This window comes from Bufo bufo, chromosome 2 (genome assembly GCF_905171765.1).
Source record: "Bufo bufo chromosome 2, aBufBuf1.1, whole genome shotgun sequence".
NCBI lineage: Eukaryota > Metazoa > Chordata > Amphibia > Anura > Bufonidae > Bufo > Bufo bufo.
Genome location: NC_053390.1, coordinates 549424607 through 549496695, shown reverse-complemented (window position 1 = coordinate 549496695; position 72089 = coordinate 549424607). Strand labels below are relative to the sequence as shown.

Below are 72089 nucleotides of genomic sequence, written 5' to 3'. Positions count from 1 at the left end.
ATTTTTTGAATTTAGAACAATCCAGGTTACTCTGTAAGGGGAATGTATCTGAGATCATATATATCATATATATAATTTTTTGTATTTTAAGTATTTAACATTTCATTTAGGACTGGGAAATTTAAGTGGCCCTGGAAAACAACTTAAATGTGGCCCCATGTTTCATATTGACAGAAGGCACTGCCAATATATGTAGGCATAGCTAATATAAGTAGGTGGGGCCAGCAATACTGTAGTGCAGCACAAAATACTGCCCTAACAGAACCATATACACAGTGCAGGACAAAATACCACCACAGCATTTAACTCTATCACTGTCCTAAGAACGGCAATACAGCTAAATGCAGGAGGGCACTTTCTTCTGCCATGCGGGTGCATAAGTACCAGATGTTCCTAGCATTAGTTAATGCTGAGAGCATCATATCCAGCAGCCATGAGGAGAGCTTGGGCGGCCCCCTGGGCATAGGATCACCAGGAAATTTCCCTGTAGGGTCTATGGCCAGTCCATCTCTGGATTTTGCACATTAAAATTGAAAATTACATTATAATTATTGGTAATGTTACATAAATGCCACGTTTAGACATAGTATTTTGGTGCAGAATTTCTGTGCACATTCTAGTCCAATATATGTATGTTGATGAGGTTTTCAAAATCCCATCCACATTTGGCATTAAAAATCAACATGGAATTCAGAGCATGCTGAGGATTTTCAGCAGAAAGCAAATGGAGGTGTGAGGAGGTGAAGAGGATGGCAGTGATGAAAATGCAATGAGGTTGGTTGTAGTCCTCACGGTGGCTAAGCCTACTCCAGCACTCCCTGGGCCACGCAGGCAGTGAATGGAGGGGCACACCCTGAACTTTGGGGTCTTCTGTCTGGTGGTGGCTGGGGTGCCCTTGATATTAGATGAATGAGTAGCAGTGTGCAAGGCAGGAGAACAGGGGCTTGGGACGGATAAGGTGACCAATAACCAGGCTGGCTTGATTATAGTAAGAATATAATCTCTTTTTTACTGAATAGATGATGGTTGTCACAGTACAAATACAAACAGTAGGCACAGTTCTTGAGTATATCAAAGAGTAGGCTTTTCCCCAAAGGAAGTGTATCGGGGATGGCTATTATGGTGATGGTCTTCCCTGAATCTCTTTCCAAAGATACATGCAATCTTCCCAACTGACCAAAGACATGCAATTTCTCTCAATATTTAGCTGCAATGCCCAAATGCATGGCCAGATGGCCAGTTCGTTTGTAAACCTGTAGTCAGGGATAGACAAGGACAGTGAGCCCTAACCTAGAACCTAGCACACTTTCCCTACCTACTTGCAGTATCATACCTACTTGGCAGAACCGCAAATGGATGATGGTCACCGCTCTAAATAAGTGCATAGATGGACAAACACCAGAGCAAAGTCTAACAGCAATGGGTCAGAAGCAGACAGGCTATGCAGTACCAAATGAGAGACAGAGAGTGGTCAAAAGACAAGCTGAGATCAGAACCAGATGGGCTGCACCATACAAAACATGTGAGACAGAGTGTGGTCAGAAGACAAGACGAGGAAAGAAGCACAGAGGAATCAGTACACAAATGCAGGAACAGGGAACAAGAAACCTAGCTAGTGAGCGAAATGAGACTATCACTGGCAATGGTGTGGCCAGAAAGGGATTTAAAGAGAGCGCTGAGTCCCTAGATCAGAACCTGATAGGTCCATTGACCTGGCGCTCCATTAGTCAGAACACTAGCACACATGAATAGAGCAGCTAAACTAATCAGCCCACTGCTAATCTCTCCCAGCGCACGCCCGCTGCAGGGAGAAACAGAGCATTGCATTCTGTCACTAAGGATGTGGTCCTGTCACCAGGGGACGTGGCTCAGCAGCACGTCTCTCCCGACGTGGCAGTGCCAAGGCTGAGGATCGCGTCACTGAAGCCTGGACAAGTACGTTTATTACTCCGTCTCATTAGTGTGGCGGACACCAGAAGCAATATACCCCAAACTATGTGCAGTGAAGTCTACAGCCGTAAGCATGTGTTACTTTTACTGTCTTTGTCCAAGCACTGCCCCTTTTACTTGGTCCCCAGCCTTTTGTAAAAGGTCTGTTTTGTTCTCTTGGAGGTTAGTTTTTAGTATAGTTGCTTTAATGGCAGCTTTTCACTCACAGAGATGGTGTCTTCCCCGGAGAAGAATTATTTTCTCCTTCTTGGCTTGTCTGATTTACACACCAACAACTCTCTTGGCCTTCTGGCCAATGACTCTCTAGCTAATAGAAAAGTGGGGCCAGCCCACCAATCAGCGACTATTACTAAGGACTGACAGTTAACTATTCCAACCCATAAACAGCATATGGGGATACACACTGAAAGTGCATAGTTAGCATTTCAACAACTTTAGAAGTGAACCAAAGTGTATTATAACATTAACACTTTAGCAGCGAACCAGTGGGTCACTGTAGAATCACTACTCATTTTGCAGTGCATTTCACCCTTTGTGATGCTACACATGTGTAACGCTTCAAAGATTATATATTTCTTTCAATTTCTGTGATTTCACAGATGCTGGCAAAAGAAAACATGCAGAAATAACTGTTGAAAATCTACAAATGACGTAGCATATGAATAGCTTCCAGGATTTTCCACGTCCCTATTTGTTTAGTCTGCATTACAATTCCTATTATAGTTGTTACACAATGGAAAGAAATGGAAATTCAAAGCAGAGGTATAACAAGAAGCTCTTGGACAGTCTTAGGTTTAAAACCTTTACATGGATGAAATTATGACATATCTGCATGTAGAAGCCACATAAACACCAAAGCAAGAAGCACAAAAAGACTCATATTGGTACAGAACGGAAAGTATATGCAGCAGAGCAACACGTAAGATCCGTAAGAAAGCAAAAATATTTAACAAAAAACAGGAATGAGATAGAATACCTTTCCTGTGAGGCTGCAAGTTACACAATGAATATCTCTCCCAGGTTAAATACACATCTTTCTTACTTGAGCAGCGGCAGGTAAAGCTCGTCTTTCTGTGGAGACTTGCTGTAATAGCTCAGGATGTGCATTAAAGGGCTCCTGAGGCACCTGGTTGTCCTAACAACCAGCCCTTTTCTCTTTTGATGTCATTTGTTTTGCATCAAAGAGCAAGCATTGTCATTCTTATAAGGGATTTTCTACAAGTTTCCACACAGGAGACTGCACGCGCATGGAGAACATGCAACCAGAACTGAATATCACTCTGGCTTTTGCAATTTTTTTCTCTTTTTTACCAAAGAACAGTAAAAAGAAAACAATGTCCTCGGCGTTGGTGCTGGTAAAGGGTTCCATCTCCCCTCCCTTTTCTATCAGAAATGACATGAGACAGGGGTGCCCTCACTCCCCCCTGGTCTTTGTAATGGTCATGGAACCCTTACTCCAAATCATCTGCCAAGAACACGGTATCAAAGGCTTCAAATTGGGACACCAAGAACACAAGGTGGCGGCATTCGCCGATGACCTTCTAGTGCTGACAACAAACCCGTCAACCTCCATGTCACTTATATATAAAATTTTGAAGAGGTTTAACTCCCTTTCTAATTTCAAAATAAACATGAAAAAAATCACATGTCCTAAGTACTGGTCTCAGGACCCCTCTGAAGAAGGAACTAGCAAGCATGTCACCCTTTAATTGGGATACCCCTTATATAACATATCTGGGGATTAAAATTAGCCCTGACCTTTCCACACTCTTTCATCTCAATTATACCCAATTACTCCAATCCATACAAGAACAATTGTCATCTCTACGCTCTCCCACGTTGTCATGGTTTGGCCGTAAAAATATGGTAACCTCATTGGTTTTGCCAAGGCTGAACTACTTACTATAGGTTTTACCTCTCCCAATTCACAATAAGACATACTTTCCTTCGTTAGAGAAACAAATCCGATCCTTCATATGGAATAAAAAGAGAGCTAGACTGACATTATCAGTCCTTCAGAGGCCTAGGACATTTGGGGGCATTGGCCTTCCTAACCCATTGCTATACAACAGAGCGATCCTCTTGGCAAGGACCATTGACTGGTTCAGATCACCTCCACATAAGTCTTGGGTGGAGATGGAGACCCCCCCACTCGCATTCATCTCTCAGAGGACTACTAGTAAATTCCAACAAAAAACAACGGCCCTTCTGTTAAAGCCACTATTGAGGCCTGGAACTGGTTTCGAGAGTCGGTTTGGGGCTTCCCACTGCCCTCTCCCATTATTCAGGTGAGGTATGTATAGACTTAGCCCCAATTGAACTGAGACAAAGCCTTCCAAACACAATCCTTAACTCTGAGGTTCAGATCCTGTCTCTGTATGGGGATGATGGGTGTTTGGGGGATAAAAACTCCATTATCTCATCTCTCCCCGAAATTGGTCTACATCCCCCCATCTCCTTTCTACGCTCCTATATTTCCAAACACATCCCACTACATACACTACTTAGACCACTTACATGGTTTGAGAGTCTTATAATTAGCATCCCCCCCCCTCGCAAACCGATTTCCCTACTATACAAAAGACTTAGATCCCCCATCTCGATGCCCAAACCTTCCTTCATAGGCCAGTGAGAGATGGACCTTTGTACCCCCCTCTCTCTCAATGACTAATACTGACTTTTCAGGGTACCCCACACCTCCTCAAGATGTGTAAGAATCCAAGAAAATGGCTACAAGGTACTCACGAGATGGTACAAAACACTGGACATTACATGCCGATACGTAGAGGGAGGGTCTGACACTTGCTGGCAAAGTGGGAGGGAGAGAGGCTCTTTTTACCACATCTGGTGGACTTGCCCTATAATCCACGATTGGTGGGTGAAAAATTTTGAGAGAAGCAATGTGATCTGTAAATCACAAGTCAAACTCTCCCCTCATTTAGCTCTATTGGGCCTATCTCCTCCTTCCCACGCTGAGAACACAGTCCCCTTCTTGTTCAAACAGCTGATGATAGCTGCCTGCCTTCTAATACCAAGGAATTGGTTGTCCTCATATACAACCCCGAATGAGCTTTGGATTAATAAGGTCGACACTATTTTTAGATTTGAAGAAATAGCAGCATGGGAAAACCGCTCTCATATTAAGTTTCGTTCTCTTTGGAAACTCTGGGTAGACTACAGGCATTTTAACAATTGATCACGTTTCATCTCGCTAATATGGATCTAGAGATTATCACTTACTAATGTATCTAACCTGACATTTACCTGTTTCATGTTATTATACAAATATTTCTAACTTACATTGCACAGTTCTTCTGCAAATGTAGTTCCTTTACAAGTAATGCTTTCAATCTTCCAATAAAGCCTACGTGAAGATACTCAATACCTATTTGCACAAAGATCAATATTTATATTCTGTATATATCAATATTAGATGTGCTATTGTATATTTTACTGAGGACAGCATATCTTTAGGGTAGACTGATGTTTAATTGATCGGTAGGACTCCAGTTCCCAGGTACCCTAGTGATTAGCAGAATGAACGTACCAGGATGGATGACTGGTGTCTGGTTCTTCAGCTCAGTCCTCAACAATAACGGGCACATTTATTAAGACCGGCATATTTTTAGGCATATTTAAGCATAATAAATGACCCCCTTAGTAGTTCCAAATATCATAGCCAATATCGCATACACCAACTTCAAATGAATATGTACTTATAAGTGTCAAGGTATTCAGAGACAATGCCTTAATAGATATGGGTGTCCAGCTATAGTGCATATTCTTCAGGCTTTCCATATGAAGATAGATGAAAATTAATTATATAAGTTTTTCTTGATATCTTATCCTATATTGATTATACAGCAAATACAACTTCTATCTACCTTAGGGCTCATGCACACTAATGTATTTTTCAACCGCATCCGATTCACGTTTTCTGCGGGTCGGATGCAGACCTATTCACTTCAATGGGGCTGCAAAAGATGTCCGTTCCTTGCCGTCTGCAAAACTATAGAACATGTCCTATTCTTGTCCGCCTTACGGACAAGCATAGCACTGTTCTATTAGGGGCACTCCATTTCGCAAAATGTGCAATGCACACGGCCAGTATCCTTGTTTTGCGGACCGCAAAACAGCCAATGGTCGTGTGCATGAGCCCTTGTGTATATACTGTTGTTCTCTCTTGATTGTATAGTGTTACAGTTGTATACAGTAGCATGTATATCAGAGCTGTGTTAGGACTAACCTTGGGGTCATATGCAACGTGAAAGTTGTCTTTTAACCAAGAAATTAATATTATAAATCTCAGCTCCATCTAATGCCTAAACAATAGAATAATGCAGCCACATTTTAAAAACATCCAGGAAAATATCCATTAACAACCAATTTACCATATGTCCTATTGTACATTATAGAGAGGGATTCTGCTCACGATTACCTTCTATGAGCCAGAGCACAGCAAAGAGATACTTTAGTGGACTCATTCATTTGAATGGACTCTATGTCATATTGAGACCCCTGCAAAGTGAGAACCCCTCTTAAAGGTTCCCAACTTGAGAAAGTGATAGCACCTTACGGTAGTAGAACATTAGGATCCGCACTGAACACTACAATACAAATGCCTTTGCGTTTTTGGACACCATGATAAGCAAGCGAAGGTATATTCTAGACAGGAAGACCTCTTTGAGGCCAGTTCAGGCTCACACACAATGTTGTGCATATTCCTTTTTATCTTTGGCCTCATGCACACGACATGTGGAACGGGAAAGTGTGGGGGGCTCACATGGCCAGTATCGGTGTTTTGCGGACCACAAAATGGATATGATTGTGTGCATGAGGCCTAATGTTGCAGCCAGATGTTAGTTAAAAGCACATAGTAAAATATTAAAAACGTACAAATAAACTGCCTGTCCATAAAAAAAAGTCGCCACCTGGATTTAACTAAGCAAATAGGTGAGCCTCCTATTGGACAATTACTGCATGGGCGATTATCTTTCAGCTGGCAATAAGTTATTTAACACCAACTGGTGCAATGAGTTGCTTCTCATTTCTTAAACAACCATGTCAAAAGACACATCTCGTGGTCGTGGAAAAGATGTTACTCTGTTTGAGAAGGGTCAAATCATTGGCATGCATCAAGCAGAGAAAACATCTAAGGAGATTGTAGAAACTACTGAAATCGGGTTAAGAACTGTCCAATGCATTATTAAAAACTGGAAGGATAGTGGGGACCCATCGTATTCGAGTAAGAAATGTGACCGGAAAAAAATCCTGAATGATTGTGATTGGTGATCACTTAAACATTTGGTGAAATCTAATCGAAGAAAAACAACAGTAGAACTCAGGGCTATGTTTAATAGTGAAAGTAAGAGCATTTCCACACACACAATGCGAAGGGAACTCAAGGGATTGGGAATGAACAGCTCTGTAGCCATAAAAAAAACACTAATCAGTGAAACAAACCAGAAAAAAAGGCTTCAATTTGCTAGGGAGCATAAAGATTGGACTCTGGAGCAATGGAAGAAGGTCATGTGGTCTGAGGAATCCAGATTTACCCTGTTCCGGAGTGATGGGCACATCAGGGTAAGAAGAGAGGCAGATGAAGTGATGCACCCATCATGCCTAGTGCCTACTGTACAAGCCTGTGGGGGCAGTGCAATGATCTGGGGTTGCTGCAGTTGGTCAGGTCAAGGTTCAGCAACAGTATGTGCTCCAAGCAGGTCAAGGTTCAGCAACAGTATGTGCTCCAAGCTGACTACCTGAACATACTGAATGACCAGGTTATTCCATCAATGGATTTTTTCTTCCCTGATGGCACGGGCACATATTTCAAGATGACAATGCCAGGATTCATCGGGCTCAAATTGTGAAAGAGTGGTTCAGAGAGCATAAAACATCATTTTCACACATGGATTGGCCATTGAGAATCTTTAGGATGTGCTGGAGAAGGCTTTGAGCAGTAGTCAGACTCTACCATCATCAATGCAAGATCTTGGTGAAAAATTAATGCAACACTGGATGGAAATAAATCTTGTGACATTGCAGAAGCTTGTCAAAACAATGCCACAGTGAATGCGTGCCGTAATCGAAGCTAAAGGCGTGTGTGACCTTTTTTTTTTTTTGGTGGCGACTTTTTTTTTGGTACAGGCAGAGTACAAATGGAGTATTTTGGTTTGTGGCATTTTTGGGGTGAGTGATGTTTTTTATAAAATGCTAAATACCCTAGGTGGTACTTTGGATGACTGGAAAAATCCCTATATATAAACACCACTAAAAACTCATATAAAAACATTTCAAACTGCAGACTTTTTCAGACCTTTTTTAAAATGCATTTAAACATTTTATTATAAAAGAAACACGGGTGAAGGAGGGCTATCTGTAAACCTGACACTTTTGTATAGAGATACTACTCCGGTGTTTTTATGCCACCTCCTACTGGAGTGAGTTTGCAACTTTTTTGTGACTTTTAAAAAAAGTCGCAGTGATAAATTTGGAGTGAAACTAATTAACATACAGTTGCCAGAAAAAGGTGTGTGAACCCTTTGGAATGATATGGATTTCTGCACAAATTGGTCATAAAATGTGATCTGATCTTCATCTAAGTCACAACAATAGACAATCACAGTCTGCTTAAGCTAATAACACACAAATAATTACAGTAAATGTTACCATGTTTTTATTGAACACACCATGTAAACATTCACAGTGCAGGTGGAAAAAGTATGTGAACCCTTGGATTTAATAACTGGTTGAATCTCCTTTGGCAGCAATAACTTCAACCAAACGTTTCCTGTAGTTGCAGATCAGACGTGCACAACGGTCAGGAGTAATTCTTGACGATTCCTCTTTACAGAACTGTTTCAGTTCAGCAATATTCTTGGGATGTCTGGTGTGAATCGCTTTATTGAGGTCATGCCACAGCATCTCATTCGGATTGAGGTCAGGACTCTGACTTGGCCACTCCAGAAGGCGTATTTTCTTCTGTTTAAGCCAATCTGTTGTTGATTTACTTCTATGCTTTGGGTCGTTGTCCTGTTGCAACACCCATCTTCTGTTGAGCTTCAGCTGGTGGACAGATGGCCTTAAGTTCTCCTGCAAAATTTCTTGATAAACTTAGGAATTAATTTTTCCTTCGATGATAGCAATCCGTCCAGGCCCTGACGCAGCAAAGCAACCCCAAACCATGATGCCCCCACCACCATACTTCACACTTGGGATGAGGTTTTGATGTTGGTGTGCTGTGCCTCTTTTTCTCCACACATAGTGTTGTGTGTTTCTTCCAAACAACTCAACTTTGGTTTCATCTGTCCACAGAATATTTTGCCAGTACAGTCGTGGCCAAAAATTTTGAGAATTACATAAATATTGGAAATTGGAAAAGTTGCTGCTTAAGTTTTTATAATAGCAATTTGCATATACTCCAGAATGTTATGAAGAGTGATCAGATGAATTGCATAGTCCTTCTTTGCCATGAAAATTAACTTAATCCCAAAAAAAACTTTCCACTGCATTTCATTGCTGTCATTAAAGGGCCTGCTGAGATCATTTCAGTAATCGTCTTGTTAACTCAGGTGAGAATGTTGATGAGCACAAGGCTGGAGATCATTATGTCAGGCTGATTGGGTTAAAATGGCAGACTTGACATGTTAAAAGGAGGGTGATGCTTGAAATCATTGTTCTTCCATTGTTAAACATGCTGACCTGCAAAGAAACGCGTGCAGCCATCATTGCATTGCATAAAAATGGCTTCACAGGCAAGGATATTGTGGCTACTAAGATTGCACCTCAATCAACAATTTATAGGATCATCAAGAACTTCAAGGAAAGAGGTTCAATTCTTGTTAAGAAGGCTTCAGGGCGTCCAAGAAAGTCCAGCAAGCACCAGGATCGTCTCCTAAAGAGGATTCAGCTGCAGGATCGGAGTGCCACCAGTGCAGAGCTTGCTCAGGAATGGCAGCAGGCAGGTGTGAGCGCATCTGCACACACAGTGAGGCGAAGACTTTTGGAAGATGGCCTGGTGTCAAGAAGGGCAGCAAAGAAGCCACTTCTCTCCAAAAAAAACATCAGGGACAGATTGATCTTCTGCAGAAAGTTTGGTGAATGGACTGCTGAGGACTGGAGCAAAGTCATATTCTCCGATGAAGCCTCTTTCCGATTGTTTGGGGCATCTGGAAAAAGGCTTGTCCGGAGAAGAAAAGGTGAGCGCTACCATCAGTCCTGTCACATGCCAACAGTAAAGCATCCTGAGACCATTCATGTGTGGGGTTGCTTCTCATCCAAGGGAGTGGGTTCACTCACAATTTTGCCCAAAAACACAGCCATGAATAAAGAATGGTACCAAAACACCCTCCAACAGCAACTTCTTCCAACAATCCAACAACAGTTTGGTGAAGAACAATGCTTTTTCCAGCACGATGGAGCAAGGTGCCATAAGGCAAAAGTGATAACTAAGTGGCTCGGGGACCAAAACTTTGACATTTTGGGTCCATGGCCTGGAAACTCCCCAAATCTTAATTCCATTGAGAACTTGTGGTCAATCCTCAAGAGGCAGATGAACAAACAAAAACCCACAAATTCTGACAAACTCCAAGAAGTGATTATGAAAGAATGGGTTGCTATCAGTCAGGAATTGGCCCAAAAGTTGATTGAGAGCATGCCCAGTCGAATTGCAGAGGTCCTGAAAAAGAAGGGCCAACACTGCAAATACTGACTTTTTGTATAAATGTCATGTAATTGTCGATAAAAGCCTTTGCAACGTATGAAGTGCGTGTAATTATACTGTATTTCACTACATCACAGAAACAACTGAAACAAAGATCTAAAAGCAGTTTAGCAGCAAACTTTGTGAAAACGAATATTTGTGTCATTCTCAAAACTTTTGGCCACGACTGTACTGCTGTGGAACATCCAGGTGTTCTTGTGCAAACTGTAAACGTGCAGCAATGTTTTTTTTGGACAGCAGTGGCTTCCTCTGTGGTATCCTCCCATGAAATCCATTCTTGTTTAGTGTTTTTTGCGTATCATAGATTCGCTAACAGGGATGTTAAGATATGCCAGAGACTTTTGTAAGTCTTTAGCTGACACTCTAGGATTCTTCTTCACCTCATTGAGCAGTCTGCGCTGTGGTCTTGCAGTCATCTTTACAGGATAGCCACTCCTAGGGAGAGTAGCAGCAGTGCTGAACTTTCTCCATTTATAGACAATTTGTCTTACCGTGGACTGATGAACAGCAAGGCTTTTGGAGATACTTTTATAACCCTTTCCAGCTTTATGCAAGTCAACAATTCTTAATCCTAGGTCTTCAGAGAGCTCTTTTCTGCGAGGCATCATTCACATCAGGCAATGCTTCTTGTGAAAAGCAAACCCAGAACTGGTGTGTGTTTTTTATAGGGCAGGGCAGCTGTAACCAACACCTCCAATCTCATCTCATTGATTGGACTTCAGTTGGTTGGCTGACACCTCACTCCAATTAGCTCTTGGAGATGTCATTAGTCTAGGGGTTCACATACTTTTTCCACCTGCACTGTGAATGTTTACATGGTGTGTTCAATAAAAACATGGTAACATTTAATTATTTGTGTGTTATTAGTTTAAGCAGACTGTGATTGTCTATTGTTGTGACTTAGATGAGATCACATTTTATGACCAATTTGTGCAGAAATCCATATCATTCCAAAGGGTTCACATACTTTTTCTTGCAACTGTAACTATCCTCTCACACTTTCCCACCCACTTTTCAAAACTAGAGAGCGTGGTGTAAAAATGCAAAAAGTCACGAATGTGTGCACAAATACGCCCAAGAGCCCTATTCTGCGACTATTTAAAACCAAAACTTTGGAGTATAGGGATTGAGAAATCCCACCCCTATAGGCCCCTTGCAGATGAGCGTTCCTCCCGCAGCAAGTCCGCAACGCAGCTCCCGGCCTGACCTCCCAGCGCTGCCGGGGATCACATAGCATTATATTGATTTATGATGCTATGTAACCCTTACAGTTCTGAAATGTATTGGATAACACTGGCAGCGTTATGCCAGTGTTATCCAATACCTTCCAGAACTGTAAGGGTTACATAGCATCATAAATCAATATAATGCTATGTGAATCCCGTCAGTGCTTGGAGGTCAGGCTGGGTGCTGCCATGCGGACTCGCTGCGGGAGGAACGCTTGTCGGCAAGAGGCCATAGTGTTGCTGTTTCAGTGGTGTTTTTTTAAAAGTGGCATTCCGGTATTTTGTTATTAAAGGGGTTGCTTATCGCTAGTGTAACACCCCAGAGTTGTGTTATGACACTCCTCTACCCCGCTGCTATCTATTAAGAGCTTTCACTTTGTCATCTGATGTAATTTTACATTATATCTTCACAGATGTGCATAAACCATGTTAAATTTCACTATTGTTGCAATTTCCATGTTCACCAGCAGGTGGCAGCAATGTGTTAGCAAGGACTTAGGTTCAGTTTAGTACATTTAAGCTGGAATAGTTTGTTCCAGCTTAGCTCCCCCTCTGTGAGCAGAGTGGGCTGTGCCCATATCTTGCAGCATGGGGAGAGAAGAAAGTTAGTGGTAGTGTAGCCCACCCCCTGCTAGGGGTAGGGTGTGTGTGTTAGGATCTCCCTGAGATAGAGAGGGAAGCCAGGATCTTGTCTCAGCTGAGACATTGATCACAATCCCCAGCCTGAGCCCTGCAGCCTCAGCTGGATGAAGCAAGCAGACAAACTCCAGTTCCAGGAAGAAAGCATACCCTGAGAAGATAACTGTGAGTAAAGTCCAGAGACCCAGGAGAAGCCATATTCCTCCTCAGCTAGTCAGTCCCCTTACAGCAGAAGATAGAAAGTGCAGAAGCCAAATTCCTGCCACATGTTTAGAGCTAACAAGCAGACGTCCTTTCCTGCAAGCTCCAGGTTGATAGAGCAGAAGATAAATTCCTGCCAACCATTGCTGAAAACCTGCTGGGACCTAAGACTAAAGCTGTATCTTGCTTGGATGAAAGTTACAATCAGTAAAGACAAGTTTGAACTTTACCAAAGGTCTGGATCTCAATTTCTGCTGCAAAATCCCTCTATTACTCCTACTAGCAGTACACTCAATTTATTGCTAGTGAGCTAGGAGTCTAGCCGTACCCAGGTAGGAGACACCGTTGACACCATTATCACCACCATACAGAGACATTTCACCACTCTGGCATTCCTAACCTGAGACGGGAGTTATAACACCTTTAAAGGGTCCTGTGATTGTGACCTGCGCACGCTGCAATTGGCGTCACGAACAAACATAGACTATTATTAGCACCTGACCCAGACATTGCATAATTTAGCGTCAGTGTGTATACCCTCATCCTGCTCATTGCACTAGGACCTGCCCCCAATGTCTGATAGGTGCGGGTCCCAACTCTATCTTTAGAATAGTGCCTGTAAAGTGAAGGAGGGCTCACCGCACATGCGTGGCTGCATTCCAGTCATTCTTAAGGGAGTGCGGAAAATAGCCGTGCAGCATGCTCGGCTATTTTCGGCAGTCTAATTGAAAAGAATGGGAAACAGCACGGCCACCGCTCCATTCACTTCTATGGGGCTGATGGAAATAGCCAAGTCAGCACTATTTTTGGTACTCCCATAGGAATGAATGAGGACGGCTGCATATGTGCGGTGTGCCCTCCTTTTGGCAGGCTCTGTTCTAAAGATAGGTGGGTCCCAGAGGTAGGACCCACATCTATCTTTAGAATGGTGCCCGCAAAGTGATGGAGGTCGCACCGCGCATGCGTGGTCACCCTCCATTCATTCCTATGAGAGCACTGAAAATAGTCCACCGCTCCATTCACTTCTATGCGCAGTGCACCCTCCTTCTCTTTGTGGGCTCCGTTCTAAAGATAGGTGCAGGTCACAGAGTTGGAACCCACATCTATCAGACATTGGGGGCATATCCTAGCGATATGCTCCCAATGTCTGAGGCGAAACAACCCCTTTAATTGCCTATCCTCATGATAAGCCATCAGTACGTGAAAGGTAGAGGTCCAACACCATGAATTCCCACCAATCAGCTGTTCTGCAGTAGCTCCAGAAACTGAAGTCGGCACATGAACTACACAGCACATCCACTGTGTAATAGACAGAGCTTGAAGTGAATGGGAGCAGTGCTGAGCCCACTACACAGTGGATGGAGCTGTGTACTTCTGGCTCCCACTTTTGGCGGTAGACCTACTCCAAAACAGCTGATCGATGGGGATACGCCATGTCTGACCCCTGGCGATTTTATGGGCAAATATTCAATGAGAATTTTAATCTTTTTCCACAAAACTATTTATCAATGTTGCCCATCATGTGACTCTCCAACTGCTGCAAAACTACAACTCCCATCATATGCTAACAGCCTGCAGCTGTCAGGGCATGTTGGGAATTGTAGTTTTGCAACAGCTGTAGAGCCATAGGTGGGAGATCACTGCAATATATCAATCTGCTCACCAACTCCTGCTCTATAACCAGTTGAGGGCAGATCAAACACCGTGTCCAACATGACAAGTTCCCTTTAAAGTCACAAAATATGACATATTGCAATGTATTTTTTTATAAAATGCCGGAGAAACATACTGAAGAAGTGCACAGGGAGAACAATAGCATGTTTCTGTCATATTACTAAAGGCACAGCCTGCCTTTACACGGCCACTCTCAAACATCAAGATTATTTGTGCTTCAGCCCAAGCATAAAATATCTGTAAAAGGAACAGAAATCCCACACAAACCAGAGAGACAAAAACACATTACCTAAAGGCAGGCAGCCATAGTGCTAGAAAGAGGAATTGTACTCAGGATCTCCGGAAACCGAAATGCTCATAGCTAGCAGGATGCAGCTTCTCACGTGTTAACCCTTGAAGTCCTACAGTGTGTGTAAGAAGCAAGTTAAATTATCATCTATTATACATAGCCTTATAGACTAAAGAGGTAAATATGTGACCAGTACAATACAGTTCAGATGCAAGAACAGACATGCCATTTTTTTTTATTCTAACGTAAAGTTTTGCAGAATTAACATCAGAAGAAACAGTGGAATCTACAATTACATGCTGTAATGCAAAGCCCAGTCATGCTGGAGACGGCAGAGCTCAGCCTACTATGCACAGGGGGCGTAGCTATAGGGCAGGCATCCTCAAACTGCGGCCCTCCAGCTGTTTCAAAACTACAACTCCCAGCATGCCCGAACAGCCTACAGGTATCAGCCTACAGCAGGGCATTGTGGGAGTTGTAGTTTTACAACAGCTGGAGGTTCGCCGTTTGAGGATGCCTGCAGGCACTGAATTCCATTGTACATATACGGCCGGTAAGGGGCCATGTTTTTTTTTGTTTTGTTTTTTACTACTATGGTGAAGCCTATGGAAGAATATCAAGGGCATGCTAAAAGACACAAAAACTCCATAAATCAAAAGGCTTTGCATGTTGTGGGTTTTATATTTCACTGTAGACTTTAAAGTAATATCTGACCTCAAGATTTTTCAGTTAAAAGCGCTGTGTGTGAATCCAGTTATAATAATAACCTAAAGATATATTCTTAGCCTGTAAACAATACTGTGGCATAAAGAGCTTTTCTGGCCTCTGCGTTTTAAACAAACAGCAAAAGCCTTATTTGGTCTCACACTGCCAGTCTCCTTCATTCCCATGCATGCCCCTTGACCTCATTGACGCTTCGTCCAAGCGACATGACATAGTTGCATATTCCAATGGCTGTAGGTAGCGGTGATGTAATCCATCCTTACAGACCGGGGTGTAGCTATAGGGGAAACGGGAGGCAACTTGGTGATGCATCCATTGGCAAAGAGTTATGGAGACCACGTAGAATGCAGGAACAAATATAAGTTATGGTAAACTTTTTTTTTTCTATTTTGTACAGGTTTAAAAAAAAAAACTACCTATAAAGTGGATGCCAGACTGCTTATAATCAATATAAGTTTTATTAATCAATTAGACCAATATATAAATTAAAAACAGGGAAAGTACAGGGAAAAAGGGGACATCTACTGGAGGACAAACACACGGTGGGAACAGTTCATATATGTCCACAAAAACAAAAGAAGGAGAGAAATAAAGTGCAAAAAGCCAGTCAGCAACAACTTGTATAGGACAAGAAGCAGTTACCCATACTGTGTCTCCTCCAGGATGGCGCCAAACGCGACGCACGTTTCAGCGAACCTTCGTCTGGGAAGTTTCAACAAAACAGTCAGAGGCCAGATGATCCCCAAGTCCCTCTTTTGGGCGTTGATGTCCACAGCAAACATTACCTTTTGTTTGTCCATTACATTCTAATGGTGATTTTTTTTTTTTCCTAATATATTTTTTATCTTTTTTTGTAGGTTGTATATGGCTCTTACTGTTAAATATAGGAGCTGCTATATTTAAATTTTCTTATGTCTGTAGTTTGCATGCAGTCAGTTAAATGGGTTCTCCAGGCTTTTAATACTGATGACCTATCCTCAGGAGCGAGCAGGAAGAATGACGGGAGACAGCACGTGCACCGACACCCGGCACCTCCGCCGATCAGCTGTATGAAAAGAAGGACCACGAAGTGTGCACGTGCCATCTCCCATAATTTCTTCACTGTTTTTCATTTGCAACGGGTCAGTTGCAGTTGCCTGCACAGAAACACCACTATTCAGAGAAAACTTAGAGGGGACACAATGCTATAGCCTAGCGGTATGCCATCACATTTTAAGATGGAAAAACCCTTCTAATATAGATTAGTGTGACAGTGCCCCTCCAGTAGAAATGTCCCTAATAGTGCCTCTCCGGTAGTATTATCCCCCACAGTGCCCCTCCAATAGCAATGTCCCCCACAGTGCCCCTCAAGTGGTAATGTCCCCCACATTGCCCCTGCAGTAGTAATGTCCCCCACAGTGCCCCTCCAGTAGTAATGTCCCCCACAGTGCCCCTCCAGTAGTAATGTCCCCACATTATCCACCACAGTGCCCCCCAATAGCGATGTCCCCCACAGTGCCCCCCAATAGCAATGTCACCCACAGTGCCCCTCCATTAGTTATCATATCCCCCACAGTGCCTCTCTGATAGTAATGTCCATCACAGCACCCCCTCAATAGAAATTCCCCTTACAGTGCCCCCCAATAGCAATGTCCCCCACAGTGCCCCCCAATAGCAATATCCCCCACAGTGCCCCCCAATAGCAATATCCCCCACAGTGCCCCCCAATAGCAATATCCCCCACAGTGCTCCCCAATAGCAATACCTCCCACAGTGCCCCCAATAGCAATGTCCCCCACAGTCCCACCCCAATAGCAATGTCCCCCACAGTGCCACCCCAATAGCAATGTCCCCCACAGTGCCCCTCAACTAGTAGTCATGTCCCCCACACTGCCCAATAGTAGTAATATCCTCCACATTGCCCCCCATAGTCCTCTGCCCCTACTCTCCCCACTGAATAATGTCCTCCAAAGTGTCCCTTCAGTATTATGTCCCCCAGTGCCCCCTGCGGTGCTGCCCTTCCTGCCAGTAATGTCCCAGTAATGGGCACTGAAAAACAAGCCAAAACCTAATACTCACCAGTGTCCCTTCGCTGGTGTTCACGATCTACCACGTTTCACTAAATACGGTCACGAGGGGACATGGACAGCATTGAAGGAGTCTGCTGCATGCACTTGAGCAATATAAACTCACTAAAGTGCAATTTAGGGCTGTGTGGACATGCTGCATATGGCAGATACAAGAGGCAGTAGGCCCAGATTATATTATTTATGAAGGGTCTCGCCGCATAATTTTGTTATGTATGTATTTGAGTCTTTGTTTCCTCCTAGTAGCAGAAGTAATCAAATCATTTTATTTAGCTTTGTGAAGAGAAGGAGGGTATTTCAAGCTTCTTCAGATTGGAACAACTAATGAAAGAGGTGGCATGTCCGCCTGGCAGTGAAACAACCCTTTAAAGGCCACATCGTAAGAGAAAATGGTCAAAATGGGCAAATGTCACAAGAGGTGTATACAAAGGTATCCATTTTTTAAGGATTTGACACAGTAGAGTAGAACTAGGTTGAATTTGATGTTAGTTTCACATGATTATGAAACTTTATCATGTTATGTTATACATTTGGGCCAATCTCTCCATAAAAGAGAAAGATTTAAAGGGGTTGAGTTATTTTTTATAGTCCAAACCTGCTAGAAGTCTGTCAAAATAATGAAAACGCTTACCATACCTTCTGAGCCCCTCCTTTCAAGTGCCACTGCCCTGTCCCCTGCGCTGGGCTGCTCTTGTGACATAGTGTTCCTGCTGCAGAGGTGACGTCCCATATACCACTGCAGCCGATCACTGGTCTCGGGTTTGTATCGCACATGAATATTAAGGCCAGCCATTGCCTGCAGTGGTATATCAGCAATTTGAATCACACTGGCTGCAAGAGACCCATTGGAACCTCACTGAAAAGAGTGTCACCATTGCAACCAGAGCAACAGACATAACTGGGCAGTGTGAAGATTGCAGAGAAAGAGACAAGAGATACTGAAAGATATTTACTAATCATGTTGCGCCAGAATTATGGCGTTAAATGCGCCAAAAATCATGGAGTTTTGATTTGCGTCAAATATATCAGCCGTTTTCCCCTTATTTTTCACCAAAAAGTGTCTTGAATGTCAAAGTGGGAGGGGCTACCAAATTAGCGTATATTATTTATCAATTCATGTTAGGGTTAAAAGGCGCAAAATGTAGCGGCAGATTAAGCTTGCTCCTGTGGTAGTGTAAATTGTTAAAAAAAAGCTCACAGCAGATCAGATAGATGTGACTCAAAGTCACAATTTTAGGGATTAAATGGCGCATGTCGGCCTTAAAGGAGTCACATGTTCAAAAGTATTTGAGCACAGAAGCACTGTCACAAATTCAATTAAATGTCGCATTTTAACACTTCCGCATAAAAAATGTTTATAAAATTACGCATTACTAGCCTACAATTACATAAGACACATTTTAAAAATAGCGTGCACTTTTTGATAAATGAGGTGAAACAAATCACCACTTTAGACTTGTGATGTAAGGAATTTTCTGGCGCAAAATACGCCATTATTGATAAATGTCCCCCATAGAATCAAAAGGAAAAATAAAACGTAATTCTACCACTGTTTAAGGCATATGGGGAACATTTAGTAAGACTGGCGTTTTACACATCTGTCTGGCATCAGATGTGGTACAATTATTAAGAGGCACTCACATCTTAATGGTGGTGCATACATGCGGGTCTGTGTACCAGGACTGCAATCTACTCAAGCACGGGAGCTAGTGTAGATTCAGTTAAGTGTCCTCTCTTACATCATAATGTACAGTATGAACAGGGGGGAAAATTAAACAGGTTTTCCAAGAGGTTTTTTAATGATGACCTATCCTCTGCAGTGTCCAATTGATGAGGGTCCAACACCCGGGACGCCCACCGATCAGCTGTTTCAGAAGGCAGTGCTCTCACAGTAGCGCCATGGCATTCTGGCTGCTTTCCCAAGGCCATATGACATCACAATTATCGGCCACAAGGCCTAGGAGCAGCTCACCCACATTGAAGTGAGTGGGGCTGACCTGCGATATCAAGCACAGCCACTATACAATGTACGGCGCTGTGCTTGGTGAGCTGAGAGAAGGCTGTGGCGCAACTGCGAGCTCTGGTGTCTTCTCAAACAGATGATTAGTGGGGGTCCCGGGTGTTGGACCCCCACTGTTTAGATACTGATGAGATAGGTCATCAGAAAAAAAATGTCAGTAAACCCCTTTAACCCCTTCCCAATATCCGCCATACATGTACGGCAGATGTCGGGTCTTTAAAGATGGCAGCTGCTCCAGAGTGGTGCGAGTGCCATAGCTGGGGGGGTGCCTGCTGTTTCATACAGCAGACACCAGCGGCTAATGCCGACCATGGAGATTTAACCTCTCAGATGCCTCTGAAAGGGGTAAAACCTAGATGTGCGTGCTTCCGTGAAATGAATGCCTCCCCCGGGCACCATAATGAGCCTCAGCCTGTACTAGGCTTCCAGGTTCATTACTTGTATATTACAGTTCAGTCCAGCAGGTGGCAGCACTGAACTGTAATATAGTGATTTCTGTATAGAATAATGGAGCAAATTTAATTATTTTACACAAATTGCAATCTGATGATTGCAAGTTGGGGTCCAATTGGGGACTTAACAAAAAGGAAAAAAAAGTTTTGAAAAATATTTTAAAAAATATAAAAATTCTAATCGCCCCCCCCTTTCCCCAAAATCTAAATAAATAAAAAAATAAAAAAAATCATGGGCATTGCTGTGTGTGAAAATGCCCGTACTATTAAAATATAAAAAAATATATCCCATATGGTGAAAGGCATAATGGGAAAAAATAAAACAAAATGGCCAATTTGTCATTTTTTCATCATTTTACTTCCAATTTTTTTTTATAAAAAGCGATCAAACTTAATGATACTATACAATATAGCATTAGCAAAAACTACAGATTTTATATTAGGACACGAGGCTTCTCATTATGCGTAACTTTCTTTATACTGAACTGCAGCTGCTAAAGACAAAACATTAGTAATCGCGAAAAAACTTGACTAGGTACAACCTAGAATGCTGTATATGCAATAACCAATGAGGGCAGAGTACAGGTAATATCAGGTCCACAGGTGCAAACTCCGCCCTTTTTCTTTCGCTGCTGCCGCAGTGTGAAGTCAGATAAGTATTGTCTCTCTATAACTTGTAATATTACTCTTATTATTGACATATTTCTAATACATTTTATTTCCATATTCATACTCCTTCCTTTACTACCCTTGCCGTTGCATAATTTACCCTCTTACTCTTCAAAATCCCAGTAGCTTACTTTTCTCCCTTCTCCTTGTGTTTACCAATTGGTACACTCCCCCCCCCCCCCCTCTTTATTATCTCCGCGACCGATCTCCGCTATAGCCACTGGCTGCGACTATTACCGTTCAGCTGACGACTTTCCCCGTCGGCTGTGTGCAGCGGTCTTCTCTTTCCCTCTGCTGCGCCACCTCCATTACAAGTTCAGTAGTCTCTGTGACGACGCAGGGTTAATCACTGTGCGTCACGTGACCTACACCAGCTGGTAATCAGCTGCTCTGTGTCTCTTCAGAATTTCTCCCGGTCTTTCAGTGTGAGAGGATCTCTCTGACTGGAAATACGCGCCTGGAGCTACTCCTATAAGTTACCTCACAGTGTATCTTGTACTTATTACCTGATAGTCGCTGCCACCCTGTGATTTTCCCTCCACAGGGCAGGTAGTTGTTCATTATATAACAGTCAACTATTGAATTTGGCTCTTTTTCATTGGTGATACCTTATATCTCCAGTGTGTCACACTTTGACTAGTACTTATTTAGCCAATATATATACTGTATATACACTGCTCAAAAAAATAAAGGGAACACTTAAACAACACAATGTAACTCCAAGTCAATCACACTTCTGGGAAATCAAACTGTCCACTTAGGAAGCAACACTGAGTGACAATCAATTTCACATGCTGTTGTGCAAATGGGATAGACAACAGGTGGAAATTATAGGCAATTAGCAAGACACCCCCAATAAAGGAGTGGTTCTGCAGGTGGTGATCACAGACCACTTCTCAGTTCCTATGCTTCCTGGCTGATGTTTTGGTCACTTTTGAATGCTGGCGGTGCTTTCACTCTAGTGGTAGCATGAGACAGAGTCTACAACCCACACAAGTGGCTCAGGTAGTGCAGCTTATCCAGGATGGCACATCAATGCGAGCTGTGGCAAGAAGGTTTGCTGTGTCTGTCAGCGTAGTGTCCAGAGCATGGAGGTGCTACCAGGAGACAGGCCAGTACATCAGGAGACGTGGAGGAGGCCGTAGGAGGGCAACAACCCAGCAGCAGGACCGCTACCTCCGCCTTTGTGCAAGGAGGAACAGGAGGAGCACTGCCAGAGCCCTGCAAAATTACCTCCAGCAGGCCACAAATGTGCATGTGTCTGCTCAAACGGTCAGAAACAGACTCCATGAGGGTGATATGAGGGCCCGACGTCCACAGGTGGGGGTTGTGCTTACAGCCCAACACCGTGCAGGACGTTTGGCATTTGCCAGAGAACACCAAGATTGGCAAATTTGCCACTGGCGCCCTGTGCTCTTCACAGATGAAAGCAGGTTCACACTGAGCTTATGTGACAGACATGACAGAGTCTGGAGACGCCGTGGAGAATGTTCTGCTGCCTGCAACATCCTCCAGCATGACCGGTTTGGCATTGGGTCAGTAATGGTGTGGGGTGGCATTTCTTTGGAGGGCCGCACAGCCCTCCATGTGCTCGCCAGAGGTAGCCTGACTGCCATTAGGTACTGAGATGAGATCCTCAGACCCCTTGTGAGACCATATGGTAGTGCGGTTGGCCCTGGGTTCCTCCTAATGCAAGACAATGCTAGACCTCATGTGGCTGGAGTGTGTCAGCAGTTCCTGCAAGACGAAGGCATTGATGCTATGGACTGGCCCGCCCGTTCCACAGACCTGAATCCAATTGAGCACATCTGGGACATCATGTCTCGCTCTATCCACCAACGTCACGTTGCACCACAGACTGTCCAGGAGTTGGCAGATGCTTTAGTCCAGGTCTGGGAGGAGATCCCTCAGGAGACCGTCTGCCACCTCATCAGGAGCATGCACAGGCGTTGTAGGGAGGTCATACAGGCACGTGGAGGCCACACACACTACTGAGCCTCATTTTGACTTGTTTTAAGGACATTACATCAAAGTTGGATCAGCCTGTAGTGTGTTTTTCCACTTTATTTTTGAGTGTGACTCCAAATCCAGACCTCCATGGGTTGAAAAATTAGATTTCCATTTTTAAATTTTTGTGTGATTTTGTTGTCAGCACATTCAACTATGTAAAGAACAAAGTATTTCAGAAGAATATTTAATTAACTCAGATCTAGGATGTGTTATTTTTGTGTTCCCTTTATTTTTTTGAGCAGTGTATATATATATATATATATATATACACACGTATATATAGGATACCTCCGCTATCTGGTCCATTGTATTTTCCAAGTGTTTTTTCCACATAAACTATAGATAATACATACATACAATATGTCTGAGGAACAACCAAAAAATTTAGACATTGAATATATGTCAGGAGCTCAAATTCAAGAGATGGTTGATTTATCAGTATCTCGCTCCGTGCAGTCCGCACTGCGGTCGGCCATGACTAGCATGCAAGAAACTATATCAAATTCAGTTGCATTGGCTATTGCTCAATCAGCCCCCAGGAATTTTCCTCCTAAGGCTCCCAATACACTGTCAGATTTATTTTTCTCAGCTGACGATTCTGCCGTTACATTAGCCAAAGGCTTCAAAAAATCTCTAAAATCTACCCTGAAAAGGCAGTTTTCTCATAATGACCGCAATCCCCCCAAACAGAAAAAATCTGTTGAAAAAGGGACAGGTCAAGACCTCTATGACTGCTCACGACAATCGTGCAGCAAATTTACTGGTGCGCATACATCGCACCACCTACCCTACCTCCGCCCGTGAGGACGATACTAATACTAAACAGGCTCGGACCACCACTAAAAGGGTGAAACCAGATTCTTTTGTCAAATATTCAGACATATCCTCTGATGACAATCCTGATACATCAGATAATGACTATTCTGATCTAGATGAGGCCTCTGATTTTGATGAGGACCGTCCCTAGGATTCTACCAGTACCGAATCCTTACTTTTAGATAGTACAGGGACTCCATTTTTCAACCCCTCTCTGATAAAGCATCCCCCGCTCCGGAGAGTGGGTCCCTAATATCCAGGTCCAAAAATTCATTTCTACATGGTTGAACAAAAGCTTGGATCGTTTCTCCCGGAACAAGCTATGGGCTAAGTGCCCTTGCCCCTCATTACCTGGGTTTTCTACAGCTACCCCTGATATAGACCCGTTATTACTTAAATATCTTTTAAAATCAGGTAAAAATCCCAAGAAGGGAATAGACCGCTCATTTAGAGCGGCTCAAAACAAACTTTTAGATGTATTGGAGCCAGTCACAAAAATTCTAGACCTCACAGAAGAGGCTTCTATCTCGGGCAATCCGATAGATCTACCCACCCTAAAAGGATGGGCGCAACATACCATGTGTTTAGTAGGGAACACTAACGCAGCCCTAAATGCTGAACGTCGTAGATCTGTTCTGATGCGACTGGATCCCCAACTGTCGCACCTGGCGACCTCCGAACCCTCGCTCCCTACTCAGGGACTTTTGTTCGGAGAATCATTTTTGAAGGAAATAAAGAAGTTTGTGGGACTGTTTTCCTCCCTTGATAGGGCACAAAACAATCTGAAAAAAGTCTTCCAAGGGAAGGTTTTCAGTCGGGCTGGGAAGCTTTCCCAGCCGGGTCTATCAAAGATCACAACATTGAGGCTCCTTTCAGTCAGACAGACAGTCCTTTACTGCACCTACCTCGTTTTTTTCCTACCGGGGAAGACCGTGACGTGCCAGAGGACAACGGGGATTCTCCAGACCAAGAGCTTCTTCTGGTAAGTCAAATTCCTCCTTATTTTTCCCAAATACCATTAGGAGGCAGATTACTCTATGTTTTCCAAAATTGGACTACAGTTTCTTCAGATTGTTGGATTCTAAACACTGTTTTAGGTTTCCACCTAGACTTTGTGTCACCTCCAATCCAGTGGAGCCTTCCCCATCCCATTCATTTTTCCTCAGAAGATCGATTACTGATAGATCTAGAAATCAAGGAACTATGTTCCAAGAAAGCTATAATCCAAGTTCCTCTACACTCATCCGGCTTTCTCAGCAACCTTTTCCTTGTAAAAAAGAAAGACGGAGGTTTTCACCCAGTGATAAATTTACACCTCCTAAACAACTTTGTCCAATACAGACATTTCAAGATGGAAGGAATCCATCTTTTGAGGGATCTTCTCTGTAACGGATCTCCTGGCACCCTGACGGGGTACCTCTGTTGATGGATGCTCCTAGTGCTTCCCGAGGGCTCCAAGCACTCAACTTGACACCATAACCACCACAGACCCCACGAACCACCGCAGCTTGGTTGGGGTCTCACCGTCCTCCACCCACGCTGGACCCAAGACCGGGCTTCAGCTTCCAGTGGGTGAACCTCTCCTAAATCCAGAGGGCAGGAACCATGAACAAGCTCTTACAAGAGCTTATACTCAGGGGAGTATTGTGATATAGCAATCCCCAAGAGTGTAGTTATCCCATCCCCCAAACATGAGCCAAAACTTCATTAAGGGGTAAAGCAGGTCTGTTTATTGAACACACAAGCATTGACTTATATACACATTTTCCAACAAGGGTACCACCGTGGACCTGGTTGGGAACTGAGGACATAACATAGCAGCCAATCCTTTACACAAAAACTATACATTCAACAAACACAATGGCATTGTCTGTGACGCAATTAAGAAACACAATGGCATTGTCTGTGACGCAATTAACAAACACAATGGCATTGCCTGTGATGCACTCAATAACAGAATAGGCATTGTCTTTGACGCAATCAACAAAATACAATTACCAAAACACAATGGGCTCTGCCTGTGATACAATTACCAAACATAATGGGCTAACTTAATCACTCACAGGCAGAAAACACACATTTTTCCCCAAAATACCTCAAAACCCCACATATCCCCATAATTAATACATCCATGGATAGCTCTGATCTGGGTGAACAACATATTCAAAAATCACCCAGATCCGAGCAGGGGTTCCGAATTCCATGGAAGTCACATTTGGCCGGCCGCAAGCATGGCTTTCCTGCCCAAAACAGTTCCACATATTTAGGCTGTGCGGTCGGTCTACCTTCTCCTTCAAAGTTAGTATATGGGCCATAATCCTGAGGCAAGAGGCTGGCAAACAGGCCCCTCCAAAACCCAGTGGCGAGGTTATTTTCGCCACATTCTCCTTCAGGACGATTGGCTAATAAAGATAGATCTGAAGGAACTTACCTTACAGTCCGAGTTCATCCTTCTTCTCAAACATACCTACAATTCCTTTGGAACAATCAGAGATGGCAATTCACTTGCCTTCCATTCAGCCTTTCTACAGCCCTTGGTGTTTTACCAAACTCCTAAAACCCGTGGTGGCTTCCCTCCGGTCTCGAGGTGGCCGCCTCATCATCTACCTAGACGACATCCTCATTATGGCAAACTCGATTTCTCTGCTTCGTCTCCACATGCTTTGGACCCTATCTCTCCTAACCAATCTCGGATTTCTCATCACTTTGAGAAATCAGTCCTTTCTCCTTCCAGAGAAGTGGAATTCTTGGGCTTTCTAGTCAACGCCCAATCAGCTATGTTGAGTCTTCCTCCCAAGAAGTTGAAGGTTATCCGGAGAGAGATTCGATCCATTCTCAACAAGAATTTGATTTCCCTTCGTACAATCTCTCGAGTTGTTGGCCTTCTTTTGGCTTCCATCCAAGCCATCTTCCCAGCTCCCTTACATTACAGAGAACTGCAACGTCTGAAGATTCAACATTTGAGAAATGGATTAGGCTCCTCGGACGCCAAAGAAGAACTTCTTTGGTGGCTCCAACACGTTCAGGATTGGAACGGGAAGATGATCTTACACTCCAATCCAGATCTGGCTATAGAATCGGATGCCAGCCTGTCAGGCTGGGGTGCCATATGCGGATCCAAGTCCACCAGAGGAAAGTGATCTCCGTCCGAAGCTCACCTACACATCAACTGTCTGCAACTCTTGGCTGGGTTTTTCACCCTCAAGAGCTTTGCGTCCGACAGAACTCATTGCTGTATCCTCCTGCATATGGACAACATTTCGGCTGTCCAGTACATCAATCGCCTGAGAGGCACGAGATCAAAAATTCTTGCCGATATTGCCAACGAATTTTGGCATTTTTGCCTGGACAGAAATATTGTGATCAAGGTAGAATATCTCCTGGGTCTCTCCAAAGAGATAGCAGACTTGAATTCTCGTTACCTCATCGATTCAAGCGATTGGCAATTAAACCCAGAGATCTTTCACCTCATCAACTCTCTCTGGGGTCCTCTTCATATAGACCTATTCGCGTCACGTCTGAACCGTCAAATTCCCCGCTTCTTCAGCTCGGGTCCCGACCCCGAAACTTCGGGAGTGGAAGCCCTCCTCCAGTCCTGGCCTCGGGAACCTCTTTATGCCTTCCATCCTTTTGCCCTGATACCCAGGGTCCTTCTTCAGGTTTCTATTCAGATGTCAATTCTTGCCATAATCACTCCGTTATGGCCAACATAATCGTGGTTCCCACAAATTCTGGGAAAGCTAATAGATATTCCACGGATCATTCCTCACTCTTTGAACCTTTTATAAGACCCCACCGAGAATCCTCATCCCTTAATCTCATTGAACCAGTTGTCTCTTGTAGCCTGGTTCATCTCGGGCCTTCCGGACCTGACTCAGAGCTTTCTCAATCAAATAGAGACCTCCTTTCCGAGGCCTGGGTATCCGGGTACCAGAAAGGCTTACAGATCATTCTGTAGACTTTGGGCTGATTGGTGCATTCAACGGGACCTGGATCCCATACATGCACCTATCACTCTCATCTTAAATTTCCTCTCTGCGTCTTTCGACGCAGGAAAGGCATACCGGACTGTTAACCTTTATAGGTCAGCTATTTCTGCTTCCCATGTCCCTATCCAATCTATTCCTATTGGAAAACACCCTCTAGTTTGTAAGCTACTTAAGGGTATCCGTTTCAAAAACCTCCCCTTCCCAAATACCGGTCTACTTGGGATGTCAACTCTCTAACAGAATTACTTTCATCTTGGGACGACAATGATCGTCTGTCCTTAAAACATTTATCCTTTAAACGTACCGTTTTATTATGCCTAATATCCATCAAAAGAGTGTCAGATATCAGAGCCTTGGACATATCTCATAGATCATACTCACCTCAAGGTGTCCATTTTAAAATCTTCAGACGAACAAAAACGAATCTACACTCGGTCTTTTACCCTACTTTTCCTCATAATGAAAAATTGTGGTGTGGTGCGTTGCCTTCGATCATACGAAACTAAGACTGAATCCCTTTGTTCTCCATCTTCTTCCCAACTTCTTATATCTTACTGCAAACCACATTTGCCTGTTTTTTCCCCCACTCTAGCTAGATGGGTGAGACAAACAATGACCCTAGCTGGCATCAACGTTTCCTCATTTGGAGCCCATTCAACTCGAGGAGCGGTTTCTACCAAACTCATACAATCTGGTGGTTCTTTAACCGACCTTCTCAAAGCGGCTAACTGGTCCTCCGAATCTACCTTTCGGACATTCTATTTCAGACCTGACCCTCACATATCGATGTCTCTAGTATAGATGTTTAAAAAAATTATAATGAGTTTATTATCTTATGTTTATGATGTTGAGTTTTAAACTAGCATAATGAGAAGCCTCGTGTCCTGATATTAAATTTTAGATTTTTCTAGCTGCTTGTGCAGGAAAATATGGATTTTAATAAGGACAAGAGGCAAGCAATATCCCACCAATGTTAACCCATCCCTATATTTTCTGTTCTTATCTTTCAGCCTTCGAGTAACAGATAGATACCCCCACATCGGCAGTTTTTCCCTCAGATACCTCGATGGATGACTCCACACCTTCCGGATTTATTCTATCTTCAACCCTATCAGCTTTACCTTTATCTACAAAAACTGTTTCCTGTTGTTACCCTACTTGTTCACTACAAGTTTCTGATGTTATCTCTGCTGTTCCTGATTTCAGCGATACCTTCTTGATAGAGACTTCTCCATGGGATGTTATATATCTGTTTGCTAAAGAAAGAGGGCGGAGTTTGCACCTGTGGACCTGATATTACCTGTACTCTGCCCTCATTAGTTATTGCATATACAGCATTCTAGGTTGTACCTAGTCAAGTTTTTTTCGTGATTACTAATGTTTTGTCTTTAGCTGCTGCAGTTCAGTATCAAGAAAGTTACGCATAATGAGAAGCCTCGTGTCCTTATTAAAATCCATATTTTCCTGCACAAGCAGCTAGGAAAATCTCAAATTGTCCTGCAAAAATTGAGCCCTCATACATCTTCATAGACATAAAGGCAAAAAAGTTATGGGTGTCAGAATACGGCAATGACAAGAAAAAACGAAGTTTTAAAAAGTTTATCTTTTTTTCAGTATTAAAACGACATAAAAACTATACATACGTGGTATTGCCATAACCATACTGACCTGGAGAAATAAGAGCACAAGTCAGTTTTACCGCATACTGAACGCCTTAATACAAAACCCGTAAAACTGTTGTGGAATTGCTTCTTTTTTTTTCAAATTCCACCCCATTTTGAATAGTTTTTCTGCTTCCCACTACATTGTATGCCATATTAAATGGTGGCATTAGAAAGTACAACTTGTCCTGCAAAAAACAAGCACTCATACAGCTATCTGAACGGAAATTTTAAAAAGTTATAGCTCCAGGAAGGCAGGGAGCGAAAAATGAAAACTTAAAAACTGAAAATTGCTGCTTCAGGAAAGGGTGCTGTCTGCATCAATATGTCCGTTCCGCGGCCCCGCAAAAACATCTCCTATTTTTGTCTGTTTTGCGGACATGTATATGACATTTCTGCAGAAGTTAAAAAAGAATTGGCGGGATGCACTCGGCCGCCGGTATCCGTGATTTGCGGATCGCCAGATGGATACGGTCGTGTGCATGAGCCCTTATAAACATGCCAGTCCTACTGTGCCCCAGATGAAACCCAATTGTTATTTATGTTGCAGCTGGGAAAATGGAAAATGTGTATACCGCAATGTCAACAGTCTATTATTTCAAAGGTCATTCCCTGCACCCTGAAAACGCTGAATGCCACTTACCTCTGGTAAATGGTGCTCACATCTAGTTTCCCATATAGCAGCTACAAAGCATCAAGTGTTTGACCTTACCTACATAAAGGCATTATATTAAGAGGGAGGGGAAAAAAACTAAAAATCCACCACAAGATCAGCACATGAAGGATTAGGAAGCTTAAGGCCGCACATATAATGAAAGCCTGAATACAGTGTATACAGTAAGTGTAGAAGAGCAGTACATAACTATAACAAGGCAGAAAGATAATAAAGTGGACTCCGCAGCCACTATTAAACAGGGTTTGACAGAGAGATACATATTTACACTTTTATAGTGTGTGTTTCACTGAAAACTGAAAATCTTAATCCCTTCATACTTAGGCATTAAGAAGTGTAATAATCTCTTGGTAACAGCCAATGAAAAATATTCCTGGGAGATTTTTTTTAAAACACATTCCACAAATTCCAAAAAAGGGAATCAGTCACCACATATCTCTATAGTAATCCAAATGACTTTTCACACGTTTGCCTGCTGATTCAAACACGGTTTGCCCAATCGGTGGCCCAATTCCAGATAAATTGATGCTTTTATTATATGCCGACCTGCTCGGTGCAATAAGGGCATCACCGTTGCACTTTGTTGCACCAAAAGCTCCACTCTCTTTTGCTGTTCACCGCACTAACCCAGCTTTGAGTGACAGAGCTAGGCAGCTAGCAGGCTTGTCTCAGGGATCGGCACGCACAGTACACGACTTTGTTCCGCATCTGAGCCGCATTTTTTGCAGCTCGGTTGTAGACCCATTCACTTCAATAGGGCCGCAAAAGATGCGGACAGCACTCTGTGTGCTGTCCACATCCGTTGCTCCGTTCCGTGGCCCCGCAAAAATTGTAAAACATGTTCTATTCTTGTCCGTTTTGTGGACAAGAATAGGCATTTCTATAATGGGCCACCTGTTCCGTTCTGCAAATTGCGGAAGGCACATAGGCGGCATCCGTGTTTTGCGGATCTGCAATTTGCAGACTGCAAAACACAACACGGTCGTGTGAACAAGCCCCAATCCTTATGCTTGCCAGGCAGAAGGAGTCTGTACCAAATATGTGCCGATCACTTTGCTCCTTTGGATAGATCATCAGTATCTGATCGGTGGGGGTCTGACACCCGGGACCCCTGACGATCAGCTGTTTAAAGAGGCAGCGGCGCTCACAGTAGTGCCGCGGTCTTCTCACAGTTTCCCTCATGTCACTGTTATGGAGGCACTGTGCATGTCACTGTTATGAAGGCACTGTACATGTCACTGTTATGGAGGCACTGTGCATGTCACTGTTATGAAGGCACTGTGCATGTCACTGTTATGGAGGCACTGTGCATCTCACTGTTATGCGATCTCTGTGGATGTCACTTTTATGGGTGCACTGTGCATGTCACTGTTATGGAGGCACTGTACATGTCACTGTTATGAAGGCACTGTACATGTCACTGTTATGGAGGCACTGTGCATGTCACTGTTATGAAGGCACTGTGCATGTCACTGTTATGGAGGCACTGTGCATCTCACTGTTATGCGATCTCTGTGGATGTCACTTTTATGGGTGCACTGTGCATGTCACTGTTATGGAGGCACTGTACATGTCACTGTTATGAAGGCACTGTACATGTCACTGTTATGGATGCACTGTGCATGTCACTGTTATGAAGGCACTGTGCATGTCACTGTTATGGAGGCACTGTGCATCTCACTGTTATGCGATCTCTGTGGATGTCACTTTTATGGGTGCACTGTGCATGTCACTGTTATGGAGGGACTGTGCATGTCACTGTTATGGAGGCACTGTGCATGTCACTGTTATGGAGGCACTGTGCATGTCACTGTTATGGAGGCACTGTGCATGTCACTGTTATGAAGGCACTGTGCATGTCACTTTTATGGAGGCATTGTACATGTCACTGTTATGGAGGCACTGTGCATGTCACTATTATGGAGGCACTGTACATGTCACTGTTATGGAGGCACTGTGCATGTCACTGTTATGGAGGCACTGTACATGTCACTGTTATGGAGGCACTGTGCATGTCACTGTTATGCGAGCTCTGTGGATGTCACTTTTATGGAGGCACTGTGCATGTCACTGTTATGAAGGCACTGTGCATGTCACTGTTATGAAGGCATTGTACATGTCACTGTTATGGAGGCACTGTGTATGTCACTGTTATGAAGGCATTGTACATGTCACTGTTATGGAGGCACTGTGCATGTCACTGTTATGGAGGCACTGTGCATGTCACTGTTATGGAGGCACTGTGCATGTGCCTGGAAGTGAGCTGGACTACTAGCTAAACTGCACCTGAAACAGTGTGTGAACTGTGAGGTATACTTTAGGTAAGTCAGGTTATTATATGTTTAGTTAGAGCCCAGCCGGGCAGGTGTTTGTTTTGTATAATGTTTTGTTTTTGCTGAGGTGCCAAATAAAAGCAATGCTTGGATCTTAAAACTTGGTGTCCGTGAAGACGTGTGTGGTTGCAACCCCCGAAAAAGAGCTAACCCCCCACAATTGGTGTCGGATGCGGGCAAGCATCCCTGCTGAAAGGAGAAAACTGGTTGCTAGGGGCAATGGCAAGAGCATGTGCTGCTGAATTCTGCTATGTTGCAAAGGAAATTGCTGTGTGAATATCTGATGTTGATAACATGCCTTTTCCGTTGCAGGTTGTGGTCAGGGGAGAAGCGCCCCCTGGTGGTAAAAATGTAAATGATGATGAAGCTTTATTTTCTGCATCTGCTATTTTTCATTAAGATCTATATGACTTGATCAAAAGATTTGAAGAAATGCATATAAGTAGTGTGGAGCGAAGCACATCTCCAACTCAGTGTTTGAATGTGCAGGGAAATATGATAGGGCTAGAGGGTGTACTGCATGTCACTGGATATGGTGGATATGCAGTCTCCACAGTGTTTTTTTGTTACTAAGGAAGTGTCCCAGGTGGGGATTAGCTCATCGGTGCCCCTAGAGGTCACAATTGATACAGAAGTAGTAATACATCTCGGCTCGATATGATGAAAAACGTGACCGAGTGGAGACTGATGCTTTGTAGAAGGAGACCAAGGGCCACTCCTTGGCTAGAGCCCTTGAAGAAGCGCTTGAGGAGCATGCTGAATTTGAGAGGCTGAACAAGCAACTCAGAGCAGAGATAGATGATCTCGTGAGCTCAAAGGATGACGTCGGGAAGAACGTCTATGAGTTTGAGAAGTCTAAATTAGAGCCTATCTAGAATGGGTCTGGAGATGTTGGCACTGTGGTGCTGGCTGTGGCAGAGAAGATGGAAGATACTTCTGCTGAACCAGTTGATGGGGCTGATGTGGATGCCGAAGACCACAGACCCGTGGTAGAGTGTAGCCCGGGCCTGGAAGATGTCCCCTCTGCCTACAAGGCCTTCCAAATAGCCAGCAAAGCTGCTGGGGAAGAAGTACAAGGAGGTGAACGATCAGTTTTTGGATACTGGCTATTACGATGGGCTGTCTCTCCTGACTCCTCCCCAAAAGGAGAACAGTGTCCTGGGTGAGCCTCTGGAGAAAATGCTAGAAGACGAGGAGTCTACTGAAGACCCTGGTGCCTCCTGCCTCGATGAGAAGAGGGGGAGGAGTTACAGGGCAAGTGTATGGTGCCATGTCTGAGAAGGCGGTCAAAGAGACTGGAGACTCCAAGAAGACAAAGGCTGAAAAAGTTAAGGCCGATGTGTTGGTTGACGTGAAGTCCCCAGGTGCTGCAGAGTACAAAGTTAAGACAAAGGGAGCGGCAGACGAAGTGGAAAAAGACACTAAAGAAGCAGAGGTCTCTGAAACTGCCACCGTAGCTGCGGAAACTACTGCTGGAAACAAGGAAGAAGTGAACCAGATGCACGTAAAAGAAGCGAGCAGGGGCAAGCATGCTCTGCTGAAGGAGATCCGCAAAGCAAAGGAGAAAGTGTCTGGACATGACCATGACTGGGAACAGTTCAATCAAGAGCTGCAGCAGTCCAAGAAAGGACATGAGGCGCATGTGCGCGGGAGCCAGAGGATCTAAAAAGAGAGAGAGATCAAGGAGTGCGAGAGCGCATCATCATCACCCGGGAGAGTAGAAAAAGAGTATCTGGCAATGAGATGGGCACATGAGGCCTTTAGGCAGTTTCTATTGGGCAAGACATCAGTTTTGGTGATAAACCAAGCTCTGCTGGCGTGGGTCTGGAAGAACCTCACGGGCTTGAACAAAGTGGGGGAGGGGGGGATATATGAGACAGTGACAGATCTCACACAGGTTAGAGGCAAGGAAGGGGTGGCTAGTGTGATCCACACCCCTATTCCACCACAGGTGAGACCAGCTGGAGGTACTCAGGCTGGCATAAAGCACCTCCCAAGGTGTCAGTAAGGGGGGAGTGTGTTACCCGTGGACAGAGGCCTGGAGGCTCTGTGAATGTGGTCTCAGCCGGGCAAGGCTGAGGGACCACGAGGCTGGGAGATAGCCTAGACTGACTTTGATGCAGCCTGGAAGTGAGCTGGACTACTGGCTAAGAAAGCCGCACCTGAAACAGTGTGTGAACTGTGGGGTATACTTTAGGTGAGTCAGGTTATTATATGTTTAGTTAGAGCCCAGCCAGGCAGGTGTTTGTTTTGTATTATGTTTTGTTTTTGCTGAAGTGCCAAATAAAAGCAATGTTTCGACCTTAAAACTTGGTGTCCGTGAAGACGTGTGTGGTTGCAACCCCCGAAAAAGAGCTACCCCTTCCCCCACAGGGCTCTGTGGATGTCACTATTATGGGGGGCACTGTGGATGTTACTATTATGGGGATGCTGTCGATGTCACTGTTTATAGGGTCTTTGTGGATGTTACTGATATAGGGGAACTGTGGATGACACTGTTAGGGGAGCTCTGTTGAAGCCACTGTTATGGGTGCACTGTGTTATGCCTTTTCAGAAGTGTAAACAGTTATATCTACTTAATCTAGTTATAATAGATATTCATTGCCTTTAAGAGCAATGTTGGTTTATATTCACTATTTTGTATGGATTTTTAATGTAGGCCGAAGTAAGTCCATGGGAAGATTACTGCGTCGTTCAAAAGAACTAATGTTATTGTAACAATTAATTATACATTTAGTCAGTTAAAAGATACACAACACCTGCAGAAGTAGAGGCTTCATTGTATTTCTTATCTGAACATGAATTCCACAGTGTGAAAATTGTCTAGATGTTCCTCAAAGAATATAGTCATGTATCAAAGTGTGTCCCTCAGCTCTGAAACAAGGCCTCATGTATGAGTTAACCCTTAATGGTATGATGCTTATAGCTTATACAACAGTGCCACCTAGGCATGTGTAGGTAACACTACACCAGTAGCAAAAGTGCATTCTGTGTAGTGTTATGACGTCACATTCCTTATCAATGTACACGCCTATCCAACAATGATTGGAAAGTTCCAAACCAGGAAGGTGTGCTCATCTGATACGTTTTGGTTCAGAAACCACATACCAAAAAGAGGGAACACAAAAAGAGGAAAAAACAAAGAAAGAGAGTGAGATCTCTGGAGAAATATTTTGGAAATATCAGAAAAACCTTTGGAGAGCTGACTTCATCTAGACTCTGCCTATCACCTACATCCTTGGGTAATGTATACTTTTATTTATATGTAGTACTAGCTTAAGGACCCGGCTTCACTCGGGTATATGTAATCTATTTAATTTAATGTTTGTGTGTGTCATTAAAAAGATATCAACACCATCCACTAAAACAGTGACCTCCACAGCCCCCCACCCCTTAACACTGACCCCCCCCACAATGCCCCATCCCTTAAAATTGGACCTCCACAGCAGCCCACCCCTTTAACTTTGACCTTTACAGCAGCCTTCCCCTTTAACAATGAGTTTCATAGCACACTTTCCCTTGACAGTGATCTCCACAGTGGCCTTTAGAGCAATCTGCCCCTTAACACTGACCTCCTTAGCGGACCATCCCCTTAACTGTGACCTCCACAACAGCCTGCCCCTAGGGTGGCCAGAGGTCCAGTTTTAAGCCTGACAGTCCGGCTTTCAGACTCCTTGTCCTCCGTTTGGCACAGGGCCTGGATGGACACAAAGATGTCCTTTTGAACAGCTCACTCTCAGACAGCAGCACTGTGCTGTCTGAGTGTGAGCTGCAGGAAGAAATTTACCGTCCCTTCCACCCCTGCAGAAGTTGATTTTTAACTTCATTTTTTTAATCCCTGTCGGCTGAGGAGTGGGAGGGGACATGGCCTAACCGGATCGGGGGCGTGTCCTTTTGAACAACTTACTTTAAGGGTCCATTCACACGTCCGTATGTGTTTTGCGGATCCGCAAAACACGGACACCTGCAATGTGCGTTCCGCATTTTGCGGACACCATATCACCGGCACTCTCATAGAAAATGCCTTTTTTTGTCCGCAATTGCAGACAAGAATAGGACATGTTCTTTTTTTTTTTTTGCGGAATGGAAGTGCGGACCCGGAAGTGCGGATGCAGACAGCACATTACTGCCCCATTGAAAATGAATGGATTCGCACCCGTTCCGCAAAATTGCGGAACAGATGCAGACCCATTTGCGGACGTGTGAATGGAGCTTAAGACAGCAGCACTGTGCTGGTTGAGTGTGAGCTGCAGGGAGAAAGTCACCGTGCCTCCCACCCCTGCAGCTGACAGAAGTTGATTTTTAACTTCATTTTTTCATTCCCTGTCAGCTGAGGAGTGGGAAGGGGCATGGCCTAACTGGATCAGGGGTGTGGCTTAGTGGACCTGGGGGCAGGGTTTTACGTTCATCTTTTGAGGGTGGAAACATTGTGGCAGGGGGCGTGTCTGGGCGCCTTACTGGATCATTGGAACAAAGGCACATTTTGAAATAAGGTACTAAGTGCTATTAGGCCGTGGCTTTACTTCAATAGCGATTATCCTGGTGACAGATTTCCTTTAAAGCTCTCCTACAGCAGTGAAAAAATGGCTGGGTTGTTATGGAAACCTGAAGTAAAACTGTATGTGGAGGCTGAAGGACCTGAGAGCTTCTATTGGTTGATAAGGGTCATGTGACCAAGCTTCTATTGGCTAATGCCTTTTTTTGGGAATATCTCAGGAACAGTACGTCCTAGAGAGCTGAGACCTGGTCCAAAACCTTCCCGGACACCTGATGTACCTGTGTGCCAAATTTTGTGATTGTAAATGCGACGGTGTGGATTTCTTTAGCGGACATACACACACAAACACACACATACACTCAGCTTTAAATATTAGATTGATCTAAATTAATTGGCTTGATACTTAGCCAGATACCCGCTTATTTGCGGACGTGTAACGTTAGTTGCTACATCATTATCGTCTCTGATTCAGTTACAATGCACATAACTGAATAAAGGAGATAATATTGGAGAAACTCTGTTGGGAATCTTTATATTCCCTAGTTTGATATCAAGCTGATAATTTATAAATTTTATTGCAATACTATGATTATCCAAGATTGGGGATAAGATTTGGCAGGACAAGGGATCGTATCTGTCATTTTCTTTATTGAATTTCTGTGAATAATCAATTGATTCATATATCTCTCCTAATTGAAAGCAGTATTGCATAATATTCTCGTGTTGGTTGAGTAGTGTTTTGTCAGCACCATCTAGTGGCGAATTCTGGGTACTGCATATCATTGTATATTTAATTTTACGTTGATTAAATTTTGATTGTATTCTAAATTTTTCTATAATTTATATTTTGCATAGACAATTGTACCCTGTTTTTACTGATTGCACAAAATAATTAGGTTCTCGATCGAGCTCTTGGAGATGTTTGTGTCCATCTTGAATAGTTTTTCTTTTGATCCATTATTTTTTTTGTGTGTGTTTTTTTTTATATATATAAAGCATTTGGCCTTTTATATAACCCAACAACTGTGGATGCCACTGTTATGGGTGCACTGTGGATGACCCTGGTATAGGGGCATTGTGAGTGTCACTGTTATAGGGGCACTGTGGATGTAACTGTTATGGGGGTACTGTGGATGTTACTGTTATTGGTGCACTGTGGATGTCACTGTTATAGGGGTACTGTGGATGTCACTGTTATGGGGGTACTGTGGATGTTACTGTTATTGGTGCACTGTGGATGTCACTGTTATAGGGGTACTGTGGATGTCACTGTTATTGGGGCACTGTGGATGTCACTGTTATTGGGGCACTGTGGATGTCACTATTATGGAGGCATTGTAGATGTCACTGTTGTAGGAGCTTTGTGGATGTTACTGATATGGGGGCTGTGTTAATGTCACTGTTATAGGGGCTGTAACGGATCTCCTGGCACCCCGACTGGGTACCTCCGTTGATGGATGCTCCTAGTGCTTCCTGAGGGCTCCAAGCACTCCACTTGACACCGTAATCACTGCCGACCCCACGAACCGCTGCAGCTTGGTTGAGGTCTCGCCGTCTTCCATCCACCCTGGGCCCAAGACCAGGATCCAACTTCCAGTGGGTAGAACCGTGTTGTAATCCCAGGGGAGTATAATACCGATAGCAATCCCCAGAATAAATATAGATGTTCCCCCACACATGAGATGACACTATATGTTGAGGGTAAAACAGGAACTACTTTATTGAAGACCAACTCAGTATATATACAGTTCAAGAAGTCTAACAACAAAAATCAATCAACCATGAACAACATGCAAACAGACATCTCCCCCCCCCCCCCCCTCCATAGGGAATTAATAGGGAGACAGGAGACACATGTGATGGGATTATCTCCTAAGTGTATCATAGGGTGATCTACTCATCTACACTGGAGTCGGCTGCTCCTAGAGTCAGCTATCTTAATTCCATCACTAACACAATCAGTGGGAGTCTCAGTGCAGAGTTAACCCTTTTTGTGTTGCTGGATTCACACCCTGCACCTTGAGTGATCAATAAGAAACATGTGGCATATAAATTCCACACATAAATCAGGGTTCATAGTTCCTTGTAACCCCAAAAGGTCTGAGGGTGTCTCCATAGTTCTGGGTCCATTGTCCGTAGGAAGGAGGCTGGCCCTCGGTTCAGTCCGTCACAGGGGCACTTCTGGATTCTACTTTTATGGGGCTCTGTGGATGTCACTCTTATGGGAGGCACTGTGAATGTTACTATTATGGGGACGCTGTAGATGTAACTGTTATAGGGTCTTTGTGGATGTTACTGGTATGGGGGAACTGTGGATGACACTGTTAGGGGAGCTCTGTTGATGCCACTGTTATGGGTGCACTGTAGATGATCCTTTTATAGGGGCATTGTAAGTGTCACTGTTATTGGGGCACTATGGATGTAACTGTTAATGGGGTACTGTGGATGTCACTGTTATGGGGGCACTGTGGATGTTATGTTTATTTGGGCATTATAGATGTCACTGTAATGGGAATACTGTGGATAACACTGTAATGGGGATATCTTTTAACCACACACACAAATGCAAGAGATCCATGCGAAGCTGGGTAATTCTGCTTATATATATATATATATATATCTACAGTGCCCTTGAAAAAGTATTCATACCCCTTGAACTTTTCGACATTTTTTCACGTTGCACCCACAAATGTTTTTTATTAGGATTTTATGTGATAGAACAACACAAAGTAGCAAGTATGTGTGATGTGAAAATGATACATGGTTTTCAAAAATTTTTATAAATAAAAATCTGGAAAGTGTGGTGTGCTTTCGTATTCAGCCCCCTGAATTCACAAAAGAAAGTATAAAGGACAGATAGGACTTTTCTTTTTTGAATTCACTCCATATTCTTCCAAAATATGGAGCATTAGAAAAGCTGAACACGGGGCTGCACCCTTAGGCCTCTCACACATGAACGTGTGCTGCCTGTGCTGCGGACCACAAATTATGGTCCGCAATGCACGGGCACTGACCACGGGCCAGCCGCATGCGGATCGCGACCCCATTCACTTGAATGGGGTCCGCGATCCATCCGTTGTGCAAACAGGTAGGACAAGTTCTATCTTTTTGCGGAACGGAAGCACGGAACAGAACACCACAGAAGCACTCCGTAGTTCTTCAGTTGCATTGTTCCGTTCCGCACCGCATCACTGGATTTGCAGACTCATTCGAGTGAATGGGTCCACATCCGTGATGTGCAATACACACGGCCGGTGTCCCATGTACGGCGGACCCGCCGTATGCGGGCCGCAATACGGCCACGGGGGAAAACAAGGTCGTGTGCAAGAGGCCTTACAGCGTTCCACAGAGAAGAGGTAGGTCATTATCTAAGCCAGTTCCCTTCTCCATCATGGCTGACACACAGACTGAGACAGGGGCAGGCTGAACTAATAACCTGAGCCTGACATGACTGACATACAGGGAAGCTATGTGCTGGACCAAGGGACCAGCGCTGAAATCAGGACATCGTTGGAGCTTTCATAATTAAAGTAGATTAGTAAATTCAATTCATTTCAATGTTAAAAATATCTAAACCACTTGTTATCTTAACATATACTTAAAATAATTAGCAGGGTGAACCTTTCATAAGCTCAGGAACAAGGTGCTGCAGGGCCTCATAACAATGGCCTTCAGTCCATACCCCATATTTGTCAGTGGGAATACATACAGTGGGGCAAAAAAGTATTTAGTCGCCACCAATAGTTCTCCCACTAAAAAGATGAGAGGCCTGTAATTTTCATCATAGGTATACCTCAACTATGAGAGACAATGAGTAAAAAAAAATCCAGAAAATCATTGTCTGGTTTTTATTTAATTTTTTTAACAAATTTATTTGCAAATTATGGTGGAAAATAAATATTTGGTCAATAACAAACGTTCATCTCAATAGTTTGTTATATACCCTTTGATGGCAATGACAGAGGACAAACGTTTTCTGTAAGGCCCCTTTCACACGGGCGTTGCGGGAAAATGTGCGGGTGCGTTGCGGGAACACCCGCGATTTTTCCGCGCGAGTGCAAAACATTGTAATGCGTTTTGCACTCGCGTGAGAAAAATCGTGCGTGTTTGGTACCCAAACCCGAACTTCTTCACAGAAGTTCGGGCTTGGGATCGGTGTTCTGTAAATAGTATTATTTTCCCTTATAACATGGTTATAAGGGAAAATAATAGCATTCTGAATACAGAATGCATAGTAAAACAGCGCTGGAGGGGTTAAAAAAAAATAAAAAAATCATTTAACTCACCTTAATCCACTTGCTCGCGTAGCCGGCATCTCCGTCTGTCTCTTTTACTGTATAGGACCTGTGGTGAGCATTAATTATAGTTCAAGGACCTGGGATGACGTCACTCCGGTCATCACATGGTACGTCACATGATCTTTTACCATGGTGAATCACCATGGTAAAAGATCATGTGACGTACCATGTTATAACCGGAGTGACGTCATCACAGGTCCTTGAACTATAATTAATGCTCACCACAGGTCCTATACAGTAAAAGAGACAGACGGAGATGCCGGCTACGCGAGCAAGTGGATTGAGGTGAGTTAAATAATTTTTTAATTTTTTTTTAACCCCTCCAGTGCTGTTTTACTATGCATTCTGTATTCAGAATGCTATTATTTTCCCTTATAACCATGTTATAAGGGAAAATAATAATGATTGCGTGAAAATCGCACCGCATCCGCACTTGCTTGCGATTTTCACGCAACCCCATTCATTTCTATGGGGCCTGCGTTACGTGAAAAAACGCACAAAGAGGAGCATGCTGCGATTTTCACGCAACGCAAAAGTGATGCGTGAAAATCACCGCTCGTGTGCACAGCCCCATAGAAATTAATGGGTCGGTATTCAGTGCGGGTGCAATGCGTTCACCTCCCGCATCGCATCCGCGCGGAATACTCGCTCGTGTGAAAGGGGCCTAAGTCTTCACAAGGTTTTCACACATTGTTGCTGGTATTTTGGCCCATTTCTCCATGCAGATCTCTTCTAGAGCAGTGATGTGTTGGGGCTGTCGCTGGGCAACACGGACTTTCAACTCTCTCCAAAGGTTTTCTATGGGGTTGAGATCTGGAGACTGGCTAGGCCACTCCAGGTCACTCCTTCGTTGCCCGGGCGGTGTGTTTGGGATCAACGTCATGCTGAAAGACCCAGCCACGTTTCATCTTCAATGCCCTTGCTGATGGAAGGAGGTTTTCACTCAAAATCTCACGATACATGGCCCCGTTAATTCTTTCCTTTACACGGATCAGACGTCCTGGTCCCTTTGCAGAAAAACAGCAACAAAGCATGATGTTTACACCCCCATGCTTCACAGTAGGTATGGTGTTCTTTGGATGCAACTCGGCATTCTTTCTCCTTCAAACACGACAAGTTGAGTTTTTACCAAAAAGTTCTACTTTGGTTTCATCTGACCATATGACATTCTCCCAATCCTCTTCAAGATCATCCAAATGCTCTCTAGCAAACTTCAGACGGGCCCAGACATGTACTGGCTTAAGCAGGGGGACACGTCTGGCACAGCTCTTTAGTCTTGGCCATAGTGGAGTTTGGAGTGTGACTGTTTGAGGTTGTGAACAGGTGTCTTTTATACTGATAACAAGTTCAAACAGGTGCCATTAATACAGGTAACGAGTGGAGGACAGAGGAGCATCTTAAAGAAGTTACAGGTCTGTGAGAGCCAGAAATCTTGCTTGTAGGTGACCAAATACTTATTTTACCAAGGAATTTACCAATGAATTCATTAGAAATCCTACAATGTGATTTCCTGTATTATTTCCCCCCCCATTCTGCCTCTCATAGTTAAAGTGTACCTATGATGAAAATTACAGGCCTCTCTAATCTTTTAAAGTGGGAGAACTTGCACAATTGGTGGCTGACTAAATACTTTTTTGCCCCACTGTACTTAAGGCTGGGTTCACACCTGTAAAACGCTCAACAGGCAAGAACCAATGATTCCCTATGGGCATGGTTCTCACCTGAGCGTTTTACAGCACGTACGAACGTGCTGTTAAACACCCTACGCCCCAAGACGTACAGGAGCTTCTTTGGGTCGTATGGTCGCGCATTCCCGTACATAGACTTCCGGGAACGCGCGACAATGGGCGTTTGCTTGTTGCCGGCCGCGAATAGTAAACGCCCGATAAAATCGCGCATACAGAGCGCTCCTTCAGTACGCTCAGGTCTGAACCCAGCGTTAGAGTATTGGTGTACTTATGCTATGCATTATACTATGCACTTTTGAAAATGAAAGTAGCAGACTGACTTGCTGCTTTGGCAACTTATTAGCTATTCATACACTATATAAAAGCCACCACATCCTGCATGAACCATCTTACCTCAGCAACACCAGGTCACCAATGCTAAGCATTAGAAGAGCCCCACCTAGTGGATGGAAGTATCATTGATTCAGAATTGTTTTCCACTGAGAATGATGTTTGTTTCAAGGGATGCAAAAAGGATGGAGGGCTGAGTGCTTAGGCTAAACCTGCCCCCAAAGTGGTTGTTTAGGCACAATTCTTGGGCATTTTTGGGGCAGTCCCAGGGAGGGGCACTAATGTCCCTATTTTGAGTTTGTTAAGCACTGCCGTTGGGAAGTATGTCCTATCAGTAATCGAATAAAACAGGGTTAGATTGAATTGGGCCCTATTGTCAAAATGCCTATTGTTGTCCTCAAAACAGACAAGAATAGTACATGTTCTATCATTTGCTGCACAGATGCGGACAGCACATGGATAACATCTGTCTGCTGTCCACATTTTTTTTGTGGCCCAACAGAAATGAATGCGTCTGGGTGCTAAACACAAAAAATGCAGATCAGACCGAAAATACAATCGTGTGAATGAGGCCTTAGGCTGGTATTCGTGCCATTAGTGTTGTCAATTCACTAGTATCAGCCTTCAAAACTAATGGCACCGACAGTGGCTGAATGGAGGGGGTTAGAAGAAACATTTCAAGGCCGGGGTCTCGGCTCACGGAAGATGTGTGAAAGGTATGCCCCCTGTTGCAATTTCCTGAGGACATGAAAAGTCCTCTTTAAACATGACTCACCATAAAACTTAAACCAAGAAATGAAAGGACCATAAACAGGCCTTAGAAGTATTGGTCTTAATTGGAGCAATAGGCTGGATCCACATGGTTGTGTGATCAGTAATTGTGACTGCTGTATATTCTGTACAAGACAAGATAAACCATACCCAGTGGAAAGTTTGGGGAAAGGTTGTTCTGCTGTGGTCTTGATAAGGCCTGCGCTTCCAGAGGAGCCATGGCCTCGTCATAAATGACATGCATCCTCCAGCTCTCCATGCACCAAACTGAAACATGCGGCACCTCGGAGCCGCCATAGATTTTGTCCATTATTTACGCCAATTTCTGGCACAATAAATGATGAACTAGCTGGGGCCGATGGTGCCTCCCCCTTTTCGTAAAGCCTGGTGAGGTCGGGGTAAAATGCCAGTTGCAACTTAAAAATATTCATTGGCATTTAAAAAGTTGTAAAACCATAGTTTCAGGGTGACAGTCTCCCTTTAAAGGGTTTTTCCGAGATTTTCTCCTCAGGATAGGTCATCACTATTTGATTGGTAGGGATCCGAAACCCGGGAACCCCACCGCTCAGCTGTTTGAGAAGGCAGTGGCGCTCACAGGAGAACCGCAGCATTTTTGCAGCTTTTCCTAGGCAGAGTGAAGACATGTTTATCAGTCACATGGCCTAGGAGCAGCCGTGCCACAGCCTTCTCAAACAGCTGTTCGGCAGGGGTCCCAGACCTCCACCCATCAGATACTATTGTCCTATCCAGAGAATAGGTCCCATAGATGGTCCCAGTTGCAAAGGCGTAGTCAGTGGTATTGCTGTTTAGTACTACTTAGGGCTCATGCACACAACTGTGGTCAGATAAGGACACATTCATCTCAATGGGGCCGGCAAATGATGTGGACAGCACTCCCATGTGCTGTCCGCATTCGTAAATCTGTTCCACGACCCTGCAAAAAAAAAAAAAAAAAAAATAGAACATTTCCTATTCTTGTCCGTTTGGCTGCAGGCTCTTCGGCCAGTATCTGTGTTTTGCGGACTGGAAAAATGGCTACGGCCGTGTGCATGAGCCCATAGGGCACCTGCACATGTTGCGGAATACTCATGGTTTTTCTGAACAGATTCCAGTTTGGAAAAACCGCAGCGTAGTAGAGTGCCAGCAAAGTGTATGAGATTACACAAAGATTTATTTCTGTGCGGAAATTGGCTGCATTGCAGATTTCCAAAGAATCTGTGGCCAAACTGCACCAAAAACTTTGTTAGAAATTGCAGATTTTGTTGCAGAGATGGTGAAGAAACACACAGAAATCTGTACCCCGTTTCCGGTGTGTGCGTGGCCCCGTGATCCAAACACCTCCTCAAAGCTAGCTCAGAACATCCTAGATTGTGGGCAATTCATTAAAATAACCTTCATGCTTCTTATAGTCCAATGATGCGCTCCCTCTCAAAGTCTGTCAACTAGTCAAAATGTCTAGGAGTGGGTCATTGAGGCATGTCTAGCAGTCAACCATATCTCACTAAGGGTAGACTACCCAAAAGTAGCCTCTGAGAGATTTTTTTTTATAGCCAGCAGATAAAGCACTTGTGCAGCAAAACCCAGTGTCTAATCAGCGCTCACTGCATGCAGAGTTTTGCAGCAATCCGACATTTATATCTGGGTGAGTTATTCTTTTTGTCAACAAGTGTATTCCTGCAATACACATGCAATAAAAATATTGTGAGTTTTTTTTTTTTATGTCCATTACATTTGCTCTCTGGTAGTGCCCCTGCTATTTCTTCTGTGATTGAAATTGCTTAGTAGCTTCCATGCTCTGTCCTCCTGTTACTGCTAAAGAACCAGCCCAGATGTTTTTCATTTATTCATTCACACCTACTTGTAAATGCATAGTAATACGTAGCTATATTTCTCGCTCTTTAGATAGTAAAGGTAATGGGGGGGGGGGGGGGGGGGGGGGGGGCATTGTATACTATAGCACTATTTATTAGTGGAATTACTGAGGCTACATGTGAGGGACTACTGTCTATTCAAAAGGAAAGAGAAAGGAGAAGCAGACTTCAATGCACTCCTGGGAGATGCAGGTGCTTGATTGTCACATGGGACAAGCAGCTTCCTGCTCACAAAAAGTGAAGAGACCAGGGCTACAGAGAGGCGAGTAAAGGTCCATTCACACGTCCACAAAACAGGGACACTGGCCATGGCCGGCTCTGTAATAGAAATGCCTATTGTCCGTGGCTGCAGACAAGAATAGGACATGCTTTATCTTTTTTGCGGGGCCACAGAACGAAACTGCGGTTGTAGACAGCACACTGTGCTATCCACATCTTTTGCAGCCCCATGGAGATGAATGGGAATGGATGCGGACCCATTCGTACGGACATGTTAATGGACCCTAAAGAAGGTAAAAAAGGTGAAAATTACACTGGAAAACTGCTATTTTTTATTGATATAATGAAAATAACGAGACACTACTCCTGCTATTTCAATTTGTGGGATAACCCCTGTTTATTTGGTACTGTGGATAGAGTTTTTTCTCAGTTTCAAAAATCTTCCTCTGAGCGGAAACCTAACAGACCTCATTATAGTCTATGGGGTCCGTTCGGCTCAGTTATGTCACGAATCCATACTTTGTTATTCTGCTCCTATAGCAGAGCAGAAGAATGGAAAGGCTGAACAGTAATGTGAACTCAGCCTAATATGACATTGATAGGTATCAAGTCAGTTGCTTTTATGACCATTAAAATAAAATAAAAATCCACGGCATCTACGATTTTCATCCCATCCCTCAAGATGCCAATGACCAGTCCTGTCTATTTACTGTGCCCTCAAATTGGATCAGACAAAGTAAAATGACGTAATGAATACATAATACAGTTTGTATTATTAATAAAGTGAACAAGTAAAATAAGAAGACCTTTTTGAAACAGATCCATAGTTTATTAATTACAAAACCAATATATACACACTATATACACACACACCAGTTATATATACTGGATGACATAAAACAGCAATCAAATTATTCGTATGCAAAACTATTCTGCAGTACAACTGCTAATGTTGTATGGAGAGTATTTCTGATATACCATGAAATACATAAGTGCCCAGCTGCTTGCAGGTCAGCCACGAGATATAATTAAGGGCTCATTCACACGACCGTTGGTGCCCGTTCCCATAATGTGGAACGCATTTGCGGATCTGCAATACACGGGCAACGTTCCGTTGTCATTCCGCATCACAGATGCGGACCCATTCATTTTAATGGGTCCGCAAATCCGGAGATGCGGAACGGAAGCACGGAACACTACGGAGTGCTTTCTGGGATTCTGTTCCATGCCTCCGCACCGCAAAAAGATAGAGTATGTTCTATCTTTTTGCGGAATGGAGGGATTGCGGACCAATTCAAGTGAATGGGTCTGCAATCCCCATGCGCCTTCCCCATGGAAGGTGCCCGTGCATTGTGGACTGCAATTTGCGGTCCACAGCACGGTCACGGGCTTCACACGTTCGTGTGGACGAGCCCTAAGGCTGTGTTGACGTCACATTTTTTTGTCCCACATTTAATGTATACACAATGGTTACCATCCATCACTATAAAGTTCCATCTCTACAATATGTTCTTTCTGATGGACTCTGCAGGATGGAAAAGCGTAGTACTATGATTTTGCATTCTTATTTTCCTCAACGTATATGTTAAACATAGGGCAAAAATGTGATAACAGCCCTAATATGTACACACAGCGATAGAGCTGTGAGTGGGCACCACAAGACAAAAGGGGAAAAAAGCCAAAGCTCGGTTTGTTTCCTATAATGATATATGGCAAAATACATAGGATGAGTTATTTGTATCTCTCCGCAGTAGTAACAGATGCTTAATGTTAGGAGTCCATAGTACAAAGGTGGTGTGACTAGCAAAGAGAAAGAAGTCACATTGAAATAGAGCCAAGTAGTCAAAATGGTTTTCAGCGCCTAATTTTTCCTGGTTATTTTCTGTTGAGGTCTCTAAAAATTCTTACGGTCAAATTAGCTCCAAAGTGGTCTGAACAGTTCCCAATGTCTACAGTATTTTGTCCACCCTTGATCAAACTGCTCAAACGTGAAGAACCAGCATTCCATGTGTAGCGCCCATACAGGCATAACTGTTCAAACCAAAAGTGGGGAAAATATGGTTTTGGTGGCCCGGCTTACTAATGGCAGTCATACATATTAGAGTATTGTCGGCCGAACCCCTCCGTTTTACTTAGGGCTGGCCAACAATCTAATGTTTAAGGGGAGCTCCTGACTGTTCCTTAACAGAGCATGTCCAAGGACAGAAGGACTGCGCACTTTCCAAATCGATCCTTTTGTTCTCCTGGGAGTTAAGCAGCGGCCAGAGGTGTCCGACTGCGGCTTTCTCCTCATTGACAACACATATAAGCTTGACCAGATGATAGAGATAGCCGTCAGCCAAACAAGTATTCTGCCATTACTGAAGGTGTATGGGCACCTTCAGGCTTCTTGCACATCATGCTCTGGAGATCCACTGCTCTCTCCCCCCATTTTCGATAAAAAAGGATGACCTTGGCAGGAGGCAGAGCAGAAACATTTGTTACCATCTTCTTATGGAATGGATCCCTCCCTTTGATCCAAAAAAATTAAATAAAATGACATCCCAAAAGTGAATGTGTGAGTGGCCTAACTGTTGTCAAACCTACTACTGCACCAATAAATGCCATCATTCATAAAAAGACCAGCCAGCAGTATAAATACGAAATTCGGTCAAGTGACAACCCTTTGACTACCCATATGTACACGAAACAATGCTCTTCAAGCATTAAATTGGCAATGGAGAGAGCAGTGGAACAAAAAACTAAGAGACAATTAGTCAATTCTGCTCTTATTCACATTTTCAGAACACAAGGTGTTAAAACACCTCCTAAAAACCTTCATAAAATACAAAACTGAACACGCTTACCATCATGAAATTGTGTTCAGTGAGCCTCACATTATAAATAATACAAACACTATTCATATAAATGTAACAGATAGGAAATACCAGCATAAGATGGTCACTACTGCAGTGCAAAATGAGCAATAAAGTGCCCGGCTAGAAGTTGTTCATGTCGTCTAAATGACTAGAAGTCTGTGAAGAAGGCATGGTGAGAACAAGTCAACCCTCTCCCAGGCTCCGGTACTATTCCATGTGATAATGGTTGAATCTAGCCACCACATCCATACATACAAGGTCCTTCCCTCCAACATGAATTGTACATGACAAGCAGCATTCCCTGGTCTAGAAGGTAATAGATTTAGATAAGAGACATCTTTGTACAGTGCTTGTAGATTGACTTTGTGCTACTTAATAATTGTGCCCGTCAAGCCCATCTGCCACTTGATGCAAAGCCACGACTGAAAGAAAAATTGATTTCAGAGCTCTTGTGCTTTCCCCAGGCTCCAAATGGGACAATTATGGCTGTGCTGTTATCTTCTGCGCCATACTGGATCACCTGAAAATGACAGCAAAAAATCCAGTTACCATAGACATATGCTTTACCATTACTAACCAGATTGTGTGCCTTGGGGGCCCCACTTTGGATTGTGGGGTCCCTTTCCAGCAACAGCACCCTTATTCAGCTGCCTTTGCCTAGGGAAGTGGAAGTTAAGTATCCAATGGAATGGATATCCGTTACATCTGGCATTCTGGGATTTGTGCTGGACACAACTGAGTGCACCAAAGGCATTCCCTACGTTAGCCAAACTAATAGAATAGAATATCATCATTAATAAGAATTTACCCCTTTTCCTTACATTGGTCAATAGATTATTTTTTTTTTTTAATAGCTTACTATTGACTGAATGGTGCTCCTGTGAGGGCTGCAGCCTTCTCGCTGCCTACCCTAGGCAAGCGATGTCACAACAGTCACGTGAAAGGGGATGAGCTGCACCATATTCTTATCAGTTTGATAAGAATGTACCTATAATGACCGTTTATGAGATGTCAGGAGTTCAGAGATAAGGGCTATACAATCCGAAAATTAGTAAAATACAATCATAACAAAAATTGCTCCTGAAAAAGTGTTCATAGCCTTTAAGATGGGTCAACCATCTCACAAGTATGAGGGCCTTTCACAGCATATGTCTGGGAAGAGCAGTTGGATTTCAACATGCCCAATCCTTTTGTTCTCTGGTAGATAAAACACCACTAGAAATGTTGGAGAGCAGCATTCTCCACTCTCCCTACTGCGAACACATGCACACTTGGCTGAACTAAGCGTGCATTTGGATTGTGGGCGACATTAGTTTGGCCAACAACTATCTAACATATTTAGTCAGCCTTAGACGGACGTTAGCTCTCTGTCACCAATCACATTTACAACTGGAATATTTAAGGTGGTCAGAACCCTGAGGTCACACAATTCTCACCTGTTCTGTGAGGACTTGAGCTGCTTCCCTGGGATCATGGCACTGGTTGATGATGTCACAGATTTCCTGACTGTTTACAATGAAGTTAATGCCATCCGTGGTTAATACTAAGAAGCCATCATCCGTATGGTGCAGCTGTCAATTAATGAAGATGAACGGTTAAAATAAAGACAAAAGTTGGCCATTAGGAGTTCCAGTTCAACCAACTTAGCTAAGCGTGTGTATAGGGTTTCACTCGATCCAGTTTAAGCAGTCTGTTGTGGGGTGCTTCTAGCCACTTGCATTAATTATTCCTCACCTCGGTTGTGTAGACCTGGCTTTTCATTCATTCTCTATGAGATTGCCAGATGCTGTACTCTAATCGCTGACAATCTGGAGAAATGAATGGAGCAGAAATACAAATGCTCCTTGAGAGCGCCGCTTCCTGTTCATTACACTGCTTTTTATCCCAGACGTGCAGTGTAATACAAGTACCCTTTCCATTCAAGTGAATGGAGAGAGTGCTTGTAATTACACTATGCCACCACTCTACAGGAGACGACGCGTAGTGTAAAGACAAGGAAGCGGCGCTCACATGGAGCACAAACAGATGATCGGCAGGGGTGCCGTTCCCCCGCAAATAAGATATTGATAACCTATCCTAAGGAAAGGTCATCAATATACAGTGAGGAACAGAAGTATTTGAACACCCTGTGATTTTGCAAGTTCTCCCACTTAGAAATCATGGAGGAGTCTAAAATTCATATTGTAGGTGCATTCCTACTCTGAGACAGAATAAAAAATAAAAATAAAAATTTAAGGAAAATCACATTGTATGATTTTTTTAAGAATTTATTTGTCTTGCACTGCTGAACATAAGTATTTGAACACCTGAGAAAATCAGTGTTAATATTAGGTACAGAAGCCTTTGTTTGCAATTACAGAGGTCAAACCTTTCCTGTAGTTCTTGACCAGGTTTGCACACACTTCAACAAGGATTTAGGTCCACTCCTCCACACAGATCTCCTCTACAGTCGTGGCCAAAAGTTTTGAGAATTACATAAATATTGGAAATTGGAAAAGTTGCTGGTTAAGTTTTTATAATAGCAATTTGCAATATACTATAGAATGTTATGAAGAGTGATCAGATGAATTGCATAGTCCTTCTTTGCCATGAAAATTAACTTAATCCCAAAAAAACCTTTCCACTGCATTTCATTGCTGTCATTAAAAGGACCTGCCGAGATCATTTCAGTAATCGTCTTGTTAACTCAGGTGAGAATGTTGATGAGCACAAGGCTGGAGATCATTATGTCAGGCTGATTGGGTTAAAATGGCAGACTTGACATGTTAAAAGGAGGGTGATGCTTGAAATCATTGTTCTTCCATTGTTAAACATGCTGACCTGCAAAGAAACGCGTGCAGCCATCATTGCATTGCATAAAAATGGCTTCACAGGCAAGGATATTGTGGCTACTAAGATTGCACCTCAATCAACAATTTATAGGATCATCAAGAACTTCAAGGAAAGAGGTTCAATTCTTGTTAAGAAGGCTTCAGGGCGTCCAAGAAAGTCCAGCAAGCACCAGGATCGTCTCCTAAAGAGGATTCAGCTGCAGGATCGGAGTGCCACCAGTGCAGAGCTTGCTCAGGAATGGCAACAGGCAGGTGTGAGCGCATCTGCACGCACAGTGAGGCAAAGACTTTTGGAAGATGGCCTGGTGTCAAGAAGGGCAGCAAAGAAGCCACTTCTCTCAAAAAAAAAAAAAACATCAGGGACAGATTGATCTTCTGCAGAAAATATGGTGAATGGACTGCTGAGGACTGGGGCAAAGTCATATTCTCCGATGAAGCCACTTTCCGATTGTTTGGGGCATCTGGAAAAAGGCTTGTCCGGAGAAGAAAAGGTGAGCGCTACCATCAGTCCTGTGTCATGCCAACAGTAAAGCATCCTAAGACCATTCATGTGTGGGGTTGCTTCTCATCCAATGGAGTGGGCTCAATCACAATTTTGCCCAAAAACACAGCCATGAATAAAGAATGGTACCAAAACACCCTCCAACAGCAACTTCTTCCAACAATCCAAAAACAGTTTGGTGAAGAACAATGCATTTTCCAGCACGATGGAGCACCGTGCCATAAGGCAAAAGTGACAACTAAGTGGCTCGGGGACCAAAACGTTAGCATTTTGGGTCCATGGCCTGGAAAGTCCCCAGATCTTAATCCCATTGAGAACTTGTGGTCAATCCTCAAGAAGCGGGTGGACAAACAAAAACCCACTAATTCTGACAAACTCCAAGAAGTGATTATGAAAGAATGGGTTGCTATCAGTCATGAATTGGCCCAGAAGTTGATTGAGAGCATGCCCAGTCGAATTGCAGAGGCCCTAAAAAAAAAGGGCCAACACTGCAAATACTGACTCTTTGCATAAATGTCATGTAATTGTCGATAAAAGCCTTTGAAACGTATGAAGTGCGTGTAATTATATTTCACTACATCACAGAAACAACTGAAACAAAGATCTAAAAGCAGTTCAGCAGCAAACTTTGTGAAAACTAATATTTGTGTCATTCTCAAAACTTTTGGCCACGACTGTAGATCTGTCAGGTTTCGGGGCTGTCGCTGAGCAACACAGAGTTTCAGCTCTCTCCAAAGATGTGGTATTGGATTTAGGTCTGAAGACTGGCTAGGTCACTCCAGAACCTTGATATGCTTCTTACGGAGCCACTTATTGGTTATCCTGGCTGTGTGCTTCGGGTCATTGTCATGTTGGAAGACCCAGCCACGACCCATGCTTTGAGGGAAGGAGGTTGTTGCTCAAAATCTCACAATAAATGCCCCCATTCATCCTCTCCTTAATGCAGTGCAGTCGTCCTGTCCCCTTTGCAGAAAAAGCACCCCAAAGCATGATGTTACCACCCCCATGCTTCACAGTAGGGATGGTGTTCTTGGGATGCAACTCATCCTTTTTCCTCCAAACACGACGAGTGAAGTTTAGACTAAAAAGTTCTACGTTGGTCTCATCTGATCACATGACTTTCTCCCATGCCTCCTCTGGATCATCCAGATGGTCATTGGAAAACTTCAGACGGGCCTGGACATGTGATGACTTGAGCAGGGGAACCTTCAGTGCAATGCAGGATTTGAAACCATGACAGCGTAGTGTTCTACCGACAGTGACCTTTGAAACTGTGGTCCCAGCTCTCTTCATTTCATTGACCAGTTACTCCCTTGTAGTTCTGTGCTGATTCCTCACCTTTCTTATCGTCAGTGATACCCCATGAAGTGAGATCTTGCATGGAGCCCCAGTCCGAGGGAGACTGACAGTCGTCTTTAGCCTCTTCCATTTTCTAACAATTGCTCCAACAGTTGATCTATTTTCACCAAGCTGCTTGGCAATTGCCCCGTAGCCCTTTCCAGCTTTGTGGAGGTCCACAATTTTGTCCCTGGTGTCTTTTGACAGCTCTTTGGTCTTGCCCATGGTAGTAGTTGGCGTCTGACTGACTGTGGGGTGGACACGTGTCTTTAAAGAGCTCGGACAGGTGCTACCAAGTTAGATTAATATTAATGAGTGGAGTAGAGATGGACTTTTCAAAGGCACAGTAACAGGTCTTTAAGAGCCAGAATTCTTGCTGTTTCTCAGGTGTTCAAATACTTATGTTCAGCAGTGCAAGACAAATAAATTCTTTTAAAAACCATACAATGTGATTTCCTGATTTATTTTTTTCATTCTGTCTCTCAGAGTGGGAATGCACCTACAATGTGAATTTCAGACCACTCCATGATTTCTAAGTGGGAGAACTTGCAAAATCTCAGGGTGTTCAAATACTTCTGTTCCTCTATGTATATGGTCAGACAACCCCTTTAACTACTGCTCCATTCATACAGGGAACTCCGGACCTCAAAGAGACTGAATAAAATCCCCCTATTACAAGACTTTCATGGTTACAGAGGGCCTTAAAAGGGAGTATTCCAGGACAAGTAAACAAACTTATACTCGCCTCGCTGATCCCCTGCTGCTTCCCAGGTCTCTGTTGTGCTCCACTTGCTGCAATGACTCTTCTCAGACTCCCCTGCCATGTTGAGAACAGGAGTACGAAGTGGAAGAAAGCGGAGACCTGGGCACTGTCAGAACAACTGCAATGTGGAAGGGAAGGGGAATCAGCGAGAGGAGTATTTAACCATTTGCAGGCCATGGAACATTGTTTTAATTGTGCTGGAAGTTCATTTACATGGGCAGATCATCAGGACAATTATCAGGAAAAAAAAAAAAAAAAAAAGCTAATTTGTCAGGTTATTACATCTTTAATGCAGTGGCGTACCTCCAATAGAGGCAGACCACGCAGCTGCTATGGGGCCCCTGGGGAAAGAGGGCCCGCAGTGAAGGATAGGCCCCGCCCACTAATTACACTTGTATAGCTATCTGAGAATGTAAGACATGGAGAAGGACCTTTGGTGAGGTCATCAACCATGTGACCAGTGCAGGAAGCCAAGGAATAGCAGAGCAGCAGAAGTCTAAAGGACCTTTCCTGTTGTCATCATCATGTGACCAGTGCAGAGGACTGGTGAAAGACCTGTGGCATATCCCTGTGAGGGGAAGGGGAAGCTTCTGTGTGGTGCCTGGAGGTGAGGTTAGTGGTGTTCTGGGATAACCCATAACATCCTAGAAAAGCTGGGAGTTTTAGCTCTGTCCTATTATATCCCTCTCCATGTAATTTAAATGTATGCCCTAGTACAGTTTGGCAATGCTGGGAGTTGTAGTTCTCTCCTCTTATACCCCCTCTCTGTAATGTATACGGATGCCCCATAATAAGTCTGGCCATACTGAGGGTTATAGTTATTTCTTTTTTAAAGCTCTCACCTAGTACAACTAGATGATGTCCTATAATAATCTGGACATGCTGGGAGTTGTAGTTCTCTCTTAGGCTGGGTTCACATTACAGTTTAGTTTTCCATTTTGCGTGCAGGACTTTTTTCCGTCTAAAATAACAGATCTCCGACAGAAATGGCTTAAATGGATGCCAAATGTGTAGAACTGATGCTTGAAATACAGGATCTGTTTTTTCTTTATTTTTCTGTTCATCTGACAGATCAGAAGAACGGAAAACTAAACGGTGATGTGAACTTGGCCTTAAACGCTCTCTGTGTAATATCTACTTGTATCCGATAACAGCCTGGACATGCTGGGAGTTGTAGTTCTCTCCATTTTACCTCTTCCTGTGTTGCTCCCTAATTTACAATAATAACAATCTGGTGATGAGACTTGTAGTTCCCTTGTCACTAATATAATGTTCTGCAGCCGCTGAGGTGTGTATTAGGCTTTGTTCAGATCTGTGCTGGTGACGTTCGCTGTTCTTCTCAGTCATAGGAACAAATCAACGAGGTTCTGCAGCAGCTGAGGTGTGTACTATAAGGTTCTGCAGCAGCTGAGGTGTGTATTAAGAGGTTCTGCAGCAGATGATGTGTGTATTATGAAGTTCTGCAGCAGCTGAGGTGTGTATTATAAGGTTCTGCAGCAGCTGAGGGGTGTATTATGAAGTTCTGCAACAGCTGAGGTATGTATTAGGAGGTTCTGCAGCAGCTGAGGTGTGTATTTGGAGGTTCTGCAGCAGCTGAGGTGTGTATTAGGAGGTTCTGCAGCAGCTGAGGTGTGTATTAGGAGGTTCTGCAGCAGCTGAGGTGTGTATTAGGAGGTTCTGAAAAACATCAGTTGTGACTGGATAAAATCCTTTAGATTTCTGTGTCTGCGCTTTGGAAAATGCCCCTGTCCTCTTCCTCTGCCAGCACGCGTCACACAGTGACCTGACTGACCAGTCCAGACCTGACCTGATCCCGCACAGTCACCAGTCCAGACTCCAGACTAGTGCTGTGAAGATCTGCCCCAGGCCCTGACCGTACTCTGCCAGCAGAATAAACAGTAAGTCAGCATCGGGAAGGAGGTGAAGCAGCAGCGGGCACAGTCCATGGGGGAAGGATGACACTATATAAAAAGTAGCAGCAGCGGGGACAATTCATTGGCAGAATACCAGAATCGCCAGATCCAGCATATGCCAAATACTGCCAGCACCTGCCAGATCCCATTCACAATAATGGGGTCATTCAAGATTGTTTTGCCCTTTGTTTTTGCTAGAATCTGCAACGGAGGCTTTTGCTGGAACCTCTGCAGTAGATGTGCCCATACTCTAAGGGGTGCGATGGGTCACTCACAAGGGGGCCCAATTCAGATTCTTGCCATGGGGCCCAGTGATTTCTATGTACGCCCCTACTTTCCTGGATGACTTAATATCGCTGTTTGTCAGCAGTACATCTCCCAGCGTAAAGAGGGATGTGCTGCTGACAGACAATGAACCTCGTTCATCTCCATACAGAGGAGACGATTGCTGCGTGTAAATGTAACTGAACGAGCCACAAGGACTGGCAATGGATGTTCTTATCAATGCCCTGAGTATCTCTCCATGCAAATGGGCCCTAAAGGGTGTAATACAAAGGGAAGACTACAGAATGGCAAGGATTAAGGTGTTTGGAAGACAACTGTAAATCTAGCCGTGCACATAAAAGCTTGTTGGATGATTTTGACAGATCATACACAATGACCGAAAATACGTTTTTCATTTTTTAGCAGCACATCTCGTTCACAGGATGATGTGCTGATGACAAAGGACCATTTCATGCTGGGCAATGAGTGGGAAGTAGCGCTGTTTGTTCCCAATCATCAGCCTGTGTAAAAGGGCGGTTATGTCTGTGGCTACCTTTAGCCCTAATTGGAAAGTAGTGTAATGTAGGAGGCAGGTAATAGAAATAGAAACGTTCCTCACCTTTACCCGCTTGGTTTCAGGCTCTGCTATCACTCCCATTGACTTGAGATCCAAATCGCCAATGCTTCTCGTCATTGCAAGTCTTCCATTCACATGTGGCTGTCCCAGGCTATTCCAAGCAACAAACCCGCCACATTCCTTTATCCTGAGAAGACACGTTTCATACTTATGTAACATCACATGCCGTGATCACTTTTACACTACAAATAAAACTTATGGCGCCAACGTTTCGCCTTGACGCTGCCCTCTTCTTCAGACTTTTTATTCAGTACAAGCCATGATCCTGTCACTGTTCCATGCTGCAGATATGAAAAAGGATTAACACGGAAAAGAATGACAAGAATCACAAGGAGTTAAAGATAATGGGATTATTACTGAGCGCACAATCGACCTTCTCTACCTTTCCCCAATTGCCTTGCATTAGCACAGTAACGGAAAATATACCCTGGTGCTGTGCATTGACCCATCAGACCCCTTGCTCTTCGGATGCCCCCTTCTCCCAGCTGTGAATGCACTTTTGTATCTGTAACCCTGCACCATGCATGAAACTGTACAATATCCATGAGTGATCGCTAGAGCATTTCCTATGTAAACTCCTGGGTGGAGAGGAAGAGACCTCAGAATCTGGCAGTGCCTCCATTTTTCCTTTGCACTAGTCTCGAGAAATGTATATGGATAAATATACAGATGCCATACCTCTGTTTTTCCTCCTTCCGTTCTGGGGTATGGTCAATCGTCAGCTTCATGGGTTTTCCTCTGCGACATAACAGCGCGCGGCTGTCACCAACACTAGCCACAACTAGCTCAATGCCCTCCCGCAACAAGGCTACTGTGGCAGTGGTCCCACAGTTCATCAGGGTTGCTAAAATACCACGAGAAAAGTGGAAATGCCATATCAGTACTGACGGCATGAAAGGCAAAAAAAAGAATGCAATGCCAATCATTTACATTGCGATTATTCATGTTCCCCTAACTTATGTGTGTTAGTCCGGATGGAAAAGCAGCATCATCATGCAGTATGGAGCTGGGCAGCCCAAAGAACAACATGGCTCAATGCATGGAGTACTGTAATGCCATAAACATAGCGCCCCAGCATGCCAACAGTCCCAATGTTGCGGTACGATTCCAAGAACTGACCACAACATGGGAGGGATTTATGCAAACTCCCCCCAAAATTGGGCGTTCCCAATGGTTATGGCCACTAGGAGGAAGGGGAGGACTTAACTGTCCTGATGTTAGCTATTCAAATGTTGGAAAGTATGAATGAGTAACATTGCAAGGGTTTGTGTACTGCGGCCCGTACTGTACCCCCATATGTAATGGGGTTTATTTTCCTACTAATGGTGACAATAAAAGTGCTACGGACACTTCAAACCGCTTATTAGTTGGGGTGCCGGACCCCACCCATCAGAGATATCAATGGCCAATCCTGAGGATAGGCCATCAATATATGAACCCTGGAAAACCCCTTTAAAAAGGGGATGTTCTCATCCCAGATATGCCATTAATGTCTGATATATGCGGGTCCCAGCTTTGTCCAAAATGGGGGTCCGCCTACCCCATCCTGCCTGGTGAGGTGGTCACAAGTCAATGCATCCAAGCGACAAATGAATGCAAAGGTGGGCACGTGCATGTACGTGGTTCTCTCCATTCACTTCTATGGGAATCATGGAAACAGATGAGCATGGTTGCTCAGCTAATTCCTATACAAGTAAATTGAGAGCTGTGCACACGTGTGACCTCCTCTCCATTCATTCTCCCCATTCTGGAGATAGATGCAGGTCCCAAAGATGGGACCTGTGACTTATCCTGTGGATGTCATAAGTGTCTAAAAGGTAGGAATACTCCTTTTAAGGGGGTATTCTTGTTGTGACAAGATCAGTGGGATCAGATCACTAGGACCCCCACGATTAGGAGAATGGAGACCCCTTAGGACCCCCCAAAAATGAATTGAGTGACAGGTAGGGTATGCATACCGAGCTCCGCTATTTCTGGAACTCCCATAGGGATGAATAGAGCAGCAGTGCACATGCTCAACTGCCCACTCCATTCATTCAGAGCGGCCATAAAGGGTACAGGTACTTGGTAGGGGTCCATCCAGTAGTTACACCATATCCTGTGGATTGGGGATCACTTGTCACAACTGGAATACCCCTTTAATTTATAGGAATACATGTATTTTACATCAAAAGCATAGAACATATACATTGCCTGGCATTTTTCTTCACAGATGCATGTATTGTGCCATGTCGTTCAATGAAAAGGGTTACAGACATCTAATGATTAACCATTTAACAGCTTGTCTTGTGTGATTTTTATGGAATCATGTTTTCAAGCAGGCATTATTACTGTCATGAGGCTGGTGACCTTTTTACTTATATAGGTCTTGTTGTTAATAGCACCCAATCAGAGCTTAGCTTTCATTTCCTGAACTGCTGAGGAATAATAAAAGCTGTGTTGAGATTGGTTGCCATCAACAACAAACCCTGGTTTTCCATTTTAACTTTTTTATTTATTTTTTAAATCAGTTTTGAAAATGGTGGAGTGTACATCTCATCGGCTATCTCAACTTCTGTCACTGCTGAAATTCACATAATATTGATCGAGTCCACATTCAGAAAGATGCCAAGACGACTCCATGGTCATGTAGGCAGATTTATGAAACGGTCTTTGTTGCCCATAACAACCAAAACTTTATTTTAGGTAGAATTATTAAAGGGCTTCGACACTTTCTGGCTATTGTTAATCAATGTGTATCTAAGAGGTTTATATTGCTTCTACGAATACAGCCTTTGTTGATATTCTGCACCATTTTTCATATTTCATAAGCCATGTCCCCTTGTCAGCCAAATCTTGTGCTGTTCACAAAATGGCTGCTGATGGAGGGTCATGTGAGCAGGCAAATTCCTTAGTCTCCTCCATTCAGACACACTGTATCTGGCATCTGCACTTGTACTGTTGGGAGGTTAGTGCAGGTTCAGTGTGTTAGAATGGAGGTGGTTGAGTGATGTGTCTGGTCACATGACCCTCCATCAGCGGCCATCTTGTGGATAGCACAAAAGATTTATCTAACAAGGGGACACAGCTTATGAAATCTAGCAACTGGCACAGAATATCAACAAAGACTAGATTAGTAAGTGCCATATGTAGTCATCTTACATACCCACTGGTCACAAGTTGTCAGAAAGTGGCCAACCCCTTTATTAATATTAGACGGATGTGAAAAAGTGGACTAGTTATAACTAAATCAACGTACTCTATTGTGGCACTGTGATGAGCTTAATATTAGCAGTGTAAATAAGGTTTTATCCAGAATGCCGATCCAGGCAGTGAGAATACAGTGCCAGCCTGAAGCAAAGTATGGCTCAGGGCGGGAAGGGGTTAAAACAGGCCATAGAAAATCACTTGCGAATATAAGCCAAAACCAGAATCTTTTCCAGAAGAAAAAAAAAAAAAAAAAAAAAAAAAAAAAAAAGGATTCTGGTTTTGGTTTACATTCCCAAGTCATAACTTGTAGGGTAGTCAAAGGTTAATGGAACGACATTCTGGTTTAAAAGATGCCACACGGAAGGGCTCTTCAATCCAAAGTACCATACAAAAAACATCCATGGCACAGTTTTCTCACCGTGAAAGTCATTTCATTTTATTAAACACCTCAAATTATAATCTGATATGCTAAATAAAAGTGAATGACTTTTGCCACGGATGTTTGTTTGCCTGGCTTATGAGTGGCCATCCAGTAGGTGGCAGTAGAGAGCCAGCTTTTGCCCTACTATAAGAGGTTATTACAGTACATACTCTTCTGGCACTGTCTGGCCCTTAGCACTCCCTACATCAACTTAGCGGTCTCCACAAGGAGAAACTTTATTCCCCCAGACCTTACTAAAGCAGTGTCAGATTCTCCTTTTCCAAGGGCAAGGATGACACTGCCTTATTCGCTCATAAACAAATGTTTATTTGTCACAAGGACTGTGCCCTTATGGGATGTCCTTCCTTGAGGCCTAGGGTGACTGCAATATTTTGGCTTCCCCTTCTGAAGGAGCCCCAACCTAGGCTCCTGGTGGACAGTGGAATGGCAGCTCAGGAGAAAGTCAGGAGCAAGACTTGGTACTTTATAAGCTTCAGTAAAGGATGGCCACCGATCCATGGATCATACATATGTGGGATGGGGAAAGGTTTATGGAGGCCCTTCATTTGGAAAAGACTTGTGACAGAATGCATACTTGTTCACATTTTTGTGTGACATGCTGCAGTTGAGCGAAGAAAGTCACAAGGTTGGTCTTTTAAAAAAAGAGAAGGAGCAGAGCAACTAATCTCTGCTTCAATGAATTACTGTCAAACAGGTCTGACAGGCTTTCTAAATTGACGGGCGATGAAATATATTTTGCTGCCAGATCATAATATTTGACCCTAAACAATTAGTGTCGGCCTACTGTTGGATCCACAAAAGGTCACCTTGGTTTCAACAGTTAAAAATACCTGCTTAATGTGAAATCATGAAGTATTAGCTAGAGACTATAGGCAAGCATTGCTTATGGTGCGTTCATAGATTCTGGAACAGTCTTCTAGGTTATAAAGGGTTAAGTGGAGTAACTACTTCCACTATGGTGGTGCATTTATACACCAGATGTAGTACAGGGTGCACGATTATCCATACTGGACAACATAGTGAAATATCTGAAAGAGGCCAAGTATAGTTGCATGGTTTCCTGGTGCCTAAGACACTGGTCAGCTCAGACCTTACGGTATGTAGAGGCTTCTGAAGACCAAGGCCAAACAAAAGGCTCAGGTTGTTCCAAAATCTTTGAGGTGTTTGTGAAGTAATGACAGGTGTAAACTGTGCCATGTGCCTAATTTGGTTCTATGTACATTTCATAGACATTTAAAATTATAATTTGTAATTTTCTGTCCTTTTAACAAGACTAATAAAACAAAACAAAAAGTGAGATCTTTGGAGATAGCTCAACACTCACTGGACATTTTCATCTCAACTAATGTGACAAAGTGGATGTTGGGACCTTCCTGTAGTCCAGGCTAGGAACCGCTGGACTCCTTCACCTGGGACAAAATTTAGGAGATCTCCCTTTCCACTGAAGCCCAGCATTATAACGTCCGGGGCCTCCAAGCCTAGAGCTGCTCACCACGTGCAGTCTCTGCCACAAATAACACGCACACAGAGGCAAATAGGAAATTCACCCAAAGTATTTATCATACAAAAAAAAAAGATAACCTGCAACAGGAGGAGATGGAAAAAAAAAGCTGCATGGAAATCAACAGGATAAGTTCTTCATTAAAGGGCGCACTTCAGGACCTGTAAAAGGATGTGCAGTACAAAGCACACAATGGGGGGGAATGTATCATACTCAACTGTGCCAGAAGGCTGTAGTAAAAAGTCACACATTTTGGCAATTTTTTGTGATTTTACCCTGTTCTCGCTACTCTGGGAAAGTGGGCGTGGTTAGGTCAATTAGACGTATACCAGATTTATCAACTGCCGCAAACAAGTATTAGGAACAAAAACTGGAACAACATCTCTAGAAAAGGGTTTCAAGTTTTAAAGATGTGCCAAAACTTTTTAATTTAGAATATTACTCATTTTAGTCTACTGGTAAAAACAGATTCGAAAACAGAACTGTGCAGCTTTTTTTTTCTTCCTGATATTGCAAGTTAAACATTTCATATATTTAATAAAGCAAAAAATGACAATATTTATTTTTTTTTCTATGTGAAGGGACGAGAGGGCTCTAAAATACACTGGGTGAGATTCATCAAAACTGCAGTCAAAGTGGCTTAGTTGCCCATAGCAACCAATCAGATTCCACCTTATATTTTTCAGAGCTTCTCTGGAAAATGAAAGGTGGAATCTGATTGGTTGCTAGGGGCAACTAAGCCAGTTCTCCTTTACACCAGTTTGATAAATCTAGCCCATTGAGTAGAAGATCGCTGATATCTGGTCACTGTCACCCAGTAGGCTGCTGCCTAATTTCCAAAAACATGATCTACCAGACCAGGGTCGGACCCCAGAGGGCCCCTGTGTAGCAACAGCATATGGGACTGTTGGTCCCCGATAGCTATTCACAGAACACTTGGTTATGTCTCTACAAAAACTTACCATGAAATTCATTAGCTCAGTCCCTGACATTCTGGCAGGATAGAAGAAAACTAGCAAAATGCTACATGTGGAGGACTAACCAAATGAAAGGAAGCCATGACAAACTGACTAGGGGCTCATTCAGACGGCCATATGCTGTCAGCAAAAATGCGGATCCGCTTTTTTGCGGATTAGATGCTGTCCCATTCAGTTCTATGGGGCTATTTTCTTCCTTTGCACGGCTCAGCATAAAAATGAAACATGTCCTATACTTGTCAGTGAAAATCAGGACATGGCACTATTGAAGTCTATGGATCAGCAAAAAAACGGAACGCAATCCGTTTTTTTGCGGACATGCTGAACTGTCCGCGAAAAAAATGGATCCTCATTTTTGTGGACAGCATACGGCCGTCTGAATGAGCCCTTATGGAGAAGATTTATAGAGACCGGTGGTGTATAAGCCACCGGAGGACATGCTTAATTTATTAAGCAGCACACGTGCCGTATCGAGTAAGTGCATCCATCATCGGTCATCATTTACTCCAGAAAACGGCCATAAATAATGACAGATCTGTGGGGGCCAATGGCCCCGTCCACGCTTCTCAAGTCGTTCAGAAAGTGGCGAGGGCTAAGTAGAAACGGTACTTGTGCAAAAATATTTGTGCAAGTGCCGTGTAAAAAGGCACAAACCCAGGGTCTGAAGTTCAGTTTATCCTGAGCTACCTGATTCAGGAGCATACTGTGACATGGGCCATACAGTAGGGATGGAGGTGGGCTGACAGATGCTTACCGGGTAGCTGGCTGACAGCCGACATGGATGCCATTGCAAGTTGGCAGCCACTAACTAGAATAATTATAGCAAGTCAGTGGTCTTCTAATGTCAGACATGACATTAAAAGGGAAGGGGAGGGTTGTCTGAGATCTTGATGGTTATCAATATCAGATCAGTGGGGGTCTAACTCTTGAGCCCCCCCCCCCCCCTCCCAATAAGCTGTGGTTCTTCAGCGAGTGCCGCGACCTCTTCCTAGGCCAGTGACATCACATTCATCGGTCACATGTCCTAGGAACAGCTCAGTCCCATGCAAGCGAATGGAGCTGAGCTGCAATACCAAGCAAAGCCACTATACAATGTACAGCACTGTGCTTGCTAAGAAGTAAAAGGAGGCTGTGGCTGATGATCAGTGGGGGGTCCAGGTGTTGGACCCCTGCCAATCTGATATGGATTACCTATCCTAGGGATAGGTCGTCAATATTAAACACCCGGAAAACCCCTTTAACTGGGCGCCTCCCTATTATCAGGATGGGTACAAGTTTACAGAGAATCAGCTAGACAACATGATAAATATCATGACATATGCCAAGAGGGGCTTTTCCACAGTGTACTTTAGAGCCCCCCGTCATAAACACCCAGATGTAAAAGCATTAGAGAGATCAATAGCTATAGTAAACATTTGCTACCTAGCAAAGCAATCATATTCCCAAACAACTAGTACATTAATGTTATGCCCATAGCATCATCCCCTATAGATTAAACATAATAAATGCACACACTATGCACTACATGCCAAGGGATGCATGGTGTGCTGGGGTTATAAAGCATACTGCCATTTAGTTTACATGGTGAGCTGTAGACCACACCATTGTATAAAATACACATTTATATGGCGGTCTAGTCTTAATCACGGAAGTGTAGACTACGCAATATGAATACTATTAGACTATAATCATCATTTTAACCCATCAAAATAACCTTTCCTGGCAGACAAATCAATCTTATAAGACTTCTGGATCCGGTCACTCTGCCTGTGTAAGGATATGTTCACATGTCGCGGTTAAGATGCGGTTTTCACAGGTAAAGCATGTTAAAGGAGTGTTCAGACCTGCACCACATCAGTAGAGTTTTCCTTTAACCTCACCTCATCCACTACATGTGAACACAACCAAAGAGGTAAAAAAACTGCTCAAAACAAACATGGAATTCTAACCGAAATGCTTCTAAATTAATCTAGAAACATGGCCATCAGAAAGACGTTCATCAATCTAGTGGGTGCCAAGTCCTCAGCCTCCACAATTCAGGGGCTCCACTCTACTATTTCCTCCAGCAAACTGACATTTAGGCCTCTTGCACAGGACCGTATGCCCTCCGAGATATACGGTCCGTGAGTGGGCCATATGTCCCGGAGCGGCATTGATCGTGCGCATGGGAGTACACAGCATCATAGATTACAATGATGCTGTGCACGTCGGGCCGCCCGTGGGGTTATTGTCCAGCACTCATAAAATCATAAGAGTGCGGGACAATAGTCCCGCGGGCGGCCCAACGGGCACAGCATCATTGTAATCTATGATGCTGTGTACTCCCATGCGCACGATCAATGCCGCTCCGGGACATATGGCCCACTCACGGACCGTATATCTCGGAGGGCATACGGTTGTGTGCAAGAGGCCTTAGGTAGAGAACCAAGCCATCAAGTGGCAATTTGATAAAGACTGGCTAAAAAGCAAATTTGGCTGCAGTCCCATGAACTGAGGGGCAATGGTTGTGTCTGGGGTCTCTTGACACCCATGGCACTTCTTTCAGATGGTCATGTCTACAGTGCACCAGTCACATTACGATATCTGACCTCAACGTCTATTTGTCTAGACGAATGGCTGATTTCTTAAATCTTGGAGCAACAAGTAGGTCGTCACTTAAAACAAACCTAGTACCTACCATCGACAGAAAGATGAGCTTCTCTTGCAAAAGCTTGATCAATCTCTAGAAAAGCTTTAGTCAGCACTTTCTCCATATCTTGTTCCTGTGCAAGGAACTCCCTGTGGATGAAACCAGAGCATTAATAATGTATCACAAAACCCATCATAACCCCATGCGGGTGGTAACCGAGACCATGTGGACTCACTTGATATATTTGGTCATAAATCGGTTACAGAAATCAGCAGCTGCAGCTCCTCCATGTCCGTCGTAGACAGCAAAACACAAGACATCATCGGTCAGTTTGGCAAAGTTGAATCGGTCTTCATTTTCCTTCCTCTTCCCTAGCTGAGTGGAGCAGCCAACCTTAGAGAGGTTGATGCGCGGTATGAGCTTGCCATACTTAATACTGGGCGGGAGATGGATAGGCTCGTCAATTCGATTGTCCCAAATCCCAAAAGAGTCCCAGGTGGCAGGTCGCCCACTTCCGTCAGGGTCAAAGCGTGATGAAAAAGACCTGCGGTTGGTGGTGGAGCACTGGCAGGCTAGAGCTACACGATTGTTATCTTGCAGCACACGTGACCTCAGCAGGGCTCCTCTTCTCACCTGAAACCCTCCATGTTTGACAAATGTAACTAAGATGGCTGTTGACATTCCTTGACTACAAAGGACGTGGAATAAAAAATAAACTTCCGCCCTTCGATATTTTAAGTCTTCAAATAAAACTGCAGCAGAAAAAAAAATAAAAAATTATGGTTAATGGGCGGAAAACCTAATACATTTATTTCCCATTGCTTATTAGCGCCACCATATTCCACAGCCCTGTACGAAGATTTACCTCACTCACGCATCAGTCCCTCACATTTCCCGCTACTGAGTCACCATGCTATTATATAGCACCACCATATTCCACAGCTCTGTACGAAGATTTACCTCACGCATCAGTCCCTCACATTTCCCGCTACTGAGTCACCATGCTATTATATAGCACCACCATATTCCACAGCTCTGTACGAAGATTTACCTCACGCATCAGTCCCTCACATTTCCCGCTACAGAGTCACCGTGCTATTATATAGCACCACCATATTCCACAGCTCTGTACAAAGATTTACCTCACATTTCCCGCTACTGAGTCACCGTGCTATTGTATAGCACCCACCATATTCCACAGCCCTGTACGAAGATTTACCTCACATTTCCTGCTACTGAGTCACCGTGCTATTGTATAGCACCACCATATTCCACAGCCCTGTACGAAGATTTACCTCACATTGCCCCGCGTCATTATATAGCACCACCATATTCCACAGCCCTGTACAAAGATTTACCTCACATTTCCTACTACTAAGTCACCGTGCTATTGTATAGCACCACCATATTCCACAGCTCTGTACGAAGAATTACCTCACATTTCCTGCTACTGAGTCACCGTGCTATTATATAGCACCACCATATTCCACAGCTCTGTACGAAGATTTACCTCACAAATCAGTCCCTCACATTTCCCACCACAACACTTCAGAGGGCACACCGTCACGTACACACAAAATTTAAAATTTTGTAAGTAGAGCTCATTTCATGGAACACTCTGGTCTAAAATGAGACCTTGGCCATAAAACCAGACGATATCAAACAACAGTTTACATTTTTCTCATCGTCAGGCATATAATGGGTTATCAGACCTTGGAGCTTACAGCCCCTTTGGTAAGGACCTGTGCCCCTAAACATAACAAAAAAGGACTCACCTGTCCGCTGTCCTGCCGCTGCTAAGTTCCCAGGCCGCAGAACCAGGGACTGTGGCCAATCACAGAACTCTGTGGTCACATCAGCTCGAATGGTACATCACTGCTGTGACAATGTGACCGCTGAGGCCTGCGATTGGCCACAGCACTCACAGGATCCAGACGCTTCCTGCTCCTGCCGGGAACTAAAACAGCAGAGGGAATCAGTATGGGAGAATCTTTATTTATTTTTTTACGTTCAGGGGCTTCAAGAGCACAGGTCCGAAGCAAATGGGTGGTTGGCTCCAAGGATGGACAACCCCTTTACGTTGGTCATATACAATATAAAAAGAGCTGTCCGAACCCAACGGCCATGTAGAGATGCTACCCAATGGAATGGTAATGCTCATTCCAAGGAGTAACCAGGCCCTTGTAATCTGTGCTATCTCCCAAGGAAAAGAACCATCTCACTAGCGCCCCCTTGTGGAAGTAGCTCCCTATTACTTTTTACAAGGCATGGGCAAGCATCCTGAAGCAGATGTCTACCTATTAATCTCTGGTCTGGCTATTGTCCCTTGTCATATTCCAAGGCTTGTCAAAAAGTCCCATCTTGACTCATAGCGAGCCACTTCCACAAGGTGGCGCTAGTGAGATGGTTCTCCTTCTTGGAAGATAGCTAGTAAGTCTCCATACAGATCTGAGATCCTGCCTAAACTGCAAGCTGATAAACAGTAGCCTAGACTAGCACATCACTGGTTAATTGTTATTCATTTATAGCCTTCAGGGCCACAGCAACCACCAGCTGCGGATTCATAACAACCAATCAAATGACAGGCTATGTTTTCAGACAGCAGTGATCGGATTGGCAGCTATGTGGAAATGTAGCAGACGGAAGTCAAAAAAGGGGATCGCCTAGTTAGGACCCCCCCGGCCCAGCAGGACATCCGCACCTTATATGCTCATTCATTCATTCAATGGCCCCAGGTGCGGGGCCCTCAGGGGCCAGATCTGTCAAGATTTCATTTTGTATTGGGTTGTAGCCATTTCTGGATGCTCATGATCGGCCTGTACCTTACTACTGGCATTTACATAGGACTGCAGATCTTCCTGTGCAGTCATTCATTCAGCACCGTTGAGGCAGCGGAGAACATTCTGGAATACAGCCCGTCCTGTGCGGCCATCGCTCGGCGGTGACATCGGCGGTCAGCTGTACCACATCGGGCTATAAGCACCCTCTACAACACCCCAAATACTGGCATCACCCGACTAGGGGCCACAGCGGACACACCCATTGCCACCATATATGGACCTACACGCCCCCCATCTTTTCTGAATGTAAGTCACTGACTGACATAGATGTATCGCCCGCCAAGCACATTCCATGACACCCCGATAACAGCAGGGTGCAGCCCCCCCAGCAGTGATAACGTGACATAGCCCCTCTTACATGTCCGGTGCAGTAGCAGGGCCCTCGCCCTCTCTGGGTGGGAGACGCTGGCACAGATCAGGTCACAGCTTCTCCTCAGATCGCCACTGGGAACTGGAGCAGCAACAAAGCAGTCCTGCTCCAGCGCTGGAGCTTTCCCCGCCTATCAACATTTGCCAGCCAATGGCAGCGCGCCCCTTGGGCCACCGCCTCCACGTCCTGGCTGCCTACCAGAGCCCCAGAAGGAGGGGGCGGGGCCGGGAGCCCTGAGAGGTCACTGCGGCATTCCACGGGCGCCCAGTGCTGGAGGAAGCTGGCGGCCTGCCCTGCCAGGATTGTCTAATGTTATGTAACCACGGCTTCTAATAGGCTTTGCGTTTAAGTTCGTCGCCCTTTTCAAGATCGCTGCTTGCTGTCAGTGAATGGCAACATTCCAGTTCACATCCAGAGGCTGAAACCTTATACTGCCTCAGGAGGCTACAACTGGTGTTCTAGTCTCTGTTGGGTCACTTCAGTAAGTGGCATGTATCATGTAGAGAAAGTTAGTACAAGGCACTTACTAATGTATTGTGATTGTCCATATTGCTTCCTTTGCTGGCTGGATTCATTTTTCCAACACCTTTTGTTTCTATGGCTACGACCACCCTTTAATCCAGCATCGGTGGCCGTGCTTGGACACTACGGAAAAAAGCACTGCCCTCTCTGGTGGCTGGGACCATAGGAGAACACATAGGCCGCTGCTTTTTTCATAGTGTGCAAGCAGTTGCTGAAGCGGGACAACCCCTGTAATACCTGGGCTGATACACTTGTAAAAAAAACTGACAGGAGAAGATTTGGGCTAGTGATTAGGGATGAGCGAAGCGAGTTTTGGATCCTAGATCCGAAGTTGCTTCGTTGAAAACTTGCGTTCAATGCTGTATGGAGATCTGTCTCCATACAACATTAAAATGTATGGCCTCTGACGAGGCAAAGTCAGTTATTCCAGAAGTCGCAAGTCACTTCGTTGAATAACTTCAGAATTTGATTTTTAAACTGAAAAAAAAAAAAACATTTTAAAACTTGGATCCGCTTTGGTTCTGACCAGCACCTTGGAACTGAAGCCGAGTTCGGATCCAAGTTTTAAAATGTTTTTTCAGATTAAATCAAATACCAAAGTTATTCACTGAAGTCTAACTCACTCAGTGGCTGTACCATAGGTGTGCACCCTAAAGGACAAACACCGCGCGTGTATGTATATATAGCCTTTATGCCATTAGCCCCCATTATTAACCCTTGTGCCTCATTAGCCCCCATTATGCTTCTTATTAGCCCCCATATGCCTCATTAGCTCTCATTATGCCTCATTAGCTCTCATTATGCCTCTCATTAGCCCCCATTATGCTTCTTATTAACCCCCATATGCCTCATTAGCCCCGATTATGCCTCATTAGCTCTCATTATGCCTCATTAGCCCCTATTATGCCTCATTAGCTCTCATTAGCCCCCATTATGCCTCATTAGCCCCCATTATGCCTCTCATTAGCCCCATTATGCCTCATTAGCCCCCATTATGCCTCTCATTAGCCCCATTATGCCTCATTAGCCCCCCATATGCCTCTCATTATTAGCCCCATTATGCCTCATTAGCCCCCATATGCCTCTCATTAGCCCCCATTATGCCTCATTAGCCCCCATTATGCCTCATTAGCCCCCATTATGCCTCATTAGCCCCCATTATGCCTCATTAGCCCCCCATATGCCTCTCATTATTAGCCCCATTATGCCTCATTAGCCCCCATATGCCTCTCATTAGCCCCCATTATGCCTCATTAGCCCCCATTATGCCTCATTAGCCCCCATTATGCCTCATTAGCCCCCATTATGCCTCTCATTAGCCCCCATTATGCCTCTCATTAGCGCCCATTATGCCTCTCATTAGCCCCCATATGCCTCTCATTAGCCCCCATTATGCCTCTCATTAGCCCCCATATGCCTCTCATTAGCCCCCATTATGCCTCTCATTAGCCCCCATATGCCTCTCATTAGCCCCCATTATGCCTCTCATTAGCTCCCATTATGCCTCATTAGCCCCCATTATGCCTCTCATTAGCCCCCATATGCCTCTCATTAGCCCTCTATTACAAGAAAGTTTAGACTGGCATATTCTTATACATAATCATAGTCATGGGTGCACATCCATAAGGCAAACATAATAAATAAAAAAATAATAATGGCTGCACACACATATAAGCAGTAAAGCTGAGAAATGGGGATCATTCTAAATTCAAGTGGTACTATACCTACTATTGGAATCAATGGAAGCTCTTAGCGCACATTTTGATCAAACTTGTGTCGGGCCCATCCACCACGCGTCAAGGTGGCTTCCGCGGACGGGTCCCTATCACTAATATACCGCCTCTCTTGGACATTGGGGAAGGCGATATTTTAGATATTGGATAACCCCTTTAATATTGTCACTAATCATATTTTTTACAGTATTAGTAATATTAAACTTACAAACAGAGGGGATTCAGTGCAGAGAAAGACCCCCTGGCCCCTCTAGCCTGCCTTTCTATTATTTCCTTTTCATCTTAGGTTTATATTCACTTCCTGCTGATTTTTTAAGCAGTAAAATCATATTTTCGGACATATTGCCATGGCTCGCACTGTCTATTTGGTGTGTTAGGAGTTAACGCACACAGATCCAGCTTACCTTGTCCAGCATGCGGTATGCCTGGCGTGTCGGGCTCAACAGGACACGTCTAGTAATGTGACAGCAGCAGGTTGCTCACGAGTGCAATAGCAGCAGATCATTATGACACATGAAATCAGCATGTGACAACCCCCACCTTGTTTGTATTTAGAGGGAGGCAAACACAGACGTCATATGCCTCTGACAGCGGCCACTTCCCTGCCAATACAAACACGCCTTGTACTCATACATGTCTGTAATGAAGGGGCTGCATAGGATTTGCATAGGCTGGGGATTCGGTCTCAAATAAAGCAGATGTATAAAGTATCCTGGCCCTTTGGCTTCCAAAGGCAGCTCCCAGCGTCATTCGTCACACCATAGTCTGTAATGACTCAATAGCGCCTCTCCTGAGATGGGTCCGAAAGTATACATTTTGCTTTAAAAGGAACCTGTCACCGGGATTTTGGGTATAGAGCGGAGGACATGGGTTGTTAGATGGCCGCTAACACATCCGCAATACCCAAGCCCCATAGCTCTGTGTGCTTTTATTGTGTAAAATAAACGATTTGATACATATGCAAATTAACCTGAGATGAGTCCTGTCCCTGA

The 72089-nt window shown here is 44.0% G+C and overlaps 1 protein-coding gene across 2 annotated transcripts; it reads right to left on the bottom strand.

Annotated features, from left to right (window-relative positions):
• Positions 1–47253: 47253 nt before the first annotated feature.
• PPM1K (protein phosphatase, Mg2+/Mn2+ dependent 1K) lies at positions 47254–71595 on the bottom strand. 2 transcript variants are annotated; one of them, XM_040418094.1, is made up of 7 exons: positions 71502–71595; positions 65868–66384; positions 65681–65781; positions 57573–57738; positions 56877–57021; positions 50083–50217; positions 47254–49166 (listed from the first exon to the last, which is right to left on the bottom strand). In XM_040418094.1, the coding sequence occupies exons 2-7, from the start codon at positions 66311–66313 to the stop codon at positions 49035–49037; spliced, it is 1125 nt and encodes a 374-aa protein (XP_040274028.1). In that variant the 5' UTR covers positions 66314–66384; positions 71502–71595; the 3' UTR covers positions 47254–49034. The 2 variants fall into 2 exon arrangements, with proteins under 2 accessions (XP_040274028.1, XP_040274027.1); XM_040418093.1 differs by lacking the exon at positions 71502–71595 and adding an exon at positions 68831–68960.
• Positions 71596–72089: the final 494 nt, after the last annotated feature.

What these genes read in the sequence shown, in the direction of transcription:
- PPM1K (XM_040418094.1), bottom strand. Translation starts at nt 66,313, where the DNA reads ATGTCAACAGCCATCTTAGTTACATTTGTCAAACATGGAGGGTTTCAG. An exon ending in TTTATGACCAAATATATCAA is followed by an intron (nt 65,782 to 65,867) that starts GTGAGTCCACAT and finishes TTTCATCCACAG; the next exon opens with GGAGTTCCTTGCACAGGAAC. An exon ending in AGCTCATCTTTCTGTCGATG is followed by an intron (nt 57,739 to 65,680) that starts GTAGGTACTAGG and finishes GTGGTATTTTAG; the next exon opens with CAACCCTGATGAACTGTGGG.